The sequence below is a fragment of the Squalius cephalus genome (genome assembly GCF_949319135.1).
Source record: "Squalius cephalus genome assembly, chromosome: 5".
Lineage (NCBI taxonomy): Eukaryota > Metazoa > Chordata > Actinopteri > Cypriniformes > Leuciscidae > Squalius > Squalius cephalus.
This window is the reverse complement of record NC_137126.1, coordinates 39,797,492-39,867,712: the sequence shown is the minus strand read 5'-3', so window position 1 is coordinate 39,867,712 and position 70,221 is coordinate 39,797,492. Positions and strand designations below refer to the sequence as shown.

The following is a 70,221-nucleotide window of genomic DNA, read 5'->3' as shown; positions in this document are numbered from 1 at the left end:
ACAGCCTTCCTGGACAATCTGAAAAAACGTTTCACGGAGGATTTGATATACGTGAGTGAAAAACAAAGGTTAATTAGCGGGGGGTTTTTCATTGTGATTGTATCTTTTTTAAATCAGAAGACATCTCCATACTCACAGACTTACATAGGTACTCTGCTGATATCTGTAAACCCATACAAAGAGTTGGACATCTATACCAAGAAACAAATGGACCTCTACATGGGAGTGAACTTTTTTGAGCTTCCCCCTCATATGTAAGTGTTTAGCTTTATTGCCAAACCAGTCAATAAAACATTTGAAAATAAATTAGAAAATTTTGTACATCTTTGTCCTTTTCAGTTATGCATTAGCGGATAATGCCTACCACACCATGCTATCAGAAGCCAACAACCACTTTATTTTGATATCTGGGGAGAGCGGAGCAGGCAAAACTGAGGCCTCCAAGAAGATCTTGCAGTACTATGCTGTCAGCTGCCCTAGTTCCACCTTACTCGACACTGTGAGAGACCGCATGCTTATGTCCAACCCTGTACTAGAGGTCAGTCCAACAACAATATTCATAATAGGCCTGGCATTCATATGTATGCCATGCATTCATCAAATCTGTTTTTAGGCCTTTGGAAATGCAAAGACGATGAAAAATGACAACTCCAGCCGTTTCGGGAAGTATATGGACATCCAGTTTGATAGCCAGGTATAGATGCCTTCTAACTTCATCCCATCAATAATATTGCATGTTAAAGAAGGTTCACACTTGACTTTAATATGTAGGGAGATGCTGTTGGTGGCCACATACTCAGCTACCTGCTGGAAAAGTCTAGAGTGGTTCACCAAAACCACGGTGAGAGAAACTTTCATATCTTTTACCAGCTGGTGGAGGGAGGAGAGGAAGACCTACTGAGGCATCTGGGCTTAGAGAAGGACACTAAACGTTATAGTTATTTAGTGCAGGTATGGTTTCTCATTTTAAATCTGGTGTGCAACATAACTACAAAATGGTTGTGAAATCTAAGAAGAACTCTCCAGTGTTTTTATAAATACGTTTGTTGTCTTAATAGGGAGAATGTTCCAATGTGAGCTCTATTAATGACAAGAATGACTGGAAAACTGTCAAAAATGCATTAACGGTCATTGACTTTGATGCTAATGACATTGAGGTAAGGAGAGGCGCAATTGTTAAAATGCTATTTTTTTTTTTTGTTGATTTAAATGATCTGATGTGCAACTATGATGGACGCTGCCTTTGATAATAAATAGATACTTTTTCTTTAATATACTAGCACCTCTTTGGGATCATAGCTAGTGTGCTCCATCTGGGGAATGTGCACTTTGATGGAGACACCAAAGGCTATGCTACTCTAAACTCTAATGCAGCTCTGCGCTGGGTATCCAAGGTCAGTTTTTGGTAACACTTTATTTTGATAGTCCACTTTAGACATTCTACAAACTATAACTTTGCAACTACATGTCAACGACCAGTCATTAGAGTATTAGTAGACTATCTGCTCATACTTTATTTTGATGGTCTTCCAACATACATTCTACTGACTATAAATAACTTTGCTAGAACCTATTCAACTTATTCTACTAACCCTGACACTAACCTAACAGTACTAATACTCTAAAGAGAGTTAGTTGACATGTACTTGCATATTATTGAGTTAGTTGACATGTAGTTAGACATGTAGCAAAGTTAGTAGAATGTCTAAAGTGGACTATATCGAAATAAACTGTGACCCAGTTTTATTATATATTGCCCTTAATCTCTAAGTTCACATCTGCGTAACACTCCTTTTTTTATATTCAGCTGTTAGGGGTCCATGTTCAGATCCTTCATGAAGCTCTTACATTCAGAAAGATTGAAGCCAAATCAGACGAGGTAAAATAAGGACAATTGTGAAATGTACTAATGAAATGTACTGTCTTTAACCAAAATCCTTGTCGAATCTTGTCTTTCTGACCTCCAGGTTTTGAGTCCGTTCACTGTTGATCACGCTATCTATGCCAGAGATGCCCTGGCCAAAGCCATCTATGGCCGTGCCTTCACATGGCTGGTCAACCGGATCAATGAGTCTCTGGAGAATAAAGTAAGAGGACAACAGTAAAAAAAGTCCATTTAATTACCATTTGAAGCCAATTTAGTTACACTGTAAATCTACTGGTAGAATTTAGCTGAAATCCACTGGATGTGGTTTGCTCAGTTTTAAAAAACACTTCTAAAAAAAAATTATTCTAACGGTCAGCTTTAAAGAAACCATCAAATAAACCTAAACAACTTACTTCATTCTTTTCAAAATGTACTTTCATGAACTAAAAACTGTTTAAGTATTAAGTATGATTAGTAAACTATCAGTATACATATAAGTTCACTTGTAGTATAGTTGCAGTACAAACGAAAAACTTGTGTACTCAAAGTTTACTGTTACAGTTAAAATACAAAAACATTGTGCCAATTTAGTCCAAAAGTAGTATTGAAGCAGCACACTTACAAGTATACTTCTAATATATAGTTATTAGTATAATTACTACACAAAGAATACTTAAAATGTACCTTTACTGTATTTACTTAAGTATACTTATTTTTTTTTTAGGATTCTAACAGGAAGACAGTCATTGGATTGTTAGACATCTATGGATTTGAGGTATTCACTGTTAACAGGTATGTGTTTGGAATTAAGTGAGATAAATAGACAGACAGATAGATAGATAGATAGATAGATAGATAGATAGATAGATAGATAGATAGATAGATAGATAGATAGATAGATAGATAGATAGATAGATGGATAGACGGATAGACAGATAGACAGATAGATAGATAGATAGATAGATAGATAGATAGATAGATAGATAGATCGATCGACAGATAGATAGATAGATAAATAGATAGATAGATAGATAGATAGATAGATAGATAGATAGATAGATAGATAGATAGATAGATAGATAGATAGATAGAATTTAAAAATATATATTTTGTGTGCTTGATGGTATAGATTTTTGTTCATTTTATGTCTATGTGTTCTTAGTTTTGAGCAGTTTTGCATAAACTACTGCAATGAGAAGTTACAGCAGCTCTTCATTCAATTGACGCTGAAGTCTGAACAGGAGGAATATGAAGCAGAAGGAATTGGGGTGAGTTAGAGCACATCATTCATTCATCATTCAAACACCACTTATAGAATAATATCCTAAGTTTAAAAAAGAGAATAAGGGTCATTTTCTTTCACTGTGTTTTAGTGGGAGCCGGTGCAGTTCTTCAACAATAAAATCATCTGTGACCTGGTGGAGGAGAAGCACAGAGGAATCATCTCTGTGCTGGTATAAAATAATGAGAACACTGTCTTTACACACTGAAGAGGCATAAATAGATATAATTCACTTCTTGAAATTAAAGATTCCTGTTTGTTGAAAACTGAAGCATTTGCATGGGAGAACTTGTGTCTCTTTTTATTTCAGGATGATGAGTGTGTGAGGCCAGGTGATGCCTCGGATCTCACTTTTCTTGAGAAACTTGAAGAAAAAATGGGCAATCATCCCCATTTTGTTACGTGAGTTTGTTATATTAATCAGTATTGTATGTGAGACTAAACCAGTTTTCCTCTGCTTATGTATCTTTGAATTAATTCAGTACTGCTAGAAACTATCAGCAGTGTGATTATTCGCTACAAGCCTCTGATGTTGAAGAATCAGCCAAGTCTTGTTATATTTGAAACTGAAGCATTCACCCCCTGGTTTGGCTACATTGTCTCTCTTAAGCCTTGTATTGACTGACATCCTGATGAACAGCAGTCTGGGAGATAGAGAGATTGTGATGTTGTGTTACTCGCTCTATATCAAGGTCAAATACAAATTAAGTTCTAGAATTACTGACTGAGTGCCAAGAACCTTCAAAAAAAAAAAAAAAGAAAGAAAGAAAAGAAAGTTATTGTACTTCACTAGACCATAGCACTAGCAATGTCAAGGTCGTAGGATTCCCAGGAAACACACATCCAAATAACCTGCAATAAAAGTTAAAAATAACTTAAAGATAATCATAAATGTATTTCTAAGCAGACCAAGAGCTAATGGATCTTCAGAAGGGGGTTTGTGACCCTGTGTATTTGTATACATATACAAATTATTATTTTAATGCATGTGCAAATTTAAGCATCATAAATAGTTCCCATCTGAAAAAGATGAAGACTTCTGCTCTTAATTAAGAAATTTTTAGTGATTTCATTTGATTTTGGTCTTATGGGAGAAATTTCCTTTGCTATTCTGTGAACTAAAGGCATAAACTGGCTGATAAGAAGACCCGTAAGTCTCTGGAGAGAGGAGATTTTCGTCTTCTTCATTATGCAGGAGAGGTGACATACTGCGTTGTGGGTAAGAGAAGAAAAACACATTTCAGATAAATAAACCTCTGAAAAATACTCCTTTTTTTGGCTTTCACAACCTGTTGCTTTTATGATCTATTCTTTTTGTCTCATTTCAACAGGGTTCATCGACAAAAACAATGATCTTTTGTACAAGAACATCAAAGATGTAAGTGCACAGGGTGTACAATAAAGGATAGCGCTGGTGAGGGTGGATGAAAGGAAAATGGCTCAAAAAACCGCATAATTATTTGCCTTCTATTACTTTTGGTCCTACAAGAGTTAATGGCAGTAATTGTGTGTGCACATGTGTATTTCTTATGTGTCTGCATTTGTGTATGTGTAACCAACAGGTGATGCGCCTGTCAAAGAACCCAATAATACAGCAGTGCTTTCCAGTCACTGAGGGAGACAGCAGGAGAAGACCTGAGACAGTGAGTCCTCACTGTGTTAAATATGTACATATTTTTTAAGATGAAATGAAATTATACAAATTTAATTTTGGGTACTCGTACCACAGTAAGCTTTGGCATACCCAGATGTTTTGTTTGCCAAAATGTGCTATATAGTAAAGCACTAATGTACTGTATTTGCAATGCTCTTGACTTTCCATTGATATTATATATGAAACCGAATGTAATTTCAAGATTTTTCATTATCATTTGATTGGGCTTGAATTCGACACAAACCTGGAATAAAAGCACAAAAGAAAAGTTTTTATTTATAGTTGTTTTTAAAATAGTTATTTCCAAAAAAATAAGAATTACACATGCAACATAGTAAGGTCATGTGACAAAAATTTAGCATATCATGTTTGAAACATAATACAAAATTTTAAACATGATTACACAATCAATCAATCAAACCCAGATCACAGACACTATATTGCAAATTTTGTATGTGATCCAGGAATTATTTTCGTATAAATACACACAAGCCTTTAAGGCCCGTTCACACCAAGGACGATAACTAACGATATAGATAAAGTTAAAAAAAATCGTTCTAAATGTAAAAGAATTGCAGAGTTCACACCACAACTATAACTATGGTGGCACCGAGAAATGATATAGTAAAAAACTGTTTCCAACTGATGAACAATAAAAACATTGACAGCCAATCAAAATCCATCCTGGTTTAAGACCTCGAGCATTTAAAGCGGCAGACGACAGAATTGCAGTGCACACTTATTAGAATAAACAGAACGATATTGTCTGCTGGTGTAGATGATAATATAGATATTGTTATAGTTATCTTTATAATTATCGTTCTTGTTGTGAACGGGCCTTTAGCATTTCTATAAATTGCTGCATGAGTAGTGTTGCCTACTAATGCTATTTTAAACCAAGAAAACTGAAAAAACGAAAGAATTGAAAAAAGAAATGCTGCTGTGACAGCTCATATGATATCTAACTAAATGTGACATCTCATTTAATCTGTTTTGTGATATGAAATGTGTAGGTGTCTACTCAGTTTAAGAACAGTCTTCTGCAGCTGACGGAGATTCTGACAGCCAAGGATGCGTGGTATGTGCGCTGCCTCAAGTCCAATGACAATAAACAGCCAGGTGAGAAACTTGTGCAAAAATGTTAAAGACAAAGTTACCAGTATTATTATAACAAGAAAAAGCACACGTTTGTTTACTTTTGTGTGTCAAATGCATTTTTGTTATATCACAGGCAAGTTTGATGAAGTTCTGGTCAGACACCAAGTGAAATATCTGGGGTTAATGGAGCACCTGAGGGTCAGACGAGCTGGATTTGCATATCGCCGTAGATATGAGGTTTTTCTACAGAGGTATACTGGCAGCATTCAATGCGCTCACATACTCAGATATGATAGCTGTTAGCTTTTCAACATTAGTGGAATTGAAATACTGAACATATGCAATGTTCCTAAGGTATAAAGCACTTTGTCCTGCCACTTGGCCCCACTGGCGAGGTGTACCTGCAGATGGGGTCGAAACCCTGGTGCAACATCTAGGCTACCAGCCTGATGAGTATAAAATGGGCAGGTGAGCTGTTTCAGACTTCCATCTTACAACTGAATACTAAACATTTAGCATCTGTTGTCGACCATGCAAACCTGAATTACACTTTGGGTAAGCGTCTCAATCAGCTCTCTTGTTCAGTATCAGGGCACTGATCAGGGAGTCAGCCATTTTAAGGGCTGTCTCAATTGCAAAATCCTTCCAGTGCACTGAAACATTCAATCCCTAAAAAGTCCCACAATGCACTGTGAAAACCACGGAGCATCGATGCTCACTTTGTTCCCTTAACTGAAGTTCTGAAGCGTGAAACATAAATCACGTAAGCTAACTCACTACGCAAAGTTTTTTTTAAAAATACAAATTATTTAAGTATATTTCAGCATCGCTAGACAGGTAATTAACATATTCTAGCTAACATAATTTATTTACTGCTGAAATGTTGCATGCATATGTAACAAGCGAAGTATTTATCATAATGTACCTTAAATAACATAATGTCAGAAAGATATCTGTTCTGCTGTTCATAAATACCAGTAGTGATGTTGTACATTGAGGACATTGACATGTCTGCGGAAATAGAGTCGACAGAGTCCCAGTGTGTAGTGACTGAGCCATGGTCCTTACCAGTGCCCGAATTTGTGTACACGATATTCTGATTCATGACCTGGAAAGCTAGGGAGCTGATTGAGACGCGCCCCACATTTTCAATATCACCTCCTTCTACAGAACAAAGATATTTATACGATATGCCAGGACACTTTTTGCCATAGAAGACGCCTTTGAAATCTGCAAAAATGAACTGGGTAAGCAACAGAGAATTCAAGAGAAACATTTTCAAATGTATATGTTTGAAATTATTATATTATAATTATTATTCTATATATAAATACACACACATGCATATATATTTAAGAAAAATGTGTTATTTATATGTAAAATATTTATATATAATATAAATTATATATAATATAAATATATATACACAGTATATACATGCAAATATTTCTTAAATATATACATGCATGTGTGTGTATTTATATATAGAAAATAATTATACTCCGTACACACACATATATTATGTAAAAACAAACTTTTATTTTGGATGCGATTAATCGACAGCCCTAATATATATATATATTATAGACATTTTAATGTTGCTTTTACAGCTACAAAACTACAGGCCAAATACAAAGGCTACAGAGCCAAAGGAGAGTTTCGAAAACAGAAAGAGGCTGGTAAGTAACAGTATTTATTGATTTAATACAGCTTTTCAATAATTGCTATTATTTGAAGTATATTACAGAATATTATGACAGTCCATTGCAATATGAAGTCTATTTATTATAGCATGCATACATGCGCTATTTGCATTTTCATTATGCGATTCATCTTTTTTTTTGCCATCATTTAGCTACAAAAATTGAGTCATGTTGGAGAGGAGCGCAGGCACGCAAAGAGAAAGATCGCAGAGCCTGGGCTGTGAAAGTCATTAAAAAGTTAGTAATATTAGTTTCATATATTAATACACCTTATTTACCAGGTGCATAACCTTTCACTTAAGGGGTGAGATGGCATTCCCATTATGACATGATGTTTCCATGCAGGTTTATTAAGGGCTATATGACAAGACGTGATGCAAAAACAACTGACAACTCTGAATACCTGGCCTTCGTCCGACAGAGCTACCTGAACAGACTCAAAGGCAACTTACCAAAAACCGTCCTGGACAAGACCACATGGCTGACACCTCCCCCAGTCATGACAGAGGTATTCACAAATTCTCTCTTACTAAGATCTGAGGAACCCAACAGTGGCTCCAAAAAGTGTTTGAACACTTAAGACAAGGCAAGTTTATGTATATAACACTAATAGCACATTTCATACACAATGGTAATTCAAAGTGAGTTACATACAAATCTTGTATGAATTATTTAAAAATACAACAACAAAAAAACAATAAAAAGGATCAATTAAAACAAAATAAGTACAATATAGAAACTGCTCAATCAGGGAATGAACAGCTGAACAGATATTGTAAGCTTATAGCACTTAAGCCAAACTTAAATGTATATAAATTTCATTGCATTAAAAGTGGCATCAAAATAATTGCCACTTGATTTGATATGTTATCTAATCTTCATTTTAAGTGCTTAAGGCAAAAACATTGTTTTTTAATGAACTGGTCAATTTCGACTTTTATTCCTTTCTATATTCTGAAGGCTTTTACAGAGGGGTTTGCTCATTTATCATTTCCCATATCAAAACTCCTTCCGTAAAAACCTTTGACTAAAATGAAACGTGAATTTGAACCTGGATTTATCCAATGTTCTGTTCTTGAAAATGTATGCAAATCCATGCATAGTTAGTTGCATAATACCTAATTTGCATATTTACACAACACAATTTCTGAAAACTTCCTAAGCAAATAATGTTTGAAATTCTTTATGTAATCAATCAACTGGGGGAGTATGGTGATATCTATTAGTTAAATTTGTGTACCCAGTCTTGCTGTCCAAATGCTTTTGGGGCCACTGTATGCATACTTTCATAAGTGTTTCAATTTGGGAAAGTCTCTGACGCTGTTGTTTGTAGACCTCAGAGATTCTGCGACAGCTGCACACACGTATGATGGTGAGGAAGTATGTCCGGGGAATTACGCCACAGAAAAAAGCACAGGTCACTATCACTGTTGTCACAGGCTTTTGTGTCTTTTGAAGTACACTTTCAGCCAGTTTATTAACTGGTTAATGATGACGATGAAGTCTGAATGCTATATCTTTTCACAGCTGCAACAAAAAGTAGTAACCAGTGCCATCTTTAAGGGAAAGAAGGATAGCTATCCTCCGAGCATCGCTGTTCCTTTTGTGGACTCTAGAATCAGTCAGTACAGTTTATTCTACATAAAAAAACAGTTTTGCACAGATCTTTTTGCATATCTTACACATCTTGTTCCATGTACCAGATGAACAGGAAATCAATATGAGGGTTCTTCAGACTATACGACATGAACGCATCAAGGTAAATCAGAAACTTTAATAAGACCCAGTTGTCATTCATGCAGAATAGAATAAGAACCTGTTCTCCATTCACCACCTCTCTCTGCAGTACAGCGTTCCTGTGGTGAAGTATGACAGGAATGGATTTAAACCCAGACAAAGGCAACTTATTCTCACTCAGGTAGCTGTATACCTGGTGGAAGAGGCTAAGATCAAACAGAGAGTGGACTATGTTTCTCTAAAAGGTAGGTTCAGAAGGGAACATGATATGCATAGTAGTAACTCAGTGAAATAAAAGAACATTACAGAACTTTTAAAGTGGTCTCCTTTTAATTATTTCCGTGTAGTATTCCTCAAGCTTCTTACCCGGGCAGTATCTTCAAAGGAACAACTTTGTACCTTATCTACCCCTAAAGGGTGCATTATGTACCTACATTACTAAGGGACAATAATGTACTTCTAAGGTACCCGTATACAGGCTTTAGAGGTAGATAAGATATAAAGTGTACCCTTTATGGGCATATTGTACCCCTAATAGTATATTTTTTTTGTTGTTGATAGAGACAATGTATACTTTGTGTATTTAGAAAGTTCTGTAAGTTACATTAGCCTACTGTTCAAATGTTTTGAGCCAGTGCGATGTTTAACGTTTTTGAAAGAACCCTCTTACGCTTATCAAGGCTGCATTTATTTGATCAAAAAAGCTGTAAAACAGTAATGTTGTGAAAGATTATTACTAGGGATTCACAATATATCGGCATCATTTTTAATGTTATCGTTATTTGCCCGATAAAAAAAACGTGCCCGATATATTAAAGCCGATAAACAACGCACAGTTCATCATGATGGTTTTGAATTGCTTGAAATATGATTGAAATCACTTCAAAAAGGTGCAGCGCAAGTCTGTCATATAGGCTACATAAAATTATAATGATAACATTATAATTGTGTGCTTGGGTCATGGCTTTTAATGGTTAATTTTTTAAATCAGGCTCTCAAAAAGTATTAAAAAATTTTTTATTTAGATTTATCGGCCAATATATCGGTTATCGGCTTTCAAATACAAAGGGTTATTGGTATCGGCCAACTATTTTGTATTATATATATATATAAATATAAATAATACTTTGTACAATAATTTGCATTATATATTTATTTGCAAAGTGGCGAGAATAGAGTCCAGAGTGAATTTCTTGTGCACACAGGTGCTTCAGTCAGTAATCTGGGTGACTCCGTTATGATCCTTCATGTTGCTTTTAATGAGCCAAAACAGAAGGTGAGCAAACCAAGCTTCACAGGATGTATGTAAACTCTAAATTGTTTCGTGGTAAAATGTTACAGAATGTCATGCATGTACTAATGTAGTTTCATTTCTCCAAGGGGGACCTGGTACTTCAGTGTGACCACCTGTTTGAAGCTTTGACCAAACTGGCTATGATTGCAAACAAGCAGAATAACATCAAGGTTGTTCAGGGAAGGTAAAAACACTAACATCACCTATTTTCCAACCTGTAATCTTCATTTGGGAATAGTGTGTTAACATCTGATTTTCTCGCAGCATAAAGTTTGAGATCCAGGCAGGAAAGGAGAGCGGTGTGGACTTCAGCACTGGCCAAGATCCTATGATTTATAAAGGCAAAAATGGTCATCTGATGGTGGTAAGTGATTATTTCTTTATTTCTGCTTAATTTAACATTATTGTTCATGTGCTTAGACTCTTTCATTATCAAAGGTGGCTCCACGGATCAAGTCTCGATGATCTGAAGGAGGTCACCAAGTCTCTGTATATTTCATGAGGGAAATCCTAATGGAAGAAGATATCTTTCTCCACCTCCCAAAATGTGATACACACACACACGCACACAACAGACCACTAAGAGAGCAGTATATGGAGATACAAAGCAGCATTGATCACTGGAAGTACAAATGGAAAATTACAGCTATAGGAAAAAGAAAGCTATTTGTGTCCAAATTGTTTAGATTACAGTTCTTGCGATGACATTTCTTGTAAATTAAATATTTGATTTGGTCATTTTCATGCTTTGTTGTTGAGCCATGTTTATAATATTGTTTTAGACCAATACATACAAATCACAGAAATAGAAGATGAAAAAAAAAAAGCAGTTTGGTCCACAAAATTTGTAGAAATCTTTATTTGTGATAACGTGTATAAATAATTTGTATGTAAAACTTTTTTTTTTTTATTCATGTGCACGTCTGTACAAACTTCTCTACAGTATTACAGATTTCATAGTTTGTTTTTAAATACACATTTGATAAAACTAATGAGCACAAACAATCTGTGATGCTACACGCTGCAGCAAAAGAGAGCTCGTGCTCCTCTACTTCCTGAAGCTTCTTTGACGTGGCCGAGTCTCTGATTACACTCTCATGCTTGGTGTCCGTTACTCAATTACAGATATACATCCGAACGCTTCTGACTACATCTCAGTTTCTTGTATGTGATCACTTACAAAACCCAGATGCGTAATTAACTTGATGGAATTTAATACAGTGCATCAGAAAAGTATTTAAAAGCATAATCCGAGTTTACTCTAGTAGTTTACTGATTGTAGCTCAAAGGGCATTGAAAACTTGCTGATTTCTGGGTTTGATCATCTAAAAGTGCCTCATGTACATGAGTGAAAGCACCATAACACTATACTGCCCTCTATTGACCAAACTCATACAGACCTCTCAAAAATCCAGCATTCAAATGAAGCATCCAGATTAAGCGCAAGTGACAGTTTGCACAAATATTTTTGCACAAGCATAATAAAATGAAAATTGACAGATTAAGAATTTTTATGACACTCTCCTCTGAGTGTAAACATAGGGGAGCTCTGGATTGAAAATCCATAATAATAACAATAATATCCTCCTTCACTGAATTCACTGATCACTGGACTGCCAAACCACACAGACACATTCAAGGCCAGTGAAATTCGCTGGAACTCAAATCAAATCTCAGTAAGACAATATCAGCACTGTCAAACGCTTGCTCCAACACTTCAATTCAAAGCGCCAAAGCAAACAAAAACAATTAATTGGGGATAAACTAAACTCAAAAACTACAAAAATCCAACATCTATGACAACACGCAAAAGAACAGTATTAATCTATAAGGCACCAGGAACCCTACAGTCTTCAATCAAACAGAAGAAAATAATAAAACAAATGACAAAATGGACAAGAATACTATGGCTAACAACTAAATTCTGATAATATTCATTAGCTGTAAATCTACAAATTAAATGACAGTTGATCAACTTGATATATTCAATTTGTAACTTGCTTTATGAATAGCAAATAGGGCAAAACGTTAAGGGAATGTCATGAATGCAGTAAAACTACCCTTCTGTTCACACTAACACCATCCCATAACTTTTTAGTAAGGTCCTCAAATGCACAACTGCCGTTTGAGGAGAGGCCAATGCTGCACTGCCCTATATGCTATATTTATATAACATTATCAATACTAACTAGTATTCCTTTGTCTCTCTAAGAAAGCAGACTCAGTATAAACTTAACTGACGTGTCCGTGTGCAAATACAGGAGCGTATCTGAAGCGCTGGTAGTTGTTAAGGCACTGAAACGTGGTGAAACTGTAGGGTCACTGGTGGTGGTGAGTGCGGTCATCGGGACGTTTGATATGGATCCTCCGCACTCTTTCAATGCGCTCCCTCTCTTCGTCCTCGTCGATGTGGTGGGAACGACCTGCAGCGCCCCCTGTGGCCTCCAGCAGTGCATTGTCTGGTCCTCGGCCATCTTGAGACTCATACAGCAAGATGTTGAGGGTCTCTTCATAGATGCGAGCCTCTGGGAACTCAACCTGTGATCGAGGGAAGCATTAAAAAAGGTGAGTGACATATTTTAGGTGCCAGTTCTGTTTCTGATCTTAAATAAAAACAGGTTTCTGCAGGTAAAACCTAGTAAAGAAAATGTACAGAATAAATTAAGCGAACAATACATCAATGTTATATAAATGTCTAGGAAGCACACATTGAGTAGTATTAGCAACACTTCAAAGCTTGAAAATACAACTTCTAAAAGATCTCCATTACTTTTTGAATTACTTTCACAACCACTAGAATATGGAAATAACTTACTGTACTATGATTACACTGCAAAAAAGTAATGTTTTTCCTCAGTATTTTTATCTTGTTTTCCAGAACAAATGTCTAAAGATTCTTAAATGAAGATACATTTATTTAAGAAGCAAAATGACATAAGTCTTGTTTTCTGAGAAATTAAGTGTTAATGATTAAAATGAGCAAATAGCTGCCAATGGGTTCAGAAAAATCAAAAGTTTTCATACCCACTGACAAATATCTGCATTTGAAAACAAGACAAAAATACTAAGGAAGAACATTTTTGCAGTGCATGCAACATTTAATGCCATGACATCATTCAATTAAGAATTTCTGCTCTAATTTAAGCCCTTAATTTGTGGAAGGGCAAATTGAGACTTTTTAAAACCCGCAGAAACCCTGATGATAGACTAGATAAATTTTTAGATTTTTTATGTGGATGAACTGATCACTCTTTACCTTTGTCTGCTTCTTCTCAGTAGCGTAGACTATTGAGGTGCAGCACACCTCTGCAATCTTCCTGCCCTGGCCGTAAAAAGACCAGCAACAAATCTCATCACCAATTACATCCTTGATGAAGAGCACTCGGCCGTTGAACCTCAGAGACAGCTTGTCAAACAGCTCGATGTTCTTCAACATGTTGTCATCAGAGTTGCTACAAAGAGAAAGGGCAATTCGATCAGGTGAAAGCTCAGCAGTATGTGTCCCAGCAACCCAAACCTTGTAAGAAATTCAGCTAATTTTACCTTGTATATGAATACTTATTGTTGCTCCTGTTGTACAGCAGTTTGACTGTAGGCTGCAAACACACAGAAAGACAAGTCAAGTTTCTGTTGTGGGCATAAGCAAATAAAATGTCTTTAAGATCGACATGGTTGTGAAGAATTTGTACCTTATTAGCAGTGGCAATGAGCCTCTGTTCTTCCTTAGATGATGTCACCAGTGGAACTTTACAGAATGGTTCATACGCATCTTTGTTCTGAAATTTTTTTTTAAATCCAAAATGTTATTAAAACAAAAACATTACGGAATATGGAATTATGGAATATGTTAGTTCACCCAAAAATTCGAATTCTGTCATCATTTACTCACCCTCATGTCATTTCAAACCCATTAAACTTTCATTCATATTTTAAAAAAAAATGAAGATATTTTTAATGAAACCTGAGAGATGCGTTTTGGTCAATTACACCAAAAATTTGACACTTCAAAAAGAATTGAGTGGTTTAATCTGTCTTTTTAAGAGACGTGATCGCTTTATATGATAAACAGATTTAATTTAGGCTTTTATTCACATATAAACATCAACACACATAGAGCACATCAAATATAGTAAATGGACGCTAAAACGTGCTTGCTTGATATGCAAGAAACCAATGAAGTTCGTTCTTGCGTGTCACAACAACCAATGAGGATTGTTCCTTCGCATCAAGCATGTACGGTCGAACTTCTATTTACCTTATTTGATGAGTTCTTGGTGTGCTCATTAATGTTTACGCTACCAGTCAAAAGTTTGGAATTTTTTCTTTTTTTAAATAATTATGCTCTTTATGTTCACCAAGGCTGCAATTATTTTATAAAAAAAAAAAATAGAATAAAAACAGAAATATTATGAAATATTAATTTGAAATGTAATATTATTAAGTTAAAATTTTAATTTGAAATGTAATTAATTTAAAATAACTTTTAGATTTGAATATATATTTAAATGTAATTTATTTTTGTGATGGCAAAGCTGAATTTTCAGAAACCATTACTTCAGTGTCACATGATCCTTCAGAATGTTTTTAATGCTGATTTGGTGCTCAAGAAACATTTCTTATTATTATCATCAATGTAGAAAATGTAGATTTTGCTGCTTAATATTTTTGTGGAAACCGTGATAAGACTACCACTCAAAAGTTTGAGGCAAGTATGATTTTTTTTTAAAAAGAAAGAAAATAAATTAATACTTTTATTAAGCAAGGATAAATAAATTAATCAAAGATACAGTAAAAGATGTCTACGTCAAATAAATGCTGTTCTTTTGAACTTTCTATTCATCAAAGAAGCCTGAAAAAAAAAGTATTACGCAGCAAGAACTGTTTTCAGCATTAATTATATTATTATATGGGTAAAACAGAAATCAGTTTTTTAAAATTGTAATAATATTTCAAAGTTATTTTACTGTATTTTTGATTACAAAAAATGCAGCCTTGCTGAGCAGAAGATGCTTTTTTTAAATGAAAATTAAAAATCGTAACTATTCCAAAATTTTAACCGTTATGTGAATAAATGGAGGAACACAAATCTCTCAGGTTTCTCTTGCCCTAATGCAGTCTCTCTATAGCATGTATACTCTACCTGTAATGCTGCCTGACACTCATCCACCAGGCCCTGCACCAGGTAATACTTTGCCTCTGCCAGTAACTCCTCCGTCTCCCTCCGGCTCTCAGGTAACGGGACAACTCCATCCCTGAGGTAGTTCAGGATGGTCCCAAAGTGCTTCCCACACCTGTCAATCAGAATCCAGCCTGGAGAAAGATCAGAGGTTAAAAAAAAGTGATACCTGGATGCTTCAGAACCACGCATTTGCATTCATATGCTTCATCATTCTACTTGAATACTTCTTCAGGCAGCTATAACAGTACAGCTACCTTCACTATCTGTGAGGACCTCCATACGGCCACTGAACATGGCCTTCAGCATGGTGTCCTGTTTGGTCAGGGTCTGCATGGTGGTGTAGTACAGCGCTCCCCCGACATTCAGCTTTACGTATTTGGAACTGGGACTAGACCCCTTGAAGGAGGTGGTCCGTGTTGTAGCTGCCGGCACAGCCGAGCTCACCACACTTTCTCCTGACATCTCTTCCTGAAAATCAGACAGGGATGGGAATGAATGGTGATGAAGGACACACAAACTAATATTCAGTTCTTTCAGGGGATTAATGACATAGGAATCTATATTGCAAACCCACACACACACACACCACTCTATCATTCTTTAAAGTGTTTATGAAATGTGTATGAACACAGTGAGGGACAGTGTGAAATTTCTTTAGTAGATGAATTAAAATGGCGTAAATGTCAAAGATTTAAAAAAAAGTATGGACGTTTTTATAGTTTTAGGGGGTGGGTCAGTGCATATCACCTCACATATTCCCTTAACCTTAAATGTAACGCATGAACAAATTGATTAATTGTAAAACATTAAAGCATGTTAACTTCTCTATCATGCAATGAGAAACAAGGTTCGTCGCACAACGGGACAGGATTTAATGACGTCACACCCAAACCTGCTGGGATTTTTCACTTAAACCAAGTAGATTTGAGTCATGTAAATTCCTGTATATATTTGTTTGTGTATAAACATGATTCGTAACTGAACGCGAATAAAATACATTGTTTAATTTAAAGTTACTCATAGGAAACAGATGGCTACAGGAGCTAAAAAGCTAAAAGAGCTAAACTAGCACACTAGCTTGTTATCTCCATTTCTTTAAAGAAAACACGAAATTACTGGTAAAAAGCTAATAACTACACGCAAAACCAAATAGTTATTAAAATATACTCTAAAAGAACAGGATAAATTAGATGAAATATCAGACAAATATCATTACTTACCATAGAAATCCCCCCCGATTCTTTCGGGCCGCTTGGAACGGGTCTGGAATTAGATCACTTCCGGTCGCAGCCCAGACTCGTTCACGAGCTGCAGGTCACGCGCTTACAGGCAATCGGGGCAGAATAAACGATCGCGCTTTTCATTACAGTAGATGGGAAGTAACTCCACCGGTCCAGTGTCCTGTCATTTAATGTTCACACTTGCTGTGATTGTACCTGTACACTTATTTGTGAGTGTTGGGGTTTTTATATCTATCTAACAAAAGAGATTCATACAAAGAACTTTTTCTGTTATACAAAAAACGAAAACAAAGAACATTTAAAGCAACAGATCTGATAAAGTTCACTTTTAGATGCCACAGTACTACATTGTTTTTGGACATGTAGGCTAAAGGAAGGCTGAAAAAGAAATGTGAGAAAAGAATATATATATATATATATATTTCTGATGGATCATGTGGCACTAATGACTAAATTATGCTGAAAATTCAGCTTTGCATCACAGAAATAAATTATATTTTAAAGTTTAGAAATATAAAACAGTTATTTTAAATTGTATTAATATTTCACAATATTACTGTTTTTTTTCCTGTATTTTTGATCAAATAAATGCAGGCTTGATGAGCACGAGACTTTAAAAATAGTAATGTTTCCAAACTTTTGACAATCTTGTATATATATATATATATATATATATATATATATATATATATATATATATATATATACACCCAAGATTTTTACAATAACTGATTCGTGTTTATGGAATGTGATACTGGTTGGAGATGGACAATGTAATTCAAATTCTTATTTTATTTGGGAAATATCGTATGCATAAAGCAAAATACAAGTCAGCTGTACCAAATGTAGACTGTTTTCCAAATACTTTTTTCCCACCAATTTTTTAAATCTTTTATCCTGATAAAGAACAACCATAAAGTTGTTCATCTCTGTTATTGAAAGTGACGTATTCGATTTTTAATATAAAAAAGATTAGATTTTTCTGTTTCGGTTTATATGGATTTATCTTTTATGACTGTCTGCCTTCTCCTGTTATTTGAATATAAACAAACAAACTAACTAACAAAACAATACATCAACATTTTTCAGCACGCAGTTTCACAAAGGGTTCCGCCAAATGTTTCATAAAGTGTTAGTACAAAAACATATCTCCCTGCTGTTCTAATCCTCAGATTACTCGTTAAAACGTTTAAAATAGTAAAGAGTAATATCGCTTTAATAAAGAATCGATATCAATGCTGTACGGCAAAAAAACAAGTATGATCTATATTTCTTGTGAAAGTGGATTGTCATGACAAAAATGTTCATCCGGAAGTATTACGATGTTACACCGTTAATGGATTAGAGCTGCGGTGTCTGGGTCGCTCTTTTGTTTACATCACTTTTCCATTTATTCTCAAACGCTCAGGTAAATGAAACCTCTGTACATAATGTAAATACTTTCTTGACATTTTATTTGAAACACGTTTATCAAGTGACAACATTTCCCAAGCGTTGCCAGCTCGCTAAATGTTGCAACTGTGTTGCTAGCTGGATAGCTAGTGTGAATGTTATTGTCTCTGTGGGTTCGTTAAATTCACTTGAACTGCGTTGTGTTTTTTGTTAAAATCTTCTACTAATTTAAATCTTTAGTGCTAATATTGTTTCCGTTGAGTGCTTATCCTGTCGTGTAAGCAAACCGTCACCACTGTTTCGAGTAAATGATATGGACTCTCCTCAGTTTTGGTCTGATAATTCTGTCAGATATTCTTTGATTTTAATTTTTGCTTTGTGATCTGTTGATGTGTCTGGTAAAATCTCCCATATGTTTATACATATCATCTCCGGAGTAATTTTGTTAATCAAAATCATGTTGTTTTAATACCTCAACTCATGACTTAGGCTACAACTCAGTAGATCGTTTGTACTTTAAAGTACTATTAATTTTCTTAAATAAAAGTTATCAAAGCGAATTACTCTTCTGTTCTGTAGAGTCCAATGGATATGCAGAACAACACGCGTGGATATGTGATAGTATTCTTGTGACCCGTGGAAGCAGCATTACTAGTCACTGCATTAGGGCAAGGTAATTGTGTGTGTTTATGTAAGATAGAGGTCTTAAATTGTTTTAATTGTAAATGAGACATAGTTTTCTTTATTAACTGATCATGCTTTGAGTATAAATGAATCTAATTATACACTTCTGTACTTGCATACATAGCCTCTGACTTTGTTTTTGCTCTCAGCTGTGATGTAGATTTTTGTTCCTGGCCATGACTTTTTTAAATTTAACCCACAGTTAAGAGTGAAAACATGTTCACCGCTACCCAAACGTCCAAAACCCAGTTCCTGGATAAAGCCAGGATAGCAAGGGAGGAACGGAAAGGTTATAAGGAGAAAGAGAGAGCTGCCACACAAATCCAGGCTCTGGTCAGAAGATTCCTCTGCCGTTGCAGGTTGCAAAGGGAAATCAGGTTAGGGCTGACATGAACCGTTCTTTACAATAGTCAAACATTCTAGACAGTTATATCGCTGTTTTAGCTGACTTTGTTGGCCTAAGATAAAAAAGTAAAAATGAGGAGTGAAACCCTCACAGAGGTTATTAAAGGTGAAGAATTCATTATTAATACTTTCTCTTATGCCGTTTGTACGTTAATGTCTTGAATAATGTAAATACTATTTAAAAAAAATAGCTTGGTTTGTTTGAGCCAGTGTTATTTGGGATTGTTAATATCCTATTATAGTTTTGATTAATTTATCAATTTCATTATTTTTTTTTATTTTTTTTTCAGTTTTATAAAGTTGCTGTTTGAGAATTTATACATATTATTTACATTATTTTCTGTTTTAGGAAAGAGGTTGATGATTTCTTTGCAGTCAGCGATGCAGGTTCAACAAAAAGAAATGCATTATCCATCTTCAAAATTGCAAGAAAATTGTTATTTATATTGAGCAAGGATGACAAGTTGGTAAGCATCACATAATGTTACCCTTTTTAAAATTCATTTAGATTAAGTTTAGTTAAGATTTGTTTATTTAGGTGAAATGTATTTTTTTTAACACATTTTGTGAATATAATTAATGATGGCATTGTGTTTTTCTCTAACACAGAGATTTGAGAAGTTGTGTAGAATCATACTAAGTAGCATGGATGTTGAGAATGAACCTAAAGTAAGTCTTTTACCAAGCAATGCATAAAACATATTTTTATGTTTACATTAGTTCCACATTTTTGCATTGTGGTGACAAGCTATTGTTTTTCTAGGTATGGTATGTATCTCTGGCCCTTTCAAAAGATCTCACCATCCCCTGGCTGAAACAGATCAAAGATGTTCTTTGGGTCTCCTGTGAATTTCTGAAAAAACTGAAGGTAATATTAGTGCTTTATGATCAGTGCTTTATCTTTTTGAATTACTCATCATTAAAGGGTTAGTTCGCCCATTTAAGACATGAAGTTGTATGCAATCCTTACCAGCACTATAGTGCATACACACTGACCCACTCTGTGGTCACCTCCCTGGTCAGAGTTCTGGCCGCTCGAAGTTTTTCAAGAAAGTATTCCCGGTTAGTTTCCGGGGCCTCAAAACTGTGCGTTTTTATGTGAAAAAATTATATGCATTTCAAAGCTTGATTAATTTACATCACAAAAAACACTCCGGGCAAAATTCATACCTCAGTTTTAATCGGCACTATTTTCTTTCCATTTCTATCAATCCGCGCTGCTGTCAACGTCAACAGTGCGCACGTTCCGATGTGCCGGGATCACCGTTCAGATTCCATCGTTATATCCCTATATACTGTTTTTATATTAGACCTCTTTTCACGTGGTTTCCACTGGAGTCTAAACATCAGATTGTTTACCGTACAGTTTAGATATGGGATCATAAAGTTAGTAAATAGAGCTTACCCGCAAAATTGTACCTATATCCCTAAACTGTTTTTATATTAGACCTCTTTTCACGTGATTTCCACTGGAGTCTAAACATCAGCTTGTTTACCGTACAGTTTAGACATGGGATTATAAAGTTAGTAAATAGAGCTTACCTGTGATACTGGTACAGCAAAACTCTTTAAAATCTTTTTTTTTATTTTTCCTCCTTGGTTGGGGATGTAATCGTCTTCGCTGAAGTGAGCACTGCACACACGAAAATCCTTTATTCTGGATATTTTAGCTCCCGCAGAGTAGCCGATGGCAACCAGCCAAAGCTGTCTCATTATCCGAAACAGGAAAACGATGCTGAACAGTGATCCCGGCACTCTCTTGTGGTCACAACCTGGGAATTTACAAGTTCGCACCATTGTTAATTTTGTACTTTTTAAGTCGTTGTCATTCGATTGTGTAAACACTATGGAACAGCTGATCGGAACGTGCGCACTGTTGACGTTGACAGCAGCGCGGATTGATAGAAATGGAAAGAAAATAGTGCCGATTAAAACTGAGGTAAGAATTTTGCCCGGAGTGTTTTTTGTGATGTAAATTAATCAAGCTTTGAAACGCATATATTTTTTTCACGTAAATACGCACAGTTTTGAGGCCCCGGAAACTAACCGGGAATACTTTCTTGAAAAACTTCGAGCGGCCAGAACTCTGACCAGGGAGGTGACCACAGAGTGGGTCAGTGTGTATGCACTATAGTGCTGGTAAGGATTGCATACAACTTCATGTCTTATATGGGCGAACTAACCCTTTAATTCAATTCTGAGTCTGTCAGTTATCTGTCAGGAAGTGCTTCTTGATGAATACTTGTTTCCTGTTTTTCCGTTTCTCTCTCTGCAGCCTGACATACTACAAGATAATAAATTGGTGACGCTGTACCTGACAATGCTGATAACATTCACTGACACATCAACGTGGAAAATCATCCGAGGAAAGGGTCAGTGTCACATAATCAGAGCTTGTGAGATGATTTGCAGGCTAAAATACGTAAAACCCTACTAGAATTTCCTGTCTTTTTTTTAGGGGAGGCCCTCAAGCCTGCTTTAAACAGGATTTGTGAGAACATCATGGGACATCTCAATCAGAAGGGCTTCTACTCTGTTCTTCAGGTACTGCTCATCCAAACAGCCAATCAGAATCTTGCTCTTGTTCAGAAACGTTTCCCAGCAAATAACGATATAGACTTGTATTCAAAGATTTAGGGTCGCTAAATCTGTATTTTCTTCATCAGCCATTACTCTATTCCTCAGTGTCATATAATCCTCCATAAATCATTCTAATATGTTGATTTTGTCTAGAAACATTTCTTATTGTCAATGTTGAAATCAGTTGTGCTGCTTAATATTTTTGTGGAAACGGTGTGTAACGAAGTTTAAGATAAGGAAGAAAGAGGCGGCAGCCGGCGAACATTCAAACACACTTTAATAAATAAACAAACACTAAACGAAAGTAAAAGCGGCAGCTCCTCACAGACGACTGCTGCACACACATAATAAAAACATAACATAAATGTCCAGGCCTGGTCCTCTCTCGTCCTTCACTGTCGTCGCTCCTCCGTGAGAAACTCGAGACTGGTGCGGTTCATTATCAATCACGTCACCGGCCTCGCTCCGTTCTCACGGCCCTCGGCCTCATCCTGCTTGCCACACGATTATACATTTTTCCAGGATTCTTTAATGAATAGAAAGAACAGCTTTTATTTTAAATATAAATATTTTGTTAAAATGTAAAAGTCTTTACTGTCATTTTTAATCAATTTAATGCATTCTTGCTGAATGAAAGTATTAATTTCATTACTGACCCCAAAATTTTAACAGAAGTGTATATGCAATTAATTGTGATCTGATTAAAATTTTTAACTGATTGAAGCTCTAAGTTGAACTTAGAGTTTGAGCTTCAAACATTTTTCTCATAATAAGCATCTTTGCTGTTTGCAGATTCTACTTACAAATGGATTGGCAAGATCCAGACCTTCCCTTTCCAAAGGAACCCTCACGGCCATTTTTACACTGTCACTCAGGTCGGTTGCCATGAGAACTGGATTTGCTCTCCGAGACATCTCTCGGTCTGATTACATCAGTAGCTCTTTTTCTGTGAAGTCGCCTCCATAATGTGATGAGCTTTTTGTCCTGGTGTATTTTAGGCCAGTTGTCGCTGCACATTTCTCAGACAACCTGCTGAGGTCTTTCCTTCTCCACATCATGTCTGTTCCAGCGTTCATCTCGCACCTCAACACTCTCACTCCAGATGTAAGAAACAAACACATACGGAAGGATAATAAAACCTCATTTGCACACACATCTTAAAGATCTCAAAATAAAAATTGTGAGAATATGATTTCACCTGTCTGAATTTGTGCTCCTTGCAGTGTATGGTCACCATCCAGACCCATGACCTCTTTCGCAAGTTTGTCTTGTTTTTAAGCCGAGAAGAGCAGTGTTTGGATATCTGTGTGTGTCTGGAGGGAAGCCACACTCTGTGCTTACTGGGTAAGCATGTGTGCTTTATACACACACTTTTTGAAGTGTGTATTGGATTTGGAGAACAAAGCTGGGCTTCTGAATGGAGAGCTGAAAATCAATACTCGAGATGTACTTAGTTTGTCATTTATCTCATCATCTCTTTTATGTTTTGTTTCCAGGTAACCTCATTCAGCTGGGATACTTTAATGTAAAAGTTCTAGAGCAGGAAGCGGGTCACTTTGTCAAGGATCTGACAGATATGTTGTCATACTGTCAGAGATATGTGTCTCAGAAGAAATCCAATCTCACACACTGGCACCCAGTGTTGGGCTGGTTCTCCCAGACTGTTGACTATGGGTATGTCATTGTTTTATTGACAAAATAAAGCACATAGTTTCTGGATTTCTCTGTTGTGCTATCCTGTTAAACAATCTTTCACTTTCTCTCTCTTGTTTTTCTCTCTCTCCAGGCTTAATGAGTCTATGCCGTTAGTAACAAAGCAGTTACAGTGTTTGTGGGGAGTTCCAGTGATCTGCACACTCTTCTGTGACGTTCTCAGCAAAAAGCTAGAAACTCAAGATCCCACCCCACCACCCTCTCTTCAGCCAAGCTCATTACAGAATAACTTGCCCGTCAAAAGTGAGAAACATTTTATTTATTTTTTTAACCAGACCCATAGAACAGAAGTGATTTAGTAGATGATTACACATGGACTATTGGACTACACATAGAGTTTATAATGATTACCATTAAAGCACACTCAAAGATGTTGACTAATTATCAGAAGACCGCTTATGCAAAAATTTCTGCCATATTTCTGACCACTTTTTTGTACTAACCCTAAAGAAGTTCTCATCCACTGGGGCCAGTACCCACTAGGGGGCCTCAGCACACTTCCAAGGGGGTCTTAAGATGGCTTAAAATGATTTAAGATTTGACAAAAGAAGGTTTAAGGTTTAAAATCAGCTAAAACAACTTAAAAATCCAAATGTAACCTGAAATCCTATTTCTTATTTTTAGTCATTCCTTTAAAAACTTAATTTCCTTAAAACATTTCTAGAACCAGGGTTCTCATGATCTTGGACAACCTGGATATACTGTATGAGGTTATTTTAAATGGACAAATTTATATAAATTGTCAAGCTCTATAATATGTTTGATGGGTACAAAAACTGCTTTGTGATTTAAAAAAAAAAAAAGGAATAAAAATAATTACAAACTAAAAAAGTACTGTAAATTAACTGGTAATAAAAAATTTAAAGCATGAAGAACATTCAGTTATTTTGATTATGGAAATTAATTTAATTATTTTATTTATTTTGATATATTGCCACTCCTAGTTTTTGCAAATAAAAAGTTGAGCATCATTGTAGAAGTATTGGAAATATCTTAGGGGGCCTTCAAATATTTTCTTTGAAGTCTTGGAGGTATAGGTTGGCCTAAAGGAAGCCACACTGTCTCTGAGTCTATTTTAAGTGCTGTTTAAAAAGTACACAGTGTGATGCTAGTGTCATCAAGTCTGTATTCATCCTGTTTTCACTGAAGATCCCTTGTTAAACTCTCTGCACGGTTAGATCTGTTCAAGAGAGCGTTCCAAAAGTCTGCGTCTGTGCGGAACATCCTGAAACCGGTCGGGGGGAAGCGTGTGGATTCAGCTGAGGTCCAGAAGGTGTGCAGTATTTGTGTGTTGTATCAGACGGCCCTCACCACACTCACACAAATCCGCCTGCAGATACTCACAGGTATGTGCTTTTCATATGAAACCATTTAGGAAGTCATTTCTGTTTACACACCTATGAATGTACATTCACTCACGCAAACACTTCAGTAATGTTTTATCTCTTAGTGAAGTATTGTATTTTGTCAGAGCCAGAGGTTAATGCACATGCTCCAAGAGTTACAGCTCACCTTGTTTCCAGATCCTGAAAAAACAGTTTATGCTTTTATCAGACACTTTTGCAGAATAATAGTTGTCTGTAGGGTAGGGTAGGTCCAAGACCATTGTAGTATAGGCCAGTGAAACAAAAATTCTTGGTCCTCTCAATATTTTATATCATAATAAATGAGGTTAACATTCTTGTTAATCTTGATTCTATGGTTTCTAATTAACCTGTTTCCAGGACTGACGTATCTGGATGAACTGCTGCCTAAGCTGTGGGCATTTATCTGTGAGCTTGGCCCTCAGGGGGGGCTACGACTCTTCATGGAGTGTCTCAATAATGACACGGAAGAGTCCAAACAGCTCCTGGCCATGCTGATGCTCTTCTGTGACTGTTCCAGACATCTCATCACGTAAGAGTTGTATAGTTCACTGGTGACGCTGCTTCTATTTTGCATTAATTCGATTTATTTAAAACCGTATTCATTTACATTTATTTTTACTACAAAAATAATATATATATGTGTGTGTGTGTGTATATATATATATATATATATATATATATATGTATATATATATATATGTATGTATGTATGTATGTATGTATGTATGTATGTATGTATGTATGTATGTATGTATGTGTTTGCATGTTATTCTGTGATTTATATTACAGAATCCTGGATGACATAGAGGTGTATGAGGAGCAGATTTCTTTTAAAATGGAAGAGCTTGTCACCATCTCCTCGTTCCTCAACACATTTGTGTTCAAGATGATCTGGGATGGTATTTTAGGTGAGCAGTTATTATTTATCCCATATGTTTGTTTTTGCAATTAGGGACTTTGTTTATGCATTCTTTTGTCCAGTCTTTTTCCCTAGTAATTTCTTCTCGTTTAGATAAACCACAGTTTTTTTTAGCCATTTCCATATGGGGCCAGTGATAATGTGCTTTCTGTGTGTGGTGATTAACTATGGTCATTAATTTATTTCAGAGAATACCAAAGGGGAGAAGCTAGACTTATTCCACAGTGTTCATGGCTGGCTGATGGTTCTGTATGAGCGGGATTGTCGCAGGAGATTCACGCCTGAAGATCACTGGCTCCGCAAGTGTGTCACTCTTAGATATCACTGATCCAAATTACTCTCTGGTTTTACTTTAGAGTTGGGATTGGGATCCATTCAAAAACAAATTACTGAGATTATTATTCTCATATAAGGGAAAGATAAATGCATCGGCCAACAAAATAGGTCTTATTTGTTTAATTTTTTTTCTCCATGTCTAATACAGAGACCTGAAGCCCAGCCTGTTGTTCCAGGAGCTGGAGAAAGGCAAAAAAAGAGCACAGTTGCTACTTCAGTACATTCCTCATGTCATCCCACACAAAAATGTGAGAATCAAACTTAAAACAGGGAAATTATTAATGCTCATGAGGTGCCACATGAATGCTTTAGTTGATTGGATCATATAAAGATTAAATTTTAGATTGACCATATAAAAAATGGTCTTCATTTTATTTTTAAACAAAAATGTGAAATGTACAGATGTGTTTTTGCCGCAGAGGGTGCTGCTGTTCCGGAACATTGTGACAAAAGAGAAAGAGAGTCTTGGATTGGTGGAAACAAGCTCCGCCTCTCCACATGTGACTCATATAACCATTCGACGCTCACGCATGTTGGAGGTAATGTATGCTTTGTCATTCATTTGATTGATAAAAACATACACAATGAGTATTATGCCTATTAGCTTTTATGTAGCTCAAACGGTAGAGCACGTCACCAAGGTCATGGGTTTGTTTCTCAGAGAATGGATGAACTTATAAAATTTAGACATTGAATGCAATGTGAGTCGCTTTGGAGGAAAGTGTCTGCCAAATGTAAAAATATGAATGCTGGATAATAATGATAATACTAATAGTAATAATCTTTTTCTATACCTTACTCTTCATAGGATGGTTATGATCAGCTGCGTCGTCTACCTGTCAATTCCATTAAGGGAGTGATCCGCGTGAAGTTTGTGAATGATTTAGGAGTGGATGAGGCTGGAATTGACCAGGATGGTGTGTTTAAGGAGTTTTTAGAAGAGATCATCAAGAAGGTTTTCAACCCAGCGCTCAATCTATTTAAGGTACACACTGCTCTCTTTTAGCTCAGATGGCTGGGATCAGTTCACCCAAACAGTCCTCAATAGACCTTCCTTATTTTACCAATAAACCTCAACTTCATTTTTTTTCTCTCTGTTTCAGACCACCAGTGGGAATGAGAGATTATACCCCTCCCCAACCTCCAGCATCCATGAGAACCACCTTCAGCTGTATGAATTTGTTGGAAAGATGCTGGGAAAGGCCATGTATGAAGGCATCGTGGTGGATGTGCCTTTTGCCTCTTTTTTCCTCAGTCAGGTTCTAGGTCACCATCACAGCACCTTCTATAGCTCCATAGACGAGCTGCCCTCCCTCGACTCAGAGTTCTACAAAAACCTCACCTCTATCAAGGTCAGTGCCAATGTGACTATTATAGCATTTGTACAGTTTGGAAAATGCTTGATTTTAACCATTATGTTTTCAAGGTTTGAAATGTGCTTGGATTTTGAATATAGTCCTTGAAAATGCTTGATGTCCAGACAGTGTGATTGAAATAAAAGAAAAATGATTAATGAAAAAAAACCTTAAATATCAAATAGTGGATCCCTTGCGCATCATGAATCTCATTGATTTAATGTTGTGCAAGCATGTGGAAGTGCATGTGATAGGTGTTAAAAAAATCACATCGACACAATCACTTTAATGTTATCCAAATTTACTATGGTGAACAGCTGCAGATAAACATCAGGGTCACTAAATCCTACAAGGCAGCAGTAGCGGTTACCGAAATCTGTTACCCTTAAAAACTGCTAATCTATCGTTAATAATATCGTATCTGTTATATAACTCCTTACTAATGAAAATTATGTGAAGATTTCAAGGTGAAACTGATACATTTCAAACTTTCAGCCCGACTTATTCAGATTCAGAATTTGTTTCATATTTGTTCTGCTCTTGGTGTAAAAGGAGCACTTGATGGAGATTCGTTTAGCTTTTTCGCATCGCCTTTGGTGCGAAAGGGCCTTTCGTAACATTTAATATTCTTAAAATTTTACAATGCATTTATAATTTGTTACATATTTCTTCTGTAACTTCATAAATGAATGTATTAAAGTATTTAAGATATACTTTTGTGTTTGACTTTGAATTACAGATTTATATCCATGACTGTTTATTGATTTGATTTTCAGCGTTACGATGGGGACGTCAGTGATCTGGGTCTGACTTTATCCTACGATGAAGAGGTCATGGGGCAGGTAAGCAACTTTTGTGTTTGCTGAACCTAATTTGTTGGTTCTTGTGACACTATTGGCTTTCCTTGTTCTCTATAATACTCTTTTCATTTCTTTGTCTCGTCACAGTTAGTCTGTCATGAGCTAATTCCTGGTGGAAAGACTATGTCTGTCACTAATGAAAACAAGTGAGTCCATTTTGTGTCTTCGGTCAAGTGTAAATACAATTTCGGTGGCAGAGCTGCCTCCTATTTACATGCAATACAATAAGGAGAAATTACCAGATGAAAAAACAAATTAGCATTGGAAGCAGAGCGGTTCAAAAAGTAAATAGGGATTTGCTACCACAGACAAATACTGAAATTTTCTGCAAGCTTAAAATAGGACAGAATAAAAGAATGGTTTCCAGTTCATGTTTTGTCATTAACCCTCCTTCGACCCTTCAGGATCAGCTACATCCACCTGATGGCCCACTTCCGCATGCACACCCAGATCAAGGAGCAGACGGCAGCTTTCATCAGGGGCTTCCGAAGCATCATCAACCCAGAGTGGCTGCACATGTTCTCCACCCCTGAGGTCCAGAGGCTCATCTCTGGAGACAACGCTGAGATAGACCTGGATGATCTCAAGTAAACCTGCAGTCCTTAACTCTGGCTTTGAAGGGTTTTGCTTATCAGTTTGTTGATTTATAATACAAACTAAGAATGACGCAATACATTAAATCCAAATTTCTCTCTATAATCAACAAGGCTGGAAGCATCTAATGCATAAACACCTTCAGTGCACAGGCAATGAAATTAGGCACAATATCAGATTTTCACCACACAATTATTGTGACCAGAATAATTTTGTCTTTTTTTGTTCAAGTGCAAGAAGACATGAAAGAGAGCTTGATTCAGTATTCATGCCCTGTCTGAGTAGTGGATTTCTGTGTGAAAGTAACGAATAGAGTTCCCTTTTGCGTCTTCTTGAGCTTGAATATTTATATTGGCAAGGCTTAAACCTTAGCAACACTGGCCCATCAACTGTCCCGAGGATTATTCATGTTTGTTCACGTTCTCACAATTTTGCATTGTTAGAATTCATAAAAATGTTACCGGCCAACTGGCGATTGACGTCGTTTCATATGCTCGCCAGCACTGATTTTTACTCGCATTTGGTGCTTAGCGAGTGTTAATTTTAGAACCTGTTTATATTCATTGTGCAGATCTTTTCCAACAATCAGTGCAAAAATTGCTAAGATGTCCACATTCAGCCCTAATAAATACATGCCGTGAAGAAAAGTCATAAAAAGGTTACTCATAGCAATGCATGTCATTTTCTCTGTCTCCCAGGAAGCACACTGTGTATTATGGAGGTTTCCATAGCAGCCACAGAGTCATTCTTTGGCTGTGGGACATTCTCTCCAGTGACTTCTCCCCTGAGGAGAGAGCCATGTTCCTGAAGGTAATACTTATCAAATCTTAAAGGAGTTATTTCAATGTTTATTGCCGCCTGCGCCTATTAAGTGGCTGTTTCATCACAGTTTGTCACCAGCTGCTCAAGACCTCCTCTGCTCGGTTTTGCCTACCTCAAACCCCCTTTCTCAATCCGCTGTGTGGAAGTATCTGACGATCAGGTTAGATCACTTCATCATCTTAATCCATACACTGTTCTGCAAAGATTTTGTTGTTTCATCTTTCTTTTTTGATTGATTGTGCATGCAGGACACAGGTGACACTTTAGGAAGCGTTCTCCGTGGATTTTTCACCATCCGTAAGAAGGAGCCAGGCGGTCGCCTCCCTACATCCTCCACTTGTTTCAACCTGCTCAAGCTGCCCAACTACAGCAAGAAGAGCATCCTCAGAGACAAACTCCGCTACGCCATCAGCATGAACACTGGCTTTGAGCTTTCATAACCCATGCTGGTTTATTCTACATGTACAAACACAAACACCTACAAACATGAACATCAGCAAGACTGGCGGAGGCACACAGAGGTTGAAGTAGGAGACGTTACAAAATTACAATCTTGCTTTATTGGCATTGTGGCCTTCAATTAAGGCTCTTGACCTTGAGTTCCTCAAGTGCTCAAGCTCAATTTTTTCCATCAATGTCTACTCTGTCTTGTTCACCAAATGGAAAGTGAATAAAGAAACGAACGAACTAACTTCTTAAAATAGTAGAACTGAGCTAAACGTATCAAGTCAGACTTAGAGACTCTTTGAGGAGCTCAACCATAGAAGTATATTAGAGTGTACAAACATTACCTGCAGAAAAGTTTTTGAACCACTTGAAGATCCATGTTTAGTGTTATGTTCTTCTTTTTTTGCATTTGAAGCCAAAAGAGCTTCAAACGCCTTATACAATCAGTTTAAAACCAGCTCAATTTAATGTCTTCAAGTCAGGGTTCTTCTGACTCTTACTTCAGTGAAACCTGTCAATCGGAGACCGAGAAACTCAACTCAGTGTCTGCATGCAAAGTAACTCCAAAACTAAATCTGGTTTTGTCTTTATTGGCTTCTAAGCACTGTGGCCATTTGTTGATGAACACTCCTAAACCTCCTTTTAAAGTTACGGCAGATACAATGATGGATGTAAAGATGTAAGATCTGCAGAAAACAGTTCAGCTTTGTCTCTCAGGTCTCCGTGTCTCACTCCCCCAGGAAGGGAACAGGAAAGCAATACTAACGCAATGCAAGCCATGCAACTCAAGACACAAAGGAGGCTTTTGCCTGTTTGTACGGCAAATGCTTTCAAACCCATAGCGCACTACACTTCTGCTGGACTTGAGGACAGAGCGTTGAGAGGAATCCCAGCCCTGTTGATTGACTTCAGTGAGACAGAGCCAGCAGTATGTCAGATAAGAGATGTCCCTGCAGAGATGCACCTTTACCTTTCCTGCTTTCCCATGGTATACACTACAGGGCCCCGACCCAGAATGCATCATAGTGACATTTCGTTTTGCTCATTATATTATACTCATTATTCTGCTCATGCTTTTTCATCTCTAACGCTGTCTTAATGTCAAACTAATACAGGCAAGAATGAAACCACTAAAAGGAATTTTACTCCAGCTTGGAAGTAACCAATCATCACATGACAAATTGCTCTCCCTGTCATCTACTAACTCTCTGGCCATCTTTGCGGTGTAAACTGGAATTAAGCCATACGGTGAAGACGACTAGCTATCAAACCAGCTCTTGTAGGGAGTTTTTTTTTTTCTTCTTCTTTCTTAAAGGGAGAGTGTTACAGTGACTTCCCTGAAATTTCAATGGGCTCAATGGAATATCATGAATTGTTATTCCAAGTGGACAAAAAAAAAAAGAAGAAAAAAATCTCCCTTTGCATGATGTCACTGGACGATTCAAACGATTCCATGTCTGTGTCAAACAGGTCAGAGTCTGCTGTTGACATTGTTGTGTTGTTTCTTTTCTTTTTCCTTTGCTTTGTCATAAAGAAGGTTAGGGTCAATCTGTTAAGAAATCCCCCCCCCACACACACACACACACACTCACACAAAATCTAAAGGACAAACATTCAGAAAATATGTTTTGCAAAAAGAAAGTGAAGCCTATTTTTTAGGTACATCAAAATTTAAATTGATTAAATTGATATATTATTAAAACAAATTATTAAATGATTAAATATATATATATTATTAAACAAATTATTTAAGTATATTATTTATATTAAATTGAAATGACAGTTTTAAGTATACACCATGGTAGTATTTGTTGTACTACATTAAATACATTTTTATCAAGTCATTGTATCCTGATAATATTTTGGGATATAGTGCTTGTATTTAGTGAGGCTTTATTTTATTAATGCAAAATATAGTTCTTTTGATTTTGGTGTGAATTATGACCTGGACATTTCTTCATGTGATCTGCCCTTGGTTTCAGGTCTCTAAAAAGCTGTATTGCCTGTAGTTATTCCAGAATATATATGCAAACCCTCTTCCCTTGTATGCAGTATATGCAAAATTATAGTTAACCTACCATTATCTGTCTGCCCCCCTCTCCCAGCTCTTTGTAAATCAAGGCATGAAAGTATCTTCTGATGTAGAAAGACATTTGTAGATGTGAAAAATGGCTTTAAGCTCATGTAACTTTCTTTTGTATGCATTTACTGTTAATGTTAAGTTATAAATGTATTGTCCTAATGCACAAGGGCTTAGGCTGTGTCCCATAGCAGAGTTTGGTATTTAAAGTAACGGACATTAACATGCTATTCCCTTTGAAAGATGTTCAAGTTGGTGTTGTGGATGAGGAATGTGTTTGGCATAATGCTGTAAATGCAAAAATATTCAGATTAATGAAGAGTTTTTATGGACTGGGCTATGTATGGTGAAATGACTCACCTGAATTTCATGATGTCACAGAATCTTGCTCTCTCTCTCTCTCTCTTAGATAGGGATGCAACAACCTTTAAAGTGTCTGATCTCTTTTCATTTGCCTGATGAAGAAGTGTCTTTTGAATTTGGTTGCACTACGTGAACTGCAGGTTGTTATATACACGGTATATTACAAAAGCAATGGCATTGTAAAGTTACCCATGTGTACAGTACAATTTCCTCTGTAAAATGTAGACTTATTTGTCGATCGACCATGTAAACATTTGGATATCCAAATCTTAAAACTTTACTAAACAACAAACAATGTCTTCTGTCATTTTTTTATTACATAATCTGGTGAGATGCTAGTTAGGACTGTAATACACTGACTTTTGCACAGATTTTTGTCCTGATTTAGTCAAAGCCAGTTGCCAAAAGTCAGACAGTCTGCAGATTTTTGGGCGATTGAAGTTGGCAGATCTAACGGAAAATAGCACAGAGTATGATTGACACAGGTTTTTTTTGCTTCAGACTATGATTCCATCCAGTCTGAGGATATCAAACATGTTTGATATTTTGAGCCGATTTTAGAACACATTGTTTCCATTTGTCATACGTCTCCTAGCAACAAGGTTATTGTTTCTGCATGAGTTGGTTGTGTTTGGACAATGGAAAAGTCTGGTAGTGTGTGATCCTCAGTCATTTAGTGTATGAAATGCCCAGTTGTTTTTTGTAACCATTTACAACCTTTAACCTCTTTGCACTGAGTTTTTTTGCACTCATAAATACGACCTCATGTTATGTCAATCACACTTACACACTGCCTCCGAAACCTTCGTCCGTCATAAAAAAAAAATCGGATCGGGTTCGATTTTATGCGTTTTTCGCATCCGTAGCAATCATTTTGAATGGTGTTTTGACAATTCAGAGCCACCGAATCACGAATACGAAAATTTCGGACTCCGTGTGCAAGGGTCTTTAATCTAAAAGTAATGTAGTGTGTTCCAGCCTTTAGAACATTGTCATATTGCAGACTATAAGATCTTATCCTGATCAGAGTTGGTCTGGATCTTATTTCTCAGTATATGGTCTCAGCTTAGGTAAAGACTACAGTCAGTTTCCAACGTACTAAATGTGGAGATTTCCTTTGGAGAATTTCATGGCTTTGTAAAGCCACTTGGCGAAAGTACCTAAGTGTTTTAAAATAAACACTGCAATAAATCCAGCATTTTTTATTTTCGACCATCCTGATCTGGATCTTGAGGAGTCAGCTCTTGGTCTGGGTCTTGGAGGGTCTGTTCTTGACTCTAACTCTGCTCCATATGAAATAAGTGAAGGAAACGTATGATGTATGCTCTATATGTTGTAACATCAGAGCATGATACTGCATAATGCAATGTATGAAACTGAGTCCTTGAAGTAAACGTGACAGTCACATGCTTGAAGTGTTGAAGGTAAATCTGTTTATATAACACCCCCAGTTCTAAGCTCTTTTGCATTAACTTATGGTGCCTTTCAGATAGTTTTCTCTCAGTCTGTGTGTTGAGCACTGCCAGAGCCTGAAGTTCTTGGTGCACTGCTGGATGTGATGTGCTGATATTTGAGCTGTTTTTAAAACCGAAGAACCATGAGCTCCCCACCAAGTCCTTCTCCAACCAGATGGTTCAAAGCCCTGCGGAGGTTAGTATGACCACAAGAATGTTTTGTTTTTTTAATTGATTAGTTTAAAATGAAAAGAATGCTGGTCTCATCTAGCTTTTTAAACATATTGATTAGCCTGTTCAGGTGTGTTTGATTAGGGTTGGAACTGAACTCTGCAGGACAGTGACTCTTTAAGACCCAAGTTGCCCATTCCTGATTTAGATGATAGTGTAACTCATGGTTGTATTCCAGGACAAGGATAGAGGACGTGTGTCTGAAGAGTGGAGCAGCAGCATGTGCAGAGGTCCTGAAGAGAGCCAGAGCAGCTTTCAGGGCCGGACGAACAGCCCAGGACAGCTTCAGACTGGCCCAGCTAGAGGCTTTGGTGCGCATGTTGATGGATCACGAGTGTGACTTTGTAGATGCTCTTGGAAGGGATCTGCATAAGGTAATGAGAGTTAAATAAATCCGATAAGCTAATTATTAAATGATTTATATGACTATAGTTTTTGTATTGTTGCCTGGTTTAACTGGTGTGGTGGAGATAGTAGTAACCACTGGTAAAACCATGATGGATCCTCATTACTTTGTTTTTTTTTAAACAAACTGTGGTATTTAAAAAATACTACTGCCATATGATAGATTCAAGTCTTGTGCTCACCAAAGCTGCATAAAAAATATAGTAAAACTGTAATGTTTAAATATTATTTATATAATATGTAAATATTATTACACTGTTTTATATTTTAATATATTATAAAATGCCATTTATTCCTGTGGTGAAAAAGCAGATTTTTTAAAGAATCTTTTTACAATTTTTTTTGGAAACAGTGATACAATTTTATTTTTCAGGATTCTTAGAAAGTTCAAAAGAACAGCATTTATTTGAAATAGAACTTTTTTGTAACAATGTAAATGTCATTACTGTCACTTTTGATCAATTTAATCTATCCTATATATATATATATATATACACTATATACACACACACACACACACACACACACACACACAGGATATCTCCTGTGGTAGCTAAGGCAAATTTTGGTGGAATAAAACGTTCTTTGTGATCTTTCTCATATAGCCTCGCTTTGAAACGGTGATGTCCGAGCTGATGATAGTCAAAAGTGAGGCTCTTCACACCATCAGCAACTTGAAGAAATGGATGGAGGTGCAACGTATAGAACGCAGCTGGGTATAAACTGAGAAAAGTGACTGAAATAGCAGCAGAGAAATATAGTTGTTTTTTGTTGTCTCATGTTTTTGCATGGGTTGTGTACAAAGCAGACACTTGCCAAAGAAACATGTTCATTTCCTGAGACACAAAGCCTCACATTGTGTTTTCTCTCAGCTTGCCAAAGTAGCTTATGACGAAGACCAATGCCTTTATAAACGTGCCAAGCAGTCAAATGATGATGACTGTAAAACCTGGTGATGCTTTTTTATGCTGTATGATGTCAACCATTTCACTCCTCTGAACCTAAAACGGTCATAGGTGTGACTGCAAAAAATGCACTCTTAAAAATTTAATTTCCAAAATGGGGTTTTCGCAGCAATGCCTTAGAAGAACCATTTGTGGTTACTCGATCCTTTCATTGATCAGTTCTTAAAAGTTTTTTTTTTTTTTTCATTGTTCATTTTTTTTCACCCTAAATTCAAAATGTTTGATAGAAATGTTGTTTCAAGGACAACAAGGATGTTGATCCAGATTTGTTTTCCTTGTGCTAAAATGGTACAATTTCTTTTATAGTGTTTTAAAGTGAGTTTAATACTATTATTTCTACAAGACCAGTTTTTTAAAAATGATATTAGAGCAGTGTTTCTCAAACAGGGGCCCTCAAGGGTTAAAAACAAGCAGCTTAATTACAGCAGAACATACCTGAGGAAATATTACAGCATATGAGGATGTTGGATATTGCGTTGAACAATATTGTGAAGCTAAAAGTTTGAAAACCACTGTATTAGTGTTTTTCTGAAGATTACAGATTTTTATTTTTTTTTGCATTTTCTACTGAGAGGTCAAATCCGTCTGTTTTATTCCTAGGCGACAGCATTTGATGAATGCCTAGTGGTAAATGAGCCACTGGGTGTGGTATTGATCATTGGGAATTGGACCAGTCCTCTCCAGCTCTGTCTGGTACCTTTAGTAGGTGCCATTGCAGCTGGTAAGTTTTGTTAGTGCGGTCAAATCGATTAATCGCATCTGATCTAACCTAAAAGTTTTTGTTTATGTATATATGTATATTATTTTGAATAATATGAATGAATAATGAATAATATGTCAACCAATCAGGTTGATTGGCAACATTTACAGACTTTCAGTTGTTTGCAATGAACAAATCAAACAAAAGTAATTGAAATAGCTCAACACAACAAATGTTTCAAGTGTTGAGTTTTCCCAAATTCAACTGAAAATGCAACTTTTCATGACTTCCGCAGTCTCAAAAATATTATTCAACTGCCTGAACAGAATCCCTCACAACAGCACAAATCTGCAAAAAAAGCGTTGTCTCAAGCACACCTGATGCAACTAATCAAGTGCTTCATTAGTTGCAGCAAGTGTGCTTGAGCTAGAACACATGAAATATCTGGCTAGGTTTGTTGAGTGTCACTTTGACTGCATGTTAGAAATATGGCTAAGTCAAAAGAATGGTCCAAAAAGCAAAGAGAAGATTTCATCACCCTTCACAAACAAGGAACATGATACAAAAAGATAACGAAGGCACTAAATGTTCCTAGAGACACTGTTGGAAGCATAGTTTGCAAGTTCAAAGTTAAAGAAACAGTTGTTACACTGCCTGGACGGGGCAGAAAAAGGAAGCTATCAACGGCTGCAACCAGATTTCTGAGAAGGCAGATTCAGAAAAACCCCAGAGTGACTGCAAAAGAGTCACAAAAAAGGCACTGAGGTTTCAGCTGCACAGTAAGGCGTGTACTAAACACATGCAGTTTCAATGCCAGAACTCCAAGACGTACACCACTACTGACGTTTTGGGACAGAAGTTTTGGGATTCTGTTCTGTGGAGCGATGAAACAAAACTGGAACATTTCAGCCCTATGGATCAACGGAATGTCTGGAGGAAGAAGATTGAAGCATATGCAGAAAAGCAACCCTCTGCCTCTGGCAATGGAAACCTGCAGCATGTGGAAGGCAATATGGATTCATTAAAGTATCAGGAAATCCTTGGAGAAAATGTCATGCTGTCAGTGAGGAAGCTGAAGCTTGGTCGTCATTGGACCTTTCAACAGGACAATGATCCCAAGCATACCTCAAATTCCACCAAGGATTGGTTGCAGAAAAAGTCCTGGAAGATTCTACAGTGGCCATCACAGTCACCTGACTTGAACCCCTTAGAAAATCTCTGGTGGCATTTGAAGAAGGCGGTTGCAGCAGCAAATCCAAGAATATTACTGAACTGTCCATTGCTCATGAGGACTGGGCTAAGATTCCTCAGAAACGCTGCCAGAAGCTGGTGTCTGGTTATACATCCCGTTTGCAGCAGGTCATAACAGCAAAAGGATGTTCTACTTAGTACTAACGATGCTTTCCATGAAGGGGTTGAATAATTTTGAGACTGCAGAAGTCATTGAAAGTTGAATTTGGGGAAACCACTTAAAACATTTGTTGTGTTGAGCTATTTCAATTACTTTTGTGTGATTTTGTTCATTGCAAACAGCTGAAAGTCAATTTGCCAATAAACCTCGTTTGCAATAGGGGGTTGAATAATTTAGATTACGACTGCATGTCACACACACGTTAATCGAGTTGACAGCACTAAAAATATAGATTTATATATTCAGAATTTATTTATTTATTTTAATTTTGTTTAAGGTAACTGTGTGATTATAAGCCCATCAGAAACCTGCACTCATACTGCTGAGCTTCTGCACAGACTCATACCAGCTTACCTGGACAATGTGAGTAAAACAGCATTACTACTTTGAATCCGTCAGCACAGCAGTTTATTAGATCCTGGTTCCTTCTAATTGTTTCATGTGCTTCATTTTTTTTCAGGAATGCTTTCACTCTGTTGTTGCGGCAGCACACGAAATTCCAGAAATGATAGACCTTAAATTTGATCATGTATTCTTCTTCGGTAAGGCATAGTTCATCCCAGAGTATTTTAAGCTGCTATGATGTCACATGGGCTATCAGATAATAGTACCAGTGAGGGCTCTACTAAAGGCCGCTTTTAGGACACATTTTCTGCATACGGTAGAGTATACAGTATATGCATTTTAAATATGTATATCTGTTCAAATATTGAGCAAATTTTAGGATTACAGTATTATTGACGTCCTCAAAACAGACTAAAAGCCGCAAAACTTGAACTGTGATGATCTTTTAACAGTCTTTAATTTTATACCTCAAACACTTCTCAGGGCTCAAAGTGTTGCAGCTTTATGGATTTATGTATTTGTGAGATTTCCGTGCACTAACAGCTTTAATTCTGTTTTCTTTCAGGCGATAAAGAGAATGGGATTAAAGTAGCTCAAGCTGCTGCTCGGACACTGGCTCGCGTGACTCTGGTGCTGAGTGGTAAAAACCCTTGTTATGTTGACAGTCAATGTGACATCAACACCACGGCTCGTCGCATTACCTGGGCGCGATTCCATAATGCTGGCCAAAGTGCTGTGGCACCCGACTACATCCTGTGCCATGTAGATGCCAAAGATAACCTCCTACAGGCCCTCCGCTGCGCGCTCCTGCAGTACTACGGGACCGACCCACGCGAGTCCAGGAGCTTCGGTAGGATGGTGAATGAGGAGATCTTCAACAAGGCCAAAGACCAGCTGTGGCGATCTGGAAAGGTGTTTATAGGAGGTCAGGTGAATGATATGGAGAGGTACATTGGTGAGTGGAAGCAGTGTGGCATTGCTAGATATGTTTTTATTAAAATGTTAATTAAATCCAGGGTGTTAATGGTAATGAGTTATATATGTGTTTTTCTTTAACTACAGACACTTGTATGTCCCAGGGTTTGTTTGTTTGATGATAGATTTTAGACTTTTTAAAATTTATTTATTTATTTATAAGGTCACATTAAAACTGTATTTTTTTTCAAATTATGCCTTTATTTATATTTGCTATGATTTAAATGCCCTTTATGTATAGAATTAATTGTTTTACCCTTAAAAAAATGTTAAAATAAATTATTAAAACTTAGTATAATCATAAATACTGGTTTTAATAAAAACTGTAATAATCATAAACCATTTTAGTATTTACTGTATGAAAAATATTTCTATGATTTTTCTGTCTCTTTTTTTTTTGTGTGTGTGTAATGTCCAACACAGCAAACGGTTTTGGCCCCAAAAAAGTTTTTATTTTTTTTATTTCAAAGGTAATGTACATGTTTACCAAGAAGACAACAGTGTTAGTAAGAGCATGCTTGAGATGAAATATAAGACTTAATATACTGTGTGAAGAAAACAAGTTAGATTACAAATATTACATTTTATTTTTGCATAATTCACAATTTAGCTGTACTTTATGCACAAAAAAAACTCCATACATAACCAAATTAAGAAAAAAGAAAAAATTCTATTGCCTAAAAGGCTTTGAAATGATTGTATTTTCTGATATTTCAAACTGAAGCACCAACTGTTCTGACGGAGGTCGTAGAGTCTGATCCAATCATGCAGCAGGATGTTTTTGGACCCATCCTTCCCATACTGACGGTCCAGGATGCAGATGAGGCTGTGGCTTTCATCAATTCCAGAGAGAAACCACTATGTGTGTATGCTTACTCCAGTAACGACAAGGTAAATACTTCCCCTGCTACAACCTAAGGGTATAACTACATTTAAAATGATGTATATATCACTCATAAACACATGCATTTACTCTTATTCGAAGGTGATTTCCAAGGTAATGAATGAAACATCCAGTGGAAGTTTCTGTTTGAATGACAGCGTCTTACAGAGTGTGATGGTGGGGATGCCATTCGGAGGAGTTGGTGAGGCACTTTTTTTTTTTTTTTTTAATCTTATTACAGCATGTAAAGAAATCAGGCAGTGCAAACACTATTTGCTTAAGAGTTTAATCATCAAAATAGTTGAATCCAGTGGATTTCATTGACAGGTGCCAGTGGAATGGGCTCCTATCATGGTCGCTACAGTTTTGATGCATTCTCTCATAAGAAGTCGTGCCTTCTGCGAACCACCCGGATTGAGTGCATGGCATACTTGCGTTATCCACCTTATGAGGACCGCAACCTGTCCTTGGTCAGCCTGGCCAGCTCTCTGAATCTGAGGAGTCAGGGTTGGTGCACTATTCTGTGAGAGCCACTGCTGCACAAATCAAATGCCTTTTTACCCTCACTGTGCACGGGAAAGTCTCTTTAATCCTTTGATGTAAAACCATGATACATAAACCAAACGTATGTATTAAATCATGGGAATTTTCTTTGATTCTGTACAACTATACAGAATAGAATGTACACTATCAGCAGGGACAGTCCTCTTGGAGTAAACAATACATTTATGCTTCCATTTATTAATTTAGCAGATACTTTTCAAGGGACTTTTCAGATACTCATTCAAGGGAGAAAACAACACTAGCACTATTTGTAATGGAAATGTGAAATTACAAACATGCACTACATTTATTTATATATATATATATATATATATATATATATATATATATATATATATATAAATAAATATATTATATATATAAAAAATAAATTCAGTTTTATTAATCAAGGATGCATTAAATTGATCAAAAGTGGCAGTAGTCATTTACAATGTTAGAAATGATTTCTTTCTCAAATAAATGCTGTTCTTTTGAACATTCTGCTCATCGAAATGTATTACAGTTTCCACAAAAATATTAAGCAACTCAACGGTTTTCAACATTGATGTTAATAAGAAATTATTCTTGAGCACCAAATCAGCATATTAGAATGATGTCTGAAGGGTCATGTGACATGTGATGCTGAAAATGTATAATTACCATCACAGGAAATTAAATTTTAAAATAAAATTGTAATAGTTCACAATATTGCTGTTTTCACAGTATTTTTGATCAAACAAAGGTGAGCTTAAGAGACTCCTTTCAAAAACATAAAAAAAAATCTTTCTGACTTTTGAAAGCTATTGTATATGCATGAAAAATGTAGTAAAATGAAAGGCTGATTCATATTAAATTTTGATGTATTTATATCATAAAATCAACATCATTTTCAGGGTACAAATGGCGATTTTACCACAGTAGTTTAAGTAATCCATACAGATATAAAAATGACCATTTTAAATGAAGGTGAACTATGGGATCATGACTATAGTACAAACTACATTAGAATATGATTGCAGAGTTTTGACTGAGTTTTGTTTATGATTGCAGAGTTTATTGTTAGGCTTCTAAAAAACTTTATACAGTAAACTCTGGGACAAAATGCCAGATCAATGTTTTTGTATTCATTTATATATATAGATGAGACAAGAGGAACATGGTTGAAATTTTAGATGAGACTCTGAGATGTTTTCTTCCTCCCCTATTCAGGTCTTTTGTAGATTGTTTCTGCATTGCCCTCTTTCATTGCAGCATATCTAGCCACCGTGAACAAGTAGTCACTCAATCTGTGGAAGCAAAAAGTATTCACTGATATGACTTAAATCACATTAAAATGAATAGATTCTAATGACAAGAATAATAGAATAAGTTCATACCTGTTCAGATATCTGGCAACTTCAGGATCTGTCTCACCCGAACGGACAATAGGGGAAACACTGTAATAGATAACATTTGATAAGGTAAGGTAACACAAGTGGAACTGAGAATATTGTTCGTGTGCACACGTATGTCAGACTGACCAGCGTTCAGCCCGTCGACACACTCCTCTGGCCACATGTAAAGCTGCGCTGCTTTTCCCTCCTGACTGCAAATCAAATATGAGATTAATTGGCATTCCTTCATGGGAAGTCATTTTGATTATAGATTACGAGGGCAACTTGAATTACATCCAAATATAAATTGTCAATTTTGATTTCATGGTGACTTGCAACAATTGCACTTTCCCATCTAGGGTCTAATTGCCATTCAACTCAAGATTATGAAGCATACATATTTCTGGAACATACAGGAAGTATGAAGTTGGTGAGTGGAGGCAGCTCCTCGGTCAACGAATCAATCCACCTCTCCAGCTCAATCACAGCTTGAGAGCTGAACTTTGTCTTCTCTGTTTGGAACAGGAACATCAGAATGAGGCTCATATTTTACTGCTAATCTATGCAGTTAAATATTTGAATGCATTTGTATATTGAAAACGTCCTTTGATTCTGCTTAGAGCTTACGGATGTGACTGTCTCTAGCTGATGACCGTGGAGTGGCAATGTTTGATCCTACGTCCTGTAGTACACACTGGATCTGTACAGACAAGAGAAGTATGCCACGCAAAAATGTAAACCATGAGCCATTTCTTTGAAAACATTTCAAATCTGAGGTCAACTGACTGAAATCAAATTGATGCCAGTTGCAAAAATGACTCAGAGAAGTGGAATTAATTATGTGGAAAGGCCAACCAAAATCTATTTGCAAATGGCTTTTTGTATATAAAGCACAAACTCATGCATTTAAAGAATGGCTTGAGTGTCCAAATAATTTCAGGTCCATTCGAAGATAAATAAAGATAAAAATCAGATAAAAATGTAGATAAAATCATTCATTGCTTCTCATCAAACATAAGAGAGAAACAGACCTTGTCCAGCTGATCTGTGAATGAATGGCCACTGTCAATGCAAAATTCTCTTGCTAACCTGAAAAGGGGAATCAGACGTTTTATCGTTGGAAAGCATTTTAGAGTCATTTGACCCTGACATTATGCTACATTACCCAATTGCTGATGATAATTCATCTGTTGTTCCCAAAGCATCAAATATATGATCCTCCTTTGGTCTCCTCTCACCTGTGAAGGTACTTGAAAAACCTAATGAGGTGAGACATTGAAAACAAGCCAATGCTTACACAAACATCAGTTTGACATGCAACTCTAGTACCCAGTAACATAACTTCCAATTTTTTTGTAAATATATAATGTTGATCATTTCAAAATCCCAATATATAGGCTGCCAGCACAAATAAGCATATATATAGTATAAAATTAAATAACCTTTATCTCCAGTTTTTGTGTATATCTTGGGAATTCTTCTGTTTTCTTCAGATGTGCTGGCATACCTTGGAAAAGTAAGAAAACTTTAGTAACATTCAAAGTATCTAAGCTGATACACTTGTAGTTCATTGGCTACATTAGCCTGAAACACATGGGATATGGGCTTCAAAGCTACAACAGTCCTTTTACCTTTTTTTATCCCCACACACAGCCTGCATCTGCTTTATGCTTATACATGTCCCTAAACGAAGGGCACGGTGAAGACCCGTGGACCTGGTCACGAAAGAAAACATCGTAAACGCTAAAACATTTCCAAACGCGCTTCTGTGTTTACTGTTGACGTTTTGACAGCTTCTGCTGCCCGTAGACGGGCGTCCTATCACGCAACCTATGACACGAGGTGGTGCGAATTGCGATTGGTGTTTTGAGAGTTGGTGACTATGAGAGCTTCATCCTGATAGGCGGGTTTAGAGTCAGCGATGTGAGAGCTCAATCCTGATTGGGTCAGACTACAGCGACGGTTCACGTGTGTGTGGACAAGCCGAAGCGATGCGTTCCTGTGTATGACGCTTTACTTCAGGATTTCTCGATTATTTAGCTAAACTGTTATTTGTATCATCTACAAGAATAGTGCGCTGAATTAAGCTCGGTGGATGAGCACAAATATGAGATTTTAGCACGGTTTTATTGCTTTGGTCAGCATATACTGATACATTTTCTGGGAAATATCTTGCAAATTAAGAAGTTTGACCAAATTTGATATTCAGGATGCAAACAAGAGAGTTCTTGGTTTCAGCACCAGGGAAAGTAATTCTCCACGGTGAGCATTCTGTCGTGCACGGAAAGGTGGGTGTTTAAATCATCAGAGACCCCAACATTGACGTCTTTTAATTGATGAGTTTTTTCCTTCATTAAAGTGTTTTAGAAAAACCATAGTTTTGAAGGATATTTCGTTTAGGATAAAAAAATAAAAAAAAAGATGATGGACATGAAAATCATTTTCAGTTGTCTTTTGGTGATTTATTGTGTTTGGGTTCCATTTGTGTGAATAATTTTAAATTTGTATGTTTTTATTAATATGTTTGTAATTTGTATGTAGTATATAGGTTTATTATTCCATTTTGATACAAAAATTGTGTTTTATCACTAAAAATACAACATACAATGTTGGTGTTATAGATCAAATGCTAACTTGAAAATTTACTAAGTTTGACATTTTCCTTTAACACAAAGTGCTAAGGTGACATTTGGCAGTAACTGATTTCTAGCAAGCTGTAACATTTAGGCTAATGTTATGTAGAGAGTATCAGCTACTGATTTAAAAAAAATATATATATTATTTTTTTTACCAATATTAATTTAGGTCTTATTAATGACAACTGCTTCAGTGTTGATTTTAGGGTTAATAATGTTCATAGTCAAAGATGAGATGATTGAGATCATTCAGGTTAATTATGTCCAATGTACTTTTGGAAAACTGAAATTAAAGGGATAGTTCACATAAAAATGTCAAATTTGTCATCACTTACTCAAGTTACTTACACAACTCAAGTTGTTCCAAACCTGTATGAGTTTCTTTCTTCTGTTGAACACAAAAGAAGATATTTTGAAGAATGTTGGTAACCAGACAGTTGACGGTAGCCTTTGACTTCCATCGTATTTTTTTTTCCTACTATGGAAGTCAATGGCTACCATCAACTGTCTGGTTACCAAAATTCTTCAAAATACCTTCTTTGTGTTTAGCAGAAGAAAGAAACTCATTCAGGTTTGGAACAACATGAGGGTGAGTCACTGATGACAAAAAAAAAAAAAAAGTTTCACTTTCCCTTTAAAGTCCCTCTTCTGTTCTTTATCGATCTTAAACAGGTTGCTTTGGCTGTGAGTTTGAATTTGCGCACGTACCTGCGGCTGCAGTCCACAGCATCCGGTGAAGTGCGCATTAACCTCCCCAATATTGACACTTTTTTGGCCTGGGAAATAACAGCACTGCAGCCTCTTCTGGCTGGGTGTAAAGGTGAGAGAAGATAGATATATATATTTTTTTTTTTTTATTAAAAGAATAGTTCACCCAAAAATGAAAACTCTGTCATTATTTACCCTTGTATATTCATTGAAGTTGTAATAATGCAGTGTCGGAAAGCAGTCATCTCTGGCCTGTGTTTCTTTGACTGTTCATTGTTTCAGCAGAGCAGGGTGACCTGAAGGAACTTGACACAGATCTTTTGAAGAGACTACGTGAATTCACAGGCATTTTAGATGATTCCACCGACACAAGAAGCATGGCAGTGTTGGCTTTCCTCTACATGTACCTGACTGTTTTTGCTGAGTAAGAACACTGTTCAACTCTCTGCATCATTTATTAAAGTGCCCTATTATGCTTTTTCAGATATTACCTTTCATGTAACATGTAATAGACTATAGCTGTTTGTGAATGTAAAGGTTTGCAAAGTTTCAAAAATCAAAGTGCACGACAAATGTAGTTATTGTCTCTCGAACGAAAGAACAGATTCTGAACTGCCTATAGGTTTGTAAAAAAATTGCATTAACCTTGTGTGTTTGCGCACACATGGCGAATAAATCTCATTCTGATTCTAATACTCAACTATGGTTTTCATTGTTTGCCTGCAAACAATATCAACTTTAATCCGCCCTCAAACACTATAGTTGTAGCTGAGGCCTGGAAGAGTTTGGTTCGTGTTATCGACATGATGAGAAAACACTCTTTTCTCTGCTGCGAAAGCACATCCAGAATGGTAAAACCGACACCATCGCTGCTGTTCGTATCACTGTGTGTACAAGTGCTGAGGAAGCCTCCTAAGCTGAAATTCAGTTTATGGTAATGGTCATTTCGTTTCTGACACGCACTGTAAACGGTAGACCAATCACAACAGACTAGGCCATCTGACCAATCAGAGCAGAGTAAGCTCGGAGAGATTGAATCCTTGATCAAACCATTTCAGACACTGTGAAAAAAGAGGTGAAGCTAAAATTGTATATTATGATGAAATTAAAGTGTTTTTTTTACCTTGGATGCATGCAACCCTATTGTGGGAGACCTCCAAAACAAAATTAGGAAACTTTAAAATAGCAAAATAGGGGCACTTTAAATCTGCATATATTTGAAAGCTTTATATGAACATTGTTGTAATTTAGGCTTTTGATATTTGCTGCTGTTTTTTTTTCAGAGCTCTGGCCAGTATCACAGTGTCTGTGTGGTCAGAGTTGCCCACAGGAGCTGGTTTAGGCTCCAGTGCCGCCTATAATGTTTGTCTGTCTGCCGCTCTGCTGTCTGCCAGATGCACCATATCGTCTCCTCTTACGCCACAGCAGGAGTCAGCCAGGTAACACTTCATTACAATGGATTATGGGGCTTTTATATGTAGATAATGTAGGTAAGGATTGTTTCATTTAGAGTCCCCCTTAAACAGGTCCCCCTTCCTATTTTTTATATTAATTTTAATATATTTTTTTAAAATGCAATTTATTCTTGAGATGGCAAATTTGAATTTTCAACAGCCATTACTTGTGCTGCTTAATATTTCTGTGTAAACTTTTGTACCATTATAAATGTCTTTACTGACAATTTTGATCAATTGAATGCATCCTTGCTGAATAAAAGTATTAATTCCTTTAAAAAACGTTATATATATATATATACAGTGAGGAAAATAAGTATTTGAACACCCTGCTATTTTGCAAGTTCTCCCACTTGGAAATCATGTAGGGGTCTGAAATTGTCATCGTAGGTGCATGTCCACTGTGAGAGGAATCACAATATATGATTTTTTAACTATTTATTTGTATGATACAGCTGCAAATAAGTATTTGAACACCTGTCTATCAGCTAGAATTCTGACCCTCAAAGACCTGTTAGTCTGCCTTTAAAATGTCCACCTCCACTCCATTTATTATCCTAAATTAGATGCACCTGTTTGAGGTCGTTAGTTGCATAAAGACACCTGTCCACCCCATACAATCAGAAAGAATCCAACTACTAACATGGCCAAGACCAAAGAGCTTTCCAAAGACACTAGAGACAAAATTGTACACCTCCACAAGGCTGGAAAGGGCTACAGGGAAATTGCCAAGCAGCTTGGTGAAAAAAGGTCCACTGTTGGAGCAATCATTAGAAAATGGAAGAAGCTAAACATGACTGTCAATCTCCCTCGGACTGGGGCTCCATGCAAGATCTCACCTCGTGGGGTCTCAATGATCCTAAGAAAGGTGAGAAATCAGCCCAGAACTACACGGGAGGAGCTGGTCAATGACCTGAAAAGAGCTGGGACCACCGTTTCCAAGGTTACTGTTGGTAATACACTAAGATGTCATAGTTTGAAATCATGCATGGCACGGAAGGTTCCCCTGCTTAAACCAGCACATGTCAAGGCCCGTCTTAAGTTTGCCAATGACCATTTGGATGATCCAGAGGAGTCATGGGAGAAAGTCATGTGGGCAGATGAGACCAAAATAGAACTTTTTGGTCATAATTCCACTAAACGTGTTTGGAGGAAGAAGAATGATGAGTGCCATCCCAAGAACACCATCCCTACTGTGAAGCATGGGGGTGGTAGCATCATGCTTTGGGGGTGTTTTTCTGCACATGGGACAGGGCGACTGCACTGTATTAAGGAGAGGATGACCGGGGCCATGTATTGCGAGATTTTGGGGAACAACCTCCTTCCCTCAGTTAGAGCATTGAAGATGGGTCGAGGCTGGGTCTTCCAACATGACAATGACCCGAAGCACACAGCCAGGATAACCAAGGAGTGGCTCTGTAAGAAGCATATCAAGGTTCTGGCGTGGCCTAGCCAGTCTCCAGACCTAAACCCAATAGAGAATCTTTGGAGGGAGCTCAAACTCCGTGTTTCTCAGCGACAGCCCAGAAACCTGACTGATCTAGAGAAGATCTGTGTGGAGGAGTGGGCCAAAATCCCTCCTGCAGTGTGTGCAAACCTGGTGAAAAACTACAGGAAACGTTTGACCTCTGTAATTGCAAACAAAGGCTACTGTACCAAATATTAACATTGATTTTCTCAGGTGTTCAAATACTTATTTGCAGCTATATCATACAAATAAATAGTTAAAAAAATCATACATTGTGATTTCTGGACTTTTTTTTTAGATTATGTCTCTCACAGTGGACATGCACCTACGATGACAATTTCAGACCCCTCCATGATTTCTAAGTGGGAGAACTTGCAAAATAGCAGGGTGTTCAAATACTTATTTTCCTCACTGTATATATATATATATATATATATATATATATATAATATGTGTATATGTGTACATATATATATATATATATATATATATATATATATATATATATATAATATGTGTATATGTATATATATATATATATATATATATATATATATATATATATATATATATATATATATATATGTTTGTGTATATATGTATGTATGTTTGTATGTATATAATATATATATATATGTGTGTATATATGTATGACCTTAATATATACTGAACAAAATTATAAACGCAACTCTTTTGTTTTTGCCCCCATTTTCATGAGCTGAACTCAAAGATTTAAGACTTTTTCTATGTACACAAAGGCCTATTTCTCTCAAATATTGTTCACAAATCTGTCTAAATCTGTGTTAATGAGCACTTCTCCTTTGCCGAGATAATCCATCCACCTCACAGGTGTGGCATATCAAGATGCCGATTAGACAGCATAATTATTGCACTGGTGTGCTTTAGGCTGGCCACAATAAAAGGCCACTCTAAAATGTGTATAAATTTCAGCTCATGAAAACTGGGGGCAAATACAAAAGTGTTGCGTTTATAATTTTGTTCAGTATATGTATATATATATATATAGCCCTTTTATTTGTTTTAAAGGCCATTAGCAATTGTTGTGTACCTGTTAACTGAAAATGTTCTGTTTGTGTTGTAGATGGTGTAAAGATGAGATGGAGCTGATTAACAGGTGGGCGTTCATGGGCGAGAAGATCATCCATGGTAACCCTTCAGGGGTGGATAATGCTGTGGGAACATGGGGTATGACTGCCGTCTTATGCATTCATGATGCTTCATTTGATGTATTTTTTTTTTTTTGTAATGCATCACTATATGCTTTCTATAACAGGTGGCTTTTTAAGATACCATGCTGGGAATATAACTCCACTAAGCTGGTAAAATTTTACTTTTACATATTTTACAATATATTTTTAAAGTTACTTTTCCAATTTATCAGTAAAGTACACTGCCTGGCAAAACAAATTTCACTGTTTGGATTTAAATAGGCAAATACCTAAGAGTCTATGACTGGATCATTATTGCAGTTATTATTGTGATTCTAGCATGTTAGATGTTTGGCAACAAATTGTTAACCCTAATTGATGAAGTGTGTAGTTTTCATTTCTTAAACAACCATGTAGGAAGATGCATCATGGCCATATTCCAGGATGACAATGTCAAGATTCATCAGGCTCAAATTGTGAAATGGTTTGGAGGGAGCATGAATAATCATTTTCACACATGAATTGACACCTCTGAGTCCAGACCTTAAAGGGATAGTTCACCCAAAAATGAAAATTCTGTCAGTAATTACTCACCCTCATGTTGTTCCAACCCCGTAAGACTTTCGTTCATCTTCAGAACACAAATTAAGATATTTTTGATGAAATCTGCGAGCCGTCTCACTCCTCCATAGGCTTCTATGGGATCGAAACTTAATTTGTGTTCCGAAGATGAACGAAAGCCTTACGGGGTTGGAACAACATGAGGGCGAGAGATTACTGACAGAATTTTCATTTTTGGGTGAACTATCCCTTTAAATTCGTTGAGAGTCTTTGGGATGTGCTGGAGGAGACTTTACAGAGTGCTGTACTCTGTCAATACAAGATCTTGACCAAAAATATATGCACCTCTTGATGGAAATAAATGTTGTGGTGATATTTCCATCAAGAGTTGCATCATTTTTGCGTCAAGATCTTGTATTGACAATGCAATATTCGAGCACTCTGTAAAGTCTACTCCAGCACATCCCAAAGACTTTTGTACATATACATATACAAGTATTAGCCTATTCAACTCCAAAAAGCAACTTTTTTTTGTCCAGGCGCAGGCAGTGTTTATAAAAAGTTATTTCAGTGAAATTACAGAACCAGCATAATTTTCTAAGTGTGTCATTGGGTTCATTTTATCCCCAGGGTCCCCATTCTGAGGATCCTTCTCACTAACACCAAAGTACCACGTAGCACCAAAGTGCTTGTTTCTGGAGTGAAGGACAAAATTAACAAGGTAGTAAATGGCTCCCCCCACCCTCTTCCATATTTTTATTCCTGTGCCCTTCAATTAGCATAATGGCCGGTGTTATGTGAGGGAGGAACACTCCAGGGGCCCAGTGCTGAGTGCCTTTTAGAAGAGCTCCAAATGAAACACTCTGCCAACGCTCCTGTGCTCTGTTACCCTGACAACGGCAGCAGGTAGCCTCACTGCTGGCACATCCTGATTGGCCACGTGGAATTCTGGGATTATTGGGGTGGAAAAGAGTAAAGAGTCAGGATAGACTTGTAAGGGGTCATATTCTACACTTTTGTGGCATTATTAGTCAAAGGAATAAGCCGTGAACAGGCACAATTTATTTTTACTCAGCCATTTCCACCCTCTTTTAGAATTTGTTTTAAAGGTATGGTTGACCCAAAAATGATTCATCTTGATTCATCTTCCAAACCGCATGACTTACTTTCTTCTGCAGAACACAAAAGGAGATAGTTTATAGAATATCTGGTTGTTGGGCCAAGATGGCAGCATGAGAGGTGAATGCTTTTGCTAATGCTCCTGCCTCACTTAAAATGGATTCCTCATTCGATCAGTTGAATATCTGATTTATTGAATTGAGCACAATGGCAGTACATCATGCTTCAACTTCACACTTAGTAAAGCACCTAAGAGCAGATGCCATTGATTTTTTTGTGCGCCAGCCGGTACTTCACACTCCAGCCTACTAGGTGGCATACATACACTATTATTCATCTTCGTCTGCCAATTTAATGGCAGCTGGCAAAAGTGCATGATATTTTTAATCCCAAACCAGTTAAATGTAAACCCCAACCTGCAGCCGATTTCATTGGTAAACTAATCGCGAATTCATCAGTTATCAGTTATCAGTACAGTCAAACCAAAAATTATTCAGACACTAGTGGTTGCAGGACACTATAGTTAATTTATGTAAGTGAGGATAGCAAAATAAAGTAAACTGTGACATATTATACCAAAAAATTCTTCGTACAGTGGACTACCAGTAAAAATTATAAAAATTTGGGACCAAACATTATTCAGACACTTTGACCTGACCATGTTTTGCTTTTATTTTTTGCTTTAATTGCTAATGCGACCTTTTTACACCACAGACTGAACAAAATTAAACATTGCTTGGTAATTGGTTGACCTAAATAGCTATTATCTAATTGTGTACTTTAATTTAACAGCTGACGGCTATTCAACCCAATTGATTTGTGAGACAGTCTAACAGAAGGATGGCCAAAACCAGTGAAATACCATCTGATTTGATAACTCGGAGTTCTTGTCATATTTTATTACCATATTCTAAACTATAGCGAATAAACTGTGATAATGTGAGAAATGTTGAAGGTGTCTGCATTTTTTTTTTTTTTTTGGTTTGACTGTACATTGGACTGTTATTTCCAAATGGCAAGAGTTTGATTTGCAGTTGTATGGTGATATTCTGCTTGACCTAAGGGTTGACAATTATAATTATCTTTTACTGTGACAAGCTTAAGCTGATTTTTCTTGATGAATAATGTTGTTCCCTCAGCTGTGTTTGTACAACACTCATCTGTTTGTTGTTTTGCAGTTTTCCTCCATAATGAAGCCAGTTCTGGAGTCCGTCAGCGCCGTGTCCTGCACCTGTGAACAGACTCTCACAGAGATGGCCACACACGGACCTACAGCTGAGCACTACAACATACTGGAGGTACAATCACACAGAGTTTTCTTCATAAACAAGAGATATATATTATTATTTGTGCCAGACACTTTTTTCCATTTTTGCCACATTCGTCTTTCATGGAATCAGCCGTTGCTTTTGCTATTTAATACAGTTAAAACTTTTGGGATTGGTAAGTTTTTTGGGTTTTTTTAATGATTTGGTGCTCAAAAACATTTTGCATTATTAGTGCTCAAACCAGTTGTGGTGTGTAATATTTTTTTGTGGAAAACCAGATTTTATTTAGTATTCTTTGATGAATAGAAACGTCAAAAGAACTCACTTTTGAGTCAAAGGTCACTTTTGTACAATTTAATGCATCCTTGCTAAATAAACGTATTTCTTTATTTAAAAAACTTTTTAATGTTACAGTATTTTAGATTTATTTTTTGGGTTTTCTTTAAGTGTTATTTTCCAGGCAAAAACCATTACTAACATTAATAAAATTAGTTGCTTGGGTTTGTGTGTCATCATTCAAATTTTGCATGTAAAAGAGTAGGTCCGAATAGACTTGTGCTGGTGACTTAAAACTCCCAGTCAGCGGTATCAGTTGTGACCAAATATTAGCTGAGACATATACAGTGCTATGCATAAGTTTAGACACCCATGCTAAAGTTGACCAAAAAGAGGAATAAAAAATCATCTTTTGGAAACTGAACTTAATGCCTTAATTTAAAAAATTAGGAAAAATCCAACCTTTAAGGACACCAATTTTCTTTGTGAATGAATAATGTATCGTAAATAAATAAATGTTCTTCCTTAAAATACAGGGTGCATAAGTTTGGACACCCCTATGTTAAATTACCATAGAGGCAGGCAGATTTTTATTTTTAAAGGCCAGTTACTTCATGGATCCAGGATACTATGCATCCTGATAAAGTTCCCTTGACCTTTGGAATTAAAATAGCCCCACATCATCACATAGCCTTCACCATACCTAGAGATTGGCATGGGGTACTTTCCATAAGATCATCTCTCAATGCAAATCAAACCAGCTATTAGGCTAACTGAAATAAAACCATGCCAATCTCTAGGTATGGTGAAGGCTATGTGATGATGTGGGGCTATTTTAATTCCAAAGGCCGAGGGAACTTTATCAGGATGCATAGTATCCTGGATCCATGAAGTAACTGGCCTTTAAAAATAAAAATCTGCCTGCCTCTATGGGAATTTAACATAGGGGTGTCCAAACTTATGCACCCTGTATTTTAAGGAAGAACATTTATTTATTTACGATACATTATTCATTCACAAAGAAAATTGGTGTCCTTAAAGGTTGGATTTTTCCTAATTTTTTTAATTAAGGCATTAAGTTCAGTTTCCAAAAGATGATTTTTTATTCCTCTTTTTAGTCAACTTTAGCATGGGTGTCTAAACTTATGCATAGCACTGTATCATATAGTCTGACATAAATTAAAATGGATGTCTGCCTTTTTTTTTTTAACCCAAGATGTCTCTAGGTTCATGTATCAATATCCATCACATTTGCAACAAACAGAAAATGTTGTGTAGTGAACAACCAGTATAACGTTATACAAGAGCTGTTGCGCATTACGCATTGATTTGTGTTGGGCAGAAGAGCGATGCAAGTTTGAATCTTTATCCTGTTTCTTTGTGTTCTGCCCATAATTTCCTGTCCTCCTTCAAATTTTCTTTAAATAAAAAGTGGCAAAAGACCAAAGAAATGATCAATATTTCTATTCAAAGAAAGCTCTGATGGCTGGATGGATGGATTTTATTGATCCTTTTTAGACTTTTCTCTGTGTGCCATTTGTCATCAGGAGCTGATTGATATAAACCAGCACCATCTGAATGTGATGGGTGTGGGTCACTCATCTTTGGACACACTGTGTAGGGTCACTCTGGCCAGGGGGCTGCACAGCAAACTGACGGGGGCAGGAGGAGGAGGCTGTGGAATCACTCTCCTACGACCAGGTACCAATATACACACCAGAACAAAGATTTTGGTTCTTGATCATTCAAAAATCAATGCCTTTATGCTAGAATGTTATAAGTGGTTTCTAGGGCTCAATGTTGGGGAAAGTTACTTTTAAATATTGTGTTAGTCCCTAAAAAGGTAACTAATTGTGTTACTTACAATAATTAGGTAACTAATTAGTGTTACTCAAACAAACCTTTCAGTTGTGCTGCCATTCTGGATTGCTGAAGAATAGGATGCAGGAGAAGAAAGTTCAACACTCTTACTTACAGACCCCCTGAAATCAAAATAATTTTTTTAGCTTTTAGTATGAATATGTTAGCCTTAAGGTTATGAACAAGCTGGTGTGTTCCAAAACAATGAAAAGTTTAGGAGATATAAGCATTCAAAACTTAGTCTCTCACTTCAGCTAAAATGGATCACGGATTTTTATGACATCACCGCGGACTTCAGCTTCTCGTCACATTTTCTGTCCAATCAAATGCTCTCTAGAATCTAAAGCGCCCCGCCCCGTAATGTTACTTGGCTCAAACTGATACGGTCTGACTCCAAAGACGGTTGGTTCCTCGTCGGTAGACGATTCTGCTAAGTCTGTTGGTGCAGGAGAAGTGGCAGAGAAAAATCCTTTACTATTGAATCCAACGTATCATTAGCGCTCAGATTTGCTTCCATGGTGCTGTCAAGTAAGACTTGCAATCTGTGAGGTAAACTAAACTCTATTGGCTATTTGAAAAGGGGGAGGAGCCATTCAATATGTCCCGCCTTAGCGGGACACTTAAAGGCACTTCAGTGGGCCTTTAAATAAAAAAATAAATAAAAATTAACAAAAAACTTGATGTTTCTTTAATTAATTTGTTTTTAGGGCTGGTCCGAATACCATTTTTTGAGCTTCGAAGCTTCGGTAGTAATGAACATCGAATATTCGAAGCTTCGGAGAGAGGGGGCTGAACATATTCTTCTCTCTAATAAAGGCAGTAATCTCTGTCTGTATGTCCGTTTGCATTTTGATTATTTCGAGAACCGTTCATCCAATCGACTTCACAAGGGAGTGCAGTGTTGCATTTGGTGCAATATAGATGGACACGCGAGACGCGACACGTTCAGAATTAATCAACTTTTAGTAAACTACTAGTAAACTACAGAACAGCGCGAGCGGGAAGCGGCGCACCTCACGCGGGCAGGGCTTATATGCTCCGAGAACGGACGCTGCACTAGTAAAACGCACACACGCAGGTCTGTTAACTTAAGCAATACTTTTAAGGTAGTCTAATATTTTTCTGACTAACAAATTACTGACACAGTAAAGGGTAGATTTAAATAAAGAAAAACGAAATTTATTTAAATAAAGAAAAAACGAAATTTAAATAAAGAAAAACGAAATTTAAATAAAGAAAAAACGAAATTTAAATAAAGAAAAAACGAAATTAAGTTAAATTAAAAAACGAGATTAATTTAGATTGATAATAACGGGTAAAAAGGCTAATACATTTTTTTTCTATTATTCTATTTTCCACAATTTCAAAGCAACGCAGCTTAACCCAAAACACAAGCTCAGGCATGCACTTCTGTCCATACAAACTCCGCTGTTCTGCGCTCTAGCCAGAGAACACTCCTGTTGCTGGAAGCCTGGAAGTTGAACACTTAGGCGTCGGTTCTATTTCTAGCATGCACGCGTTTTCCGCGTGGCTCGAGCTGCACCTGAGACAAACTCCAACCTGTTAACATGGGAGCCTAAATAAAAACTGACGCGCCACTTAGCTGAGACGCTCACGCCACGCAGCCAGTGTGTCGTCGGCCTTATTCAAGCGCGGGGGATCCCAGGTGTGCAAAAAAACAACAACAACAAACCCCCCCCCCCTAATATTCGAATGTCGAATTTTCAAATCGAATACCAACCCACCGAACGAATATTCGAATATTCGGGTCCAGCCCTATTTGTTTTATTGAATTTTTTTATTTTTTAGCTTGTTCGGATGGTTGGACCATCAAAGGTCAGCAGCAAAAACATTGGTTAATAAAGTGAGATTAAATACATAAAGTATATTTGTGTTAAATAACATATTTAGATATTGCAGGTTTTGTGTAATATTCTGAGTTTGCATTTCATTGTTTTTATTCATGTTGAGGAATACTGAATCTGTTTTTGTTCAAGTGAGATGAATAAATGCCTGCTCACATTTAATCTAGAACTACAATAACCATCATGTTTACACAGCGCACACAACGCCTCTGCACTTACAGTACCTCTGATTTCTCTAAACATGGGGACAGGAGAAGTGACAGTCGATAAATGGCAAAACAAAGTAATTTGCATTACTTATTTGAAAAGTGACTCGGATATTTTGCTGTCAATTTAAGAGTAATTCGTTACTTTAGTAGTTACTCGTGTTACTTGTAATTCGTTACCCCAATATTGCTCGGGCTTTGTAATGCATTTGTGTAGACAACTAGACAATCTGTTTGAAATTTTGTATGAAATGTCTTCATGGAACCCTAGAGTATATTTTTTATATGCTTCCTGTGGTTAATCAGTCTGATTGCTGCGTATTGTTTGAAAAGTCTCCATGAGGGTGGCACCCTGCAGACAGCGTGACTGTTTAATGCGATTTGTGAGGTAAATCTTGCTTGTCACTCTTGTCTGACAAAGCTAACAACTTGACGCAGAAGCTGTCAGACAGGGCCACACTCTTTGTTTATGCCTGAAGCCACTAACGCATTGAATTTTAATCAGGATCTTAGAACCCTCAAAAACAGCCTCCAATAAAGAGGAGACACAATGCAGGAAGAAGCAGGGCAACGTTTATGGTGTGATGTTGTTAGCCTAGCAGCTTGAGTATGTGACATTGTCATTTCTAGGCATGCCTTGTTAAGGCTGAATTGAGACTTCTGAGGTAAAGTCCTTTTCTTTATTTGATTTGCAGACATGATTGGTCTTTCTCAGCTGTTGTGTGTCTTATTGCTCCTTTAAATCAGGTTGTTCGCCATCTCAGCGTTATTTAAAGGTCCCCGTAATGCTTTTCGGGTATTACCTTTCATCTAGTGCGTTATATAGCTGTTCATTGTCTCCCAAAAGAAAGAACCGATTCTGAACTGCCTTGAAACAGGTTGTCAGTAATTCCATTGTTGCTTCCTGCACAAACCTAAGTAGGTTTGGAACAAGTGATAAATGTGTATCCAATCCTCCCTCTATAATATAATATAATATAATATAATATAATATAATATAATATAATATAATATAATATAATATAATATAATATAATATAATATAATATATATAATATAATATAATATAATATAATATAAGTGTGCATGCTGTACACAAAGGTTGCATTTATTTGATAAAAATACAGTAAAAGCAGTAATAGTGTTAAATATTTTTATAATTTAAAATAACTGTATTCTTTTTTTAATTTATTTTAATGTAATTTAAGCTGAATTTTCAGCATTATTATTCCAGTCTTCAGTGTCACATGATCCTTTAGAAATCATTCTAATATGATGATTTGGTGCTCAAGAAACATTTTTTATTATTATAATCAATGCTGAAAACAGTTGTGCTGCTTTAATATTTCTGTGGAAACCATGATGTATTTGTTTTCAGAATTTGTATGATTAGACAGTTCAAAAGAACAGCATTTCTTTTATAGCAGTATTAATGTCTTTACTGTCACTTTTGATCAATTGAATGCATCCTTGCTGAATAAAAGTATGCATTTTTTTTTTATATAACGACCCTGAACTTTTTATATATTATATTATATTATATTATATTATATTATATTATATTATTGAATACAATTTAGCAGTTTGGTTCGGTGATGCAGGAATTCCACATTTACACATTTAGCTTAAACCCCATGGAGCTTTTGTTTTGTAGAGAGTAATTTGTCTAGGTCTGGGTGTTAATGGGCATGTTTTCGTCCTTTTTGCTTGCAGAGACAGATGCATCAGTGATTCAGAGCACCTTTGAGGAGTTAAAGTCTTGTGGCTTTGACTGCTGGGAGACCAGTATTGGAGCTCCTGGGGTACAGCAGCACTCATCTGCTGCGCTCAGTCAGGACGTACTGAAGATCCTCAACAGCTACTGAGACTCAAAGCAAACAACGTACTTCATGCTTCATTGTTGTCATTAGCACGAATGCTCGTTGCTGCTGTTAATCTGGATCTTGGTTCGACAAATGTAGCTCATAATCATTTTTGGAAAATGATATAAAACATAAGATAATTGTAAACCGTTGAATTAAGACTTACATATATTTGTATTATTACGTTCAGAGTGCTTGTGCACTGTGAATGTTTTTTTTTTCTCCACACATCAATGCCACTAGATGGCAGCAGAGTGTAACATATGGATTTAATACTGTCAATTTTAGACAGTGTGTGAATGCAAATAATAGATATTTTAAATACATAAAAATGAAATTAATTTAAAATATTTAATAAATTCCAACCATCTTTTTCATTAAAAGCTGTGTTGCACAAGATTATTTCCTGTCCTGTCTGTGTATTCCTAGCAAATGTAGGACGCTCATCTCATTTGCCAAAATGTTTCTCAACACGGATCACATTCCCGACCAGAACTAGCACAGCTTGGAGCATTTTGGATTGAGTACAGCCGTTGTATTACTGTCACTAAACCCAAAGTAATTACTTTTCAGTTCTTTGCTCTTTGTCAGAATATTTTGCACCATAACGGGTTTGAAGCCAAGTAGTGGATGCAAGGATGCATTTGGCTGTCGACCAGACGCGGGCAGACCAAGCTGATCTGTGAAGCGCAGTGATGAAATAAACGCTTTGCACTTTAAGCGGAGCACATTTCCCCACAGTCCCAGGAGAGGGGTGTAATTTTAGTGGTGTTTTGTGAGGAACAGATAAAGAGGGCTATCTTCAGCTCGCAAGACCTGGAGCTAGAGAAAAGGAAATGGATTTGCACTGAGATTAATGTGTTCCTGTAAACTGAAGGCCAGCAGAAGGACAGAGCCTCTTATGCTTGAACAAGTCAATTTGAGAAGACCTAGGGAGGTCAGAGACGCCTTTGAAAGTGAGTTCTGCCAGTTTTGTAAATGTGAAGCCGTCAGCATGTTAATCCAGGTGCGTTTCGGAAGTGAGGGGACAATGTAATGTGCAGCGTAAGACCAGGCCGGTTGCAAAAACTGCTTAGGCTGGTTAAAAAATTTTTCTTCAAGACTGGTCATAACTTTTCAGTCAGTTACATAAAGTAGATTGGTCTAATTTGATTACGAAAAGTAAGACTGATTAGCCATAACGAATTGACGAGACGGTCTTAAATTGTTAGTTCACCCAAAAAAAGAAAATTCTGTCAGTAATGACTCACCCTCATGTTGTTCCAACCCCGTAAGACTTTTGTTCATCTTCTGAACACAAATTAAGATATTTTTGATGAAATCTGAGAGCTGGCTCACTCCTCCATAGGCTTCTATGTAATTGAAATAGTGAGCCTATGTTCTGACGTACAACCCAGAAACGCTGTGCTGTTACACTACGTGAACTCACTCAGAGGCCCACACAGAAGAAAATGAATAGTTGAATAAAGTCGTTATTTTTGTTTGTTTTTTGCACACAAAAAGTTTTCTCGTCGCTTGAGCCACTGTAGTCACTTGGACTATTTTAAACATTGTCTTTACTAACTTTCTGGGCCGGCAAGTTTCAATTACATAGAAGCCTATGGAGGAGTGAGACGGCTCGCAGATTTCATCAAAAATATCTTAATTTGTGTTCTGAAGATGAACGAAAGTCTTACGGGGTTGGAACAACATGAGGGTGAGTAATTACTGACAAAAGTTTCATTTTTGGGTGAACTATCCCTTTAACTTAGCGGCTATGTTTATGCAACAGGTTTTCCTGGCAAGTGTTATTTTCTTCCTATTTTGCCTTAATTGTATTTTTAGCATATTTGTTTTGTCTTAGGCCATTTAGGTTTTGTGCAGAAAACGAAATTCTGTTTTTGTCCATATAATGCACATCAGGGGACATCAAAAACAACATTGGACCCCATTGACTTTTAATGGACATTTTTGGTTGAACTATCCCTTTAAGAGCTTGAACAGTGACTTTTAATGACAACATACACACATTTGCCCATTGAATTTTTTATTATTATTTTGATGTGTTTTGCTTATACTCTATTAATTTCTTTAAAAAAAAAAAAAAATTACTGACCCCAAAACTTTTGAATGGTAGTTTATTCAGCAAGGATGCATTAAATTGATCATTAAGTGACAGTGAAGACATTTATAATGTTACAAAAATAAACATTTTAACAAATGCAGTTTGTGAAAAATTTCTATTCATCAACATTACACAGCACAACCGTTTTCAACATTGATAAGAATTAACTTGAGATTCAAATCAGCATATTAAAATGATTTCTGAAGGATCTTGCAACACTGAAGCTGCTGAAAATTTAGTTTGCCGCCACAAGAATTTTAAAACTTATCAAAGTATAGAACAGTTATTTTAAATTGTAACAATACTATTAAAATTATGGTGTTTGCTGTATTCGTGAGCAAATTAATGCAGCCTTGGTGAGAAAATCTTAACGACCCTAAACTTTTGAGGTGAAGTGCACTTTTGTTACTTGCATAAATCAGATTTCCACCTCTGGAGTACACTGATGTTTAAGAATGTGACTCAACGGAACAACCGCAGTGCTCCGAGGAAGTGACCTCAGACCCCAGAAGTGAGCCGTTGTCCTCTTGTTAAATCATGGCGTGTGGCATATACCCACAAACTGGCCACCAGCCTATTCATACACACTCTGAATTTTGCTTTATCTGATGCCATCAGCTTTAAAGGGTAAAAATGAGTCGCATCATCTTCCTTTCCCATTTTCTCCCTGCTGCCACATCCACTTTAGCCCGATCCAATTTGGATCTCATCCTCAGACAGATTGAGGAATCGCTTTTCAATCTTTGATCTGCTGTAATGAAAAGAGAGGGTACTGCCTGTGAATGCAGTAACCGGATTAGCGGAGGGAGGAGAAGGCGACATCGGCCGCTTCGAGGGGGAACAGATGAATGAGTAAAGCTGGCTTTAACCAGAGGAGGGGGGCCCAGGAGTCAGGACCGGCCCACGCCACCCAAATCCCCCTGACCTGCTGCTAGTCATGTGCCTCGTGTTTGTGCTGACAAACAATTTCACAAAATTGGATCGCCCAAATCGTTATCGACTTTTCCTCTTCCCTTCCTTCCTGCTCTCAGACATGAGAGCCCTTGATAGGGCCGGCTATGAGTTAAACACTATTGGCAGTTTTGAAGTCTGTCCAACAAACAACTGGCTGAGGATGTTGGATAGAAAAGGTCAGTTTGTGGAGATGGAAAAAAAATCTGGAATAATTGATTTCTTTTCTTCTTTCTTTCCCTCTCTCTGTTGTTTTTATTCATTTCTTTAAATGTCAGAAGGCTTTTGTGTGGCATAGGAATGAATGAATGGGAACTGGCTGGCTGAGGCTGCCTTTCGTGAACCTTGACCCTCTGTGTGGCGTCCTCTCTGCGCATTCTCTCTTGTGTCAAATCCGTGTCTTCGGCCCCCGCCGTAACCCCAGCTTGAATTTAATTACCAATGAGCTCTTCAATTTAAATTGCATTGATGAAGAGCAATGAGGAGGAGGAGGAGGGCCGTACCTCTCTGTCTCTTCTCCCTGCGAGGCACAGATGGTATTTTTTATCAATGTCAGCGGCAGCTTCTTTCTGCACTGATGAATAGATTGTAAGGATGGCCTGACATTATTTCAGATAACAGAGGCAGCTAAGAAAAGGGGTCAAGGATGGAGAGGAATGACAGAGCCATTGAAATATAATAAAACCAAGTATTCAGGACTCAACCCACACTGTAAAAAAAATCTGTAATCGTACTGAACTTTAGGCTACTGTTTTATTTAACAGATTTTTCCTGTATTTTGAAAATTGTGTAAATTTACATATCCGCTGTAAAATAACGGGAAACAACTTTTCGTATAAACATGAATACACATGAATTATATATACACACACTACATACAGTACCGGTAAAAAAGTCTGGAAACATTAGGCCTTTAATGTTTTTGAATCTGAATACTCGATTCTGATTGGATGGAAGTTCAAACAGTTAACGTTAAATGCACTGATAGTTCGAGTCAGTTTAATCACCTTCTAAATGAACGGGCTGTCTTCATTAAAACCAAACACACACAGAGAGAAACAGGCACGGAAAGGGATAGGGCTCAGTGCACATTTCTTTAAATTATTGTAGATTTGTAAATTAATGTGTCCCATGCACTCAAGTTTTTTTTCTCTCTCTGCAGATAAGTTGAGTGAGTTTCTGATATTAAAAGTGTGGTGAAAAGGTGAGTTGCACCATTTAAAGATAATTGCTGGAATTTATGTTTTGTTTGTCACAAAATGTCTCTCTATCTGCATACTGCAGATAAGTTGTGTGAGTTTCTGATATTAAAGGTCCTATGACATGCTGCTTTTTGGATGCTTTTATAGGCCTTAGTGGTCCCCTAATACTGTATCTGAAGTCTCTTTCCCAAAATTCTGACTTGGTGCAGAATTACAGCCACTACGAGCCAGTCCCACAATGAGCTTTCCTTAGGACGTGCCAGAGCCGTTGCTCTGGGACGTGCCATTTCTGTGTCTTTAGCTTTAAATGCTAATGAGGAGGAAAGAGGCGGGTCAAGGTGGAGGGTGGGGGTGTGGCCTTGACCAGCTTGCGGCCACGGTACCATGCGCTAATGTTTACAGTGGATGTATCGCAACACGCAGTCGTTCAAGCTTTCCAGTTTGACCCAGAATTTGATCCTGATGGAGAAGCACCTGAAGAAGTTGCAACTCATCGGCTACAGCAGGACGTCTCCGAATGGTTAGTTTAAAATTGTGTCTGGATATGGTACTTTAGTTGGTTTGTTAATGTGTGCTGTTACAGTTATTATCATGTAGCTAACGCTAGCCTGCGTTGTTGGCTTAAAATAAAATATAAAAAATAAAATTTAAATTAAATTAACCACTGGTTCTTCAGAGGCTCGGATGAAGGAACTAAAAAAGACTTTTGTGTTCATTTGTACATCCAAACACTGAGCAACTGTCATGCTTCACTAGTTTGCAAGCCATGATGTCTTTCCAGGAAAAACCAATATTACGTGCGCACAGTTGTAGCCAAGGGGGTAATGTTTCAGAAAAAAACTGAAGCTTCCCCGGGGGCCGCCATTGATTGGCAGACCATCACCTGCTGTTAGCAATCCATTGACTCCCATTCATTTTGGCGTCACTTTGACAGCGAATAACTTTACATCTGAGGCGTTTAAAGACTCCATTTGTCCATTATTTATTTCTAAAGAAACACGAAAATGTATAAAAGGCTCCATTACCTTGTATCTTACGTTATGGCCCTGTAGAAGCAGTTTTTTAAAAAAAATAGGCTAACGATTGCGTCATAACCACGCGACTCTCTGTCGCACAGTAGAGAAATTACCGTATGGACAGGAGAAGAAGCTCGCGGGCAATCGGGGGGACGTGGAGGCAAAATGACAAAATAATTAATCAGAATACTTAGCAAAAGTTTCTCCTGCTCCTAGCTCATGGACACCTCCTACTCACACTCTCCGTCTCTGCAAGTTTCGTAAGGGAATGATTCAGAATTCTCTTGGCACAGCTACTAGAAGACAGACGGGTTGCTCACGTCACATCTACGTCGTCAAGCTCAGTTTGAGTCTGCGCAGTACGCTCGACCATCAGGAAGTGAGTGATTCTAATTGACTTCACTTTTCTCCGTTGAATCCAATGGGGTCGCTGTGTCCATTTCTTTTACTGTCTATGGTTGTAGCTCATTTTCTCATGGGCAGGTCAAATTCTCTGGGCGGGCAAAGCAGAGAAAGGGGAGGTAACCTTTCCCCGTATGACGACATATAGGGAAGATTCCAGATTGGCCCATCTGAGCTTTCATTTTCTCAAAGGCGGAGCAGGATACCCAGGGCTTGGTTTACACCTATCGCCATTTCTAGGCACTGGGGGACCTAGGCAGGCTTGGGGAACTCATATTAATGTTAAAAAACCTCATCAAGTGAAATTTTCATGCCATGGGACCTTTAAAGGTGTGGTGAAAAGGTGAGTTGCACCATTTAAAGATAATATAATTGCTGGAATTTGTTTTTTTTACATTTTGTTTGTCACAAAAATGTACAAATCCCTTCTCTTGTGTATTGTGAATAACAGGAAAGACCAAATCATTGGTAATAGCCACATCACCACTTTCAGTGATGCTGTTGAGTTGAGTTTGCCTCCTACAACTGCCTGAACATCTCGTAACCAGCAGGCCAAGGAGCAACGCTGGTCTTCTTGCAGAGGTACAAAACCAGCAGTTAATTACATACATCAAAACAGTAATAAAACACTCTCTCTAGCTACATCTACATTAATCCAGACACATTTGAAAACATTGTTTTAATTTTAAGATGTTCTCAGACCACACAATCGTTCCAGCATTTTCCAAAAGTTTCTTGTTCACACTGAGATGTTGGAAGATACTTAATTCATCTTCTTGCGCATGCTGTAAAATGTAATAAAAGCTGATAGTGATGATACGAGAGACCAGAAATAGCTATGTTTTCTCAGGACAAAAAAAAAATCTGTATGGAAGGAAGGCCAAAACATAAAAAAAATATGCTTTTTCTACAGTATCTGGATTAGTGTAGACGTAGCCTAGCCCTTGTTGCGCACTACCACTCACTCATAACATTCTCTTGCATACACACTGTCTCTCTTGCATATGTCCAAAAATTGTCATCAGTCACGCAGACTTTGAAAACACTCACTCTTTCCTGCTCAGTTTAATTGTTTGTTTTTATGACTCCTTGTAATTCATCTGTCGACCAGTGGTAAGGTTTTGAAGGCAGACTGTTTCATTATTATTAAACTATGTACTTTTTTTTGTATTGTTAAATTATGTATACTGCTGCAATTGTTTTAAAACCATTTCTAGTTTTAAAACTGTCATTCTGTTTATACTGTTTTTATTAAATAATTTTTTTTTTTGCAATTAAGAGGCTGATTATTTGTATATAGCAGTGTTTAACCTTATTTATAGATAATTTTATTGTTTTTATACTAGTAAATATGATCATTCATTAAACATTAAAAAGCTAAAGAAAAATGAGATTTTCTGTAAAATTACAGTTATAAACTGTATTTTATTAGCGGAAAATTACTGTATTTTTACGAGATGTTTATTTTCTGTTATTTTACCTTTTTTTTCTGGCACCCCAGCTGCCAGAAAATTACCGTTTTTTTTACAGTGCAGCCCCGCTTTATTCTGCTTGTCTCTTGCATGTTGCGCTGCATAAAGAAATGTCAGCTGAAATGATTTCTCTTTCATGTGTTCGTTTTACCAAAGTTCAAGAGTGACGGGAGTAAATGTGAAGACATGATGTGTTTTTATTCCTCTTTTCTCTGGGCATGTGAGCATTGTGTGGTGGTGTTTGACTTGGTCTCTGCAGGGATGTAACACTGTGTGTGATAGATATGAACTCTGAGTTTGTCTGTGTGACGCTCTTGTAAACAGATCATAGCAGAAGAGCACGCTGGCAGCATGTCCTTTTTGTCAGAGTCGCACGGATAAAAGTCAGCATCTGACCAATTCTGTGAGTGTCGGTATTTTTTTATCTTCTCCACAGGCTGTGCCTTTGATACCATTTTTACTGAAAGTAACATTTATCACCATTCTTTCCTTTACTGTCCTTTCCCTTTCCTCTCCTGTTATCTATCCTGTCGTTGTCATCTTGCCTTTTCTTTTTTCCTGTCCTGTCATTTACATCCTTGCTTCGCACTTCCTTTTCCTGATTTTTGTCTTTCCCTTTCCTGTTATCTGTCCTTTTCCTCTTTCCTTTTTATCCTTCTAATATTTTTGCCTTTCCTTTTTCCTGTCGTGTTATTTTCCCCTTTGCTTTTCTTGTTTTGCCGTGACTTTTTCCTCTCCTTTTTCCTGTCATGTTGTTTCCCCTTTTCTTTTCATGTTTTATCATTTTCTTTTTTTCTCTCTCCTATCCTTTCCCCCTCATTTCCTCTCTTTTTTTCCTACTCTGATTCTTTCCTTTCTATGTCCATTGTCTTGTCCTTTTCATCTTTTCCTGTTCTGTAATTTTCTTTTTCTCTTCCCTATTCCCCTTTTCATGTTTTGTAACTTCCCTCTCCTCTCCTTTCCTACTCCTTTTCTTTCTATTATATTATTTTCCTTTCCATTTCCTTTTCTCTGTCCTTTTCATCTTTCCTTTTTCCTGTTCTGTAATTCCCCTTCCTTACCATTTCCTCTTGCCTGCCATTTTTCTCAATCCTTTCCTTTTCCTCTCTAGTTCATTAGACTTACTGATTTTTAACCCTAGCAACTTTAGCAAAATCGAGACTTTAGTGATATTTCACGGGTAAAGCATGGTGCAATTCCAATTTTTTCTTGCCCACCTGTGACCTCCTGTGACCTCCTGTGACCTCTCACCTTCCTCAAGAGCTTGTGGCTCTGTGGCTGAGCTGGGCTCTTTTCTCGGCTCCTCTTGAGAAGATGCTGCAAGGGTCAGGATCAAGGTGGTGTAAAATGAGAGTATGTATGGGAGTTTGTGTGTCTTTCAGAGTGGAGAAAGGCATTCCCCTTCTGCCTGGCCCTGGTGAGAAGTGAGAGCAGAGGTCAGCTGACCCCATTAAGGCTGTCGGCTGCAGAAGAATCTGGCACAGACCTGCACATGTCGAAAGACTGAAGCATTTGTGTGCGTAGGAGAGAGAAAAGAAGTCCTTGTGTGAGCGCTTGAATAGATGGGATGAATCCGTGAGAACAGAAGACTGCAACGTCTTATAGACACTTCAGGTTGATGAATTCACTTAAGGTCTTGTCTTGATTAATGATCACTTTTGATCCAATATCATTGTTATTCACAGTCTCAGTGAAAGCATATCAGTTCAGTGATAAATGATTCTGTGTAGTATGTTAATAGCTCTTGAAGTTCTTATTTCACAAACAATAATGTACCATGTTATTAAGTCATAATAATTTCATGGTATTCCTTGTAGTGCCATGAAAATACCATAGCATATCATATAGTATGAAACAGTAATCAAACAGCCTCATATTCATATTAATTTAAAGTCTGGAGAACCTTTTTACAACAAATTCAGATTTTTCATTAAAAAGTCTATGAAAACATGATGTGTCATCATAACCTATTACATGTACCATTAAATGGTACTTCGAGAATACCATGATATTATCCATATATCAGAGTACCATGATATTTCCATCTGACTCTCCCACACCATGGTCCATTTTTTCTAAGGATTTATAGCAGAGAAATAGCATAGCATTCTTTATTATGCCAGTGTTACTGTATATATACCATATTGATTTTACAATATTAAATATCTGAACAGTACTAAGTGTAGTGTTTGGGTGCTCAAGTCTACAGATCTAATTGCAGAGTAATGCTTTTGTTGTGCTGTAGGTTTTGAAGAGCTTCATTGATTTTTGTAGCAGGGCTCATCTCTGCTTGGCTAACGCTCAGAGCATGAAGCCTGTCAGACTCTCCTCAGAAAATCTCGGAGCAAATCGAAGCAGTTCAGAGTGGAGGGTGTCGGGGAAGGGCACCTTTACCTGCTCTAAAAGCACACGCACACACACACCTGTCGTGTTTTCATGTTTTATGGGGACTTTCCATAGACATAATGATTTTTATACTGTACAAACTGTATATTATGTCCCCTTACACTAACCCTATCACCCAAACCTACCCATCACATAAAAATGTCTGCGTTTTTTTGCATCACTTAGTATGATTTATAAGCTGTTTTTTTCATGGGGACCACAAAATGTCCCCACAAGGACAAGGATTTTGGATATTGCCATCTTTGTGGGAACATTTGTTCCCATAATGTAGGGTTTACCCACACACACACACACACACACACACACACACACAGAGAGAGAGAGTAAAGAACGTTCACAAAATATGAAGATCTGTTCCAAAAACTAGTGAGCTGTCCTGCACTGCAGCATACTAGGTGGAATGAAACTTTATATGTGACTGATCTGGACACTTTACAAAGGCAGGAACTGTTTGCGGAATACAAGAACTCAGTTTCTGGAAGTAAATTTCCCATTCTTTCCCATTTCCATTCATTCGATTTTTAACAATAGCTTATAAACCTCTAAGGCAGAGCTATTGTAAGCCACAAGGTTTTCGTTGAAGCCGTTTGTCCACATTATTTCAACTTATTTTTGTAATAATCATATTTAAAAGTGGAATTCCAGGTAAAAACATTACCGATGATTCTGCAAAGAAATATGCACCAGTCAGACAATTGAAACAAGCAAATTGCGCCAAAAGAACTCTAGCACCGCCCACTACCATGAATCACTGAATTCTTGTGTATATAGTCTACATATGTGTATATATACCCAATCAACATCTTTAAATCAATAGTATTGAATTTCTGTCATTTTTAACTCAACTATGTCATTTTCAATGCTTCTCAACAGGTCTGTCTTCTCTCTTTCTACAGTCTTTTTCTTTTTCTTCAGTTTGTAATGTTGCGATTTACCTTGTAGCTGGTTGGTTGGCATTTAAAAAATCCGTATATATGGGAAACATGAATGGGAAAAACACGGAACCAGGAAAAGGTGGACACTGCTGCATTCTATAGTGCTCCTCACAATTGATTGCTATAGAGTTTGCATTTAGCATGTTGCAATGCTAGGTCTGTGATACTATGTGAATAAAAATACATAGCACACTCAAATATTTCATAAAGTAATACATTTTTAATGACACCAAACTATTTTTTTGTAAAATGTTTTAATCTGAGTATCGAATGAAAGTTTGTTTATAATGAACATTTCTCAGGTCTTATCAGGAATTCTGGAGTTGCTATCTTTATACATCGACACATGCATTACTTCCTTAAACCTTTATTATTTCTTATACCTTTGCGTTGATAAAAGGAACAGCATTTGAGGGTCCTGCTTTTATCCACATTGGCCAAATATGCAATAACTCATACTCATTGCACTGTCAAACCGAATTTCCTGAGCTTTCATATCTTCACTGTGAATGACAGCTGATTGCACGGTGGATTTTCAGGTGTCTAAATGCGGCCTTTGTGGATGGACCGGACACGGCCGCATGTCGGAAATTAATTAGAGTTTAGTTAATTCCGTCATCCCACATTGCGCTCAATTCTCTCTCTCCTTTTAAAATGCAGATGTTCATTTGATAAGACAGCATCCTCTGTCCGCAGAGATAAGCGTAATTTAATCCAATGCAAATGCAATTGCTTTGGCGCTTAATGGAGAATATAACATCCCGCTCTGATTTCTGGGGCGCATTTAAATAAAAATTGAAACAAGCAACATCCGTGCCAAGTCCAATCCCATCTCATGCAGATCAACCAATTTGAACTGCATTTGAATAAATTAAAATTGAAGACATACCATCTTGATGTATGAGAAATCATCCATGATACTTCGAGTGATTGAACCATTTCATCTCCAGCTATCAGTTTCACCCGTGGACATATACATGCTAATTCTGTGGTTTCATTCTTCTTCTATTATGACTCGGACCTG

The 70,221-nt window shown here is 36.9% G+C and overlaps 6 protein-coding genes and 1 long non-coding RNA gene across 10 annotated transcripts in view; 5 read left to right on the top strand and 2 right to left on the bottom strand.

Annotated features, from left to right (window-relative positions):
• myo1ha (myosin IHa) overlaps positions 1–11,619 on the top strand; it is a 14,567-nt gene extending 2,948 nt beyond the window's left edge. Inside the window, 31 exon segments of the mRNA XM_079873151.1 lie at positions 1–51; positions 139–254; positions 340–538; positions 614–694; positions 772–951; positions 1,059–1,157; positions 1,281–1,394; positions 1,808–1,879; positions 1,968–2,087; positions 2,592–2,659; positions 3,030–3,135; positions 3,241–3,321; positions 3,460–3,551; positions 4,274–4,368; positions 4,481–4,527; positions 4,712–4,792; positions 5,817–5,936; positions 5,938–6,152; positions 6,256–6,369; positions 7,072–7,148; positions 7,512–7,580; positions 7,757–7,841; positions 7,950–8,112; positions 8,938–9,021; positions 9,132–9,225; positions 9,308–9,363; positions 9,451–9,586; positions 10,547–10,617; positions 10,722–10,819; positions 10,900–10,999; positions 11,074–11,619. The exon segment at positions 1–51 is cut by the window's left edge and continues 105 nt beyond it. Of these exon segments, the coding sequence (XP_079729277.1) occupies positions 1–51; positions 139–254; positions 340–538; positions 614–694; positions 772–951; positions 1,059–1,157; positions 1,281–1,394; positions 1,808–1,879; positions 1,968–2,087; positions 2,592–2,659; positions 3,030–3,135; positions 3,241–3,321; positions 3,460–3,551; positions 4,274–4,368; positions 4,481–4,527; positions 4,712–4,792; positions 5,817–5,936; positions 5,938–6,152; positions 6,256–6,369; positions 7,072–7,148; positions 7,512–7,580; positions 7,757–7,841; positions 7,950–8,112; positions 8,938–9,021; positions 9,132–9,225; positions 9,308–9,363; positions 9,451–9,586; positions 10,547–10,617; positions 10,722–10,819; positions 10,900–10,999; positions 11,074–11,100 (3,111 nt within the window). The 3' untranslated portion in view covers positions 11,101–11,619.
• Positions 11,620–11,859: 240 nt separating this feature from the next.
• On the bottom strand, positions 11,860–17,117 carry kctd10 (potassium channel tetramerization domain containing 10). The gene is made up of 7 exons (XM_079873178.1): positions 17,035–17,117; positions 16,069–16,282; positions 15,776–15,945; positions 14,325–14,411; positions 14,179–14,231; positions 13,892–14,087; positions 11,860–13,173 (listed from the first exon to the last, which is right to left on the bottom strand). Exons 1-7 carry the CDS (start codon positions 17,035–17,037, stop codon positions 12,955–12,957), a joined length of 942 nt encoding a protein of 313 aa, XP_079729304.1. The 5' UTR covers positions 17,038–17,117; the 3' UTR covers positions 11,860–12,954.
• A 1,244-nt stretch (positions 17,118–18,361) lies between these two features.
• On the top strand, positions 18,362–32,117 carry ube3b (ubiquitin protein ligase E3B). The gene is made up of 27 exons (XM_079873152.1): positions 18,362–18,463; positions 19,027–19,120; positions 19,334–19,508; positions 19,886–20,003; positions 20,146–20,205; positions 20,300–20,404; positions 21,812–21,908; positions 21,995–22,080; positions 22,909–22,991; positions 23,115–23,220; positions 23,340–23,460; positions 23,613–23,790; positions 23,903–24,072; positions 25,008–25,175; positions 25,554–25,725; positions 25,986–26,104; positions 26,304–26,418; positions 26,600–26,699; positions 26,871–26,990; positions 27,260–27,436; positions 27,555–27,803; positions 28,583–28,648; positions 28,754–28,812; positions 29,071–29,253; positions 29,959–30,070; positions 30,150–30,242; positions 30,331–32,117. The coding sequence occupies exons 3-27, from the start codon at positions 19,348–19,350 to the stop codon at positions 30,520–30,522; spliced, it is 3,210 nt and encodes a 1,069-aa protein (XP_079729278.1). The 5' UTR covers positions 18,362–18,463; positions 19,027–19,120; positions 19,334–19,347; the 3' UTR covers positions 30,523–32,117.
• A 2,452-nt stretch (positions 32,118–34,569) lies between these two features.
• aldh3b4 (aldehyde dehydrogenase 3 family, member B4) lies at positions 34,570–40,999 on the top strand (the record flags this gene model as incomplete). Its single annotated transcript, XM_079873322.1, has 10 exons — positions 34,570–34,622; positions 34,836–35,031; positions 35,668–35,778; positions 36,628–36,748; positions 38,416–38,501; positions 38,599–38,680; positions 39,049–39,438; positions 40,183–40,349; positions 40,444–40,543; positions 40,669–40,999. 10 exons carry the CDS (start codon positions 34,570–34,572, stop codon positions 40,866–40,868), a joined length of 1,506 nt encoding a protein of 501 aa, XP_079729448.1. The 3' UTR covers positions 40,869–40,999.
• Positions 41,000–41,996: 997 nt separating this feature from the next.
• Positions 41,997–44,073, bottom strand: mmab (metabolism of cobalamin associated B). 3 transcript variants are annotated; one of them, XM_079873046.1, is made up of 9 exons: positions 43,889–44,073; positions 43,700–43,764; positions 43,423–43,516; positions 43,289–43,346; positions 42,885–42,957; positions 42,672–42,769; positions 42,405–42,469; positions 42,261–42,320; positions 41,997–42,170 (listed from the first exon to the last, which is right to left on the bottom strand). In XM_079873046.1, the coding sequence occupies exons 1-9, from the start codon at positions 43,990–43,992 to the stop codon at positions 42,086–42,088; spliced, it is 702 nt and encodes a 233-aa protein (XP_079729172.1). In that variant the 5' UTR covers positions 43,993–44,073; the 3' UTR covers positions 41,997–42,085. The 3 variants fall into 3 exon arrangements, with proteins under 3 accessions (XP_079729172.1, XP_079729173.1, XP_079729174.1); XM_079873047.1 differs by having other exon boundaries at positions 43,289–43,341; positions 43,423–43,506; XM_079873048.1 differs by having other exon boundaries at positions 43,289–43,341; positions 43,889–44,064.
• A 142-nt stretch (positions 44,074–44,215) lies between these two features.
• mvk (mevalonate kinase) lies at positions 44,216–59,110 on the top strand. The gene is made up of 10 exons (XM_079873177.1): positions 44,216–44,545; positions 45,566–45,713; positions 45,887–46,025; positions 46,885–47,040; positions 49,626–49,729; positions 49,818–49,863; positions 50,884–50,974; positions 52,551–52,670; positions 54,464–54,617; positions 58,561–59,110. The coding sequence occupies exons 1-10, from the start codon at positions 44,468–44,470 to the stop codon at positions 58,710–58,712; spliced, it is 1,188 nt and encodes a 395-aa protein (XP_079729303.1). The 5' UTR covers positions 44,216–44,467; the 3' UTR covers positions 58,713–59,110.
• A 5,525-nt stretch (positions 59,111–64,635) lies between these two features.
• Positions 64,636–67,950, top strand: LOC307158543. 2 transcript variants are annotated; one of them, XR_013821248.1, is made up of 4 exons: positions 64,636–64,727; positions 64,836–64,966; positions 66,181–66,259; positions 67,239–67,944. It is a non-coding gene; the product is annotated as an uncharacterized lncRNA (long non-coding RNA). The 2 variants fall into 2 exon arrangements; XR_013821247.1 differs by lacking the exon at positions 66,181–66,259 and having other exon boundaries at positions 67,239–67,950.
• Positions 67,951–70,221: the final 2,271 nt, after the last annotated feature.

Excerpts from the sequence above, each read along its gene's own strand:
- kctd10 (XM_079873178.1), bottom strand. Across the intron at positions 15,946-16,068 it reads GGTCCTCACAGATAGTGAAG|GCTGGATTCTGATTGACAGG; the intron begins GTAGCTGTACTG and ends ATCTTTCTCCAG. Across the intron at positions 13,174-13,891 it reads CTGAGAAGAAGCAGACAAAG|GTTGAGTTCCCAGAGGCTCG; the intron begins GTAAAGAGTGAT and ends CCTCGATCACAG.
- mvk (XM_079873177.1), top strand. The coding sequence starts at position 44,468 with ATGCAAACAAGAGAGTTCTTGGTTTCAGCACCAGGGAAAGTAATTCTC. Across the intron at positions 44,546-45,565 it reads ATTCTGTCGTGCACGGAAAG|GTTGCTTTGGCTGTGAGTTT; the intron begins GTGGGTGTTTAA and ends GATCTTAAACAG. Across the intron at positions 49,730-49,817 it reads TAATGCTGTGGGAACATGGG|GTGGCTTTTTAAGATACCAT; the intron begins GTATGACTGCCG and ends TTTCTATAACAG.
- ube3b (XM_079873152.1), top strand. The coding sequence starts at position 19,348 with ATGTTCACCGCTACCCAAACGTCCAAAACCCAGTTCCTGGATAAAGCC. Across the intron at positions 20,004-20,145 it reads TGAGCAAGGATGACAAGTTG|AGATTTGAGAAGTTGTGTAG; the intron begins GTAAGCATCACA and ends TCTCTAACACAG. Across the intron at positions 20,206-20,299 it reads ATGTTGAGAATGAACCTAAA|GTATGGTATGTATCTCTGGC; the intron begins GTAAGTCTTTTA and ends TTGTTTTTCTAG.
- mmab (XM_079873046.1), bottom strand. The coding sequence starts at position 43,992 with ATGTTTTCTTTCGTGACCAGGTCCACGGGTCTTCACCGTGCCCTTCGT. Across the intron at positions 43,517-43,699 it reads CACAAAAACTGGAGATAAAG|GTTTTTCAAGTACCTTCACA; the intron begins GTTATTTAATTT and ends TCACCTCATTAG. Across the intron at positions 42,958-43,288 it reads TCACAGATCAGCTGGACAAG|ATCCAGTGTGTACTACAGGA; the intron begins GTCTGTTTCTCT and ends TTGTCTGTACAG.